Source organism: Strix aluco, chromosome 16 (assembly GCF_031877795.1).
Source record: "Strix aluco isolate bStrAlu1 chromosome 16, bStrAlu1.hap1, whole genome shotgun sequence".
Lineage (NCBI taxonomy): Eukaryota > Metazoa > Chordata > Aves > Strigiformes > Strigidae > Strix > Strix aluco.
This window is the reverse complement of record NC_133946.1, coordinates 21333367-21404671: the sequence shown is the minus strand read 5'-3', so window position 1 is coordinate 21404671 and position 71305 is coordinate 21333367. Positions and strand designations below refer to the sequence as shown.

The window sequence follows — 71305 nt, the reverse complement described above, 5'->3', positions numbered from 1 at the left end:
GGACACAGCCACAGCTTTCCTCGGCTTGCCCTCTGCACACTGGGCTGGACCCTCGGCTCCTCACTCCCCTTCATGCTGTAGGGAGAAGCTGCTGAGTGGGACAGATCCTGCCACTTGGTCCCCTGAGCCCCTGGTGCAGCGCAGAACACAGCTGCAGCGAAAGCCAGCCCTGCCAAGCTGCCAGCGCCAATGGGGCTGTCACAGCAACTGACTGCGCGGGTCCGAGCAGAGCTGGGTCTTTGGAAGCTCTCAGCAAGAGGGCATCAGTGTGTCACCCCTTGTAGGAGACAGGCATGAGGAAATGTGAACACCTTTGGCTTCCTCTTCCCACTACAAAAAGGGACTAGACAGGAATGCTGCTCCAGCCCAAAGACAGCCACACAGGACTGAGAAGTTGGGATGGTGGGATGCTGCACACTCCTCTCCTCACTGTTCCAGCCCTGCTCCTGCCTGGCCCCCTCACTGCCCCACAAAGCTGCTGCGGAGCAGCAAACTGGGGGAGTGGGGGACCAGTACAGGGGCTGCTACAATTTCTGGCAAAGCAGCTTCATGCCCAAGTGAGAGCATTTAAGTCCCGCTCAGTGCTGGCAGGGGGCTGGCAGGTGTGCTACAGGCAGGGACAAGGAGTAAGCCCTGTCCAATCACACACCCTGGGAAAGGTGACTCTCAGGAGAGCCGGCACAGTCCAGCCCCAGTGCCTGCACAGCCGGAGCACTCAGCAGTTGGGGTCCCCAGAGCCCCCGAAGCGCTGGTGCCTCCGGCCGGTGGCTGCTGTGTGACAGCAGGGTCACCCGCCGGCAAAGGCCGTGAAGGCGTCGATTAGGACCGCGCTTGCTTGACCCTCCCTGCCCCCCAGCAGCAGCTGCTTACAGCCCTGTCTCTCCTGTCTGCTTTTGTGGGTTGTTTTCTTTTTTTTTAATTTTGTTTTTTTTCCCCTACAACCCCCTCCTGGGCAGCCTGACCCAGAGCCAGGGTCAATCACTCGCGCCACCTCCGTACTCACCGTGCTGGGCAGGACCAGGGGCACGCCGGGCAGAGGGCTGTCTGCGGTGCCCGCACTGGGCCTTAGCACCACATAGGTGAATCCCATCTTCCCGCTGTTCTGCAGGGTGACCTCTGCTTCGGTGACTTTGTTAAACAGCTGAAGAGAGGACAGAGGAGTGGGAAGCTGAAGGCACAGGCCTGATACTGGGAACCTCCTTCTGCTTTCATTGGGATGCGAGCAAATGAACTCAACACAGGAGAAAAGCAGAGGCAGAGGAGGTACGGGCACTTGAGTCTCCCAGGTTAACCTGGGGAAGCCACCGCCACAGGGCACCCCTTAGCCCTACACAGGAACAGATACTGATGGCGGCATGCAGAGGGGCAATGCCAACCACAGAGATCAGTCATAAGGAAACCAAGGAGGAGACAAGCTCTCTGCACCTCATGGTGTCATCTCACACCCAGCTGGAACAAAGGAGATGGCATCAAGACATTGCAGAAGAAAAAGCACCTGCAGTGACAGCAAAATGGGAGATAGGGCAACGGCTGGAAATATCTGTGGGGTTTTTAACCAAAAAGAAGTAAAGTGGGGATTATTCTAGGACATTCTTTCCAGCTACAGTGACTGGGAAGCCCAAGTTAACTTCCTCCCTGGTTTATTTTGCTGATTAATCAAGAACATCAAAAGAGAGCACCTCCTTGGACCTCAGGCTTTAGGAGCGGATCAGCAGATGGATGTCTTGGGGCACGTCCCTCTGGAGATCACCACTGGGACCCTGCCTGCCCCAGGAGGTGGTGTTAGTTACCTTGAGGAGGAGGAATTCCCAGCTGGAGAGGGGTGGAGATGGCCATTAAAAACAGCTTGAATGCAGGACATACCACTCCAAGGTTGTACTTTCAAGCCATAGAGCCAACAAAGTAGTTGGGAAGGGGAGAGAGCCCTAGCCCTAGGTGGGTGGCAACCCGCCGGTGATGGTTTCACGACAAGGACCTCTGCCAAGAGAAGTGTGCAGTACCTGCAGCCCGCAGTCGATCTCCGTGACGTCTAGGAGGTAGTTGATGAGCGAAGCCTCCCCACTCAGCGCGATCTCGTAGGTCGGGCCTCCCTCCACCCTGCACAGCGCCATGACACGGGCGACGATATTTGTGTGGCCAAAGAAGGTGAACATGACCCGCTGGCTCTCGCCTGGCTGCAGCACACCGTAGAGCGGCAGGACATCGAAAACCTGGAGGTAGGCGAGGAGAGATCAAGACGTCGAGCATGGAAATTGATGCAGAAGAGCAGCCACGGCTTGGAGTGAAGTACAGACGTGGCTGGAGGGGGCTCTTCCTCAAACACAGGCAAAATCACCCTAATCTCATCCTGTATCCATTCCACTTACCAGTGGAGGGGCCACGGGAAAAATCTTCTCCCATACTCACTCATTAACGCATTAATTAATACACTACATATTAAAGTAATTTGGGCTGTCTCCTGGCAGCAAGAAATTCTCTTCACTGCAGAACTTGCCTTTAAAAGCACCTTTTACTGCCTTAAGAAAAACACAGTATTCGGAGGTGAAAGCCCTTAGAGCTGGGGGGGAGGACTCCAGCCCAGCTCATCTGACTCCTGATGCTTTTCGCTCTCTCCGATTTGCATGTTGCGCTCTCTCAAGATGCTACAGCAAAAGCTACTGCAGAAATTTCCTGTTGACCCCTTGATTAGCAAAAAGATGAATAATGCCCTCCATAGCTGCTGCACAGGTCAACCCTACGACATGTCCTGCGTGGCCTCTCCAGTGACCAGTTGCTTCAGCGGCGCTGTGCGATGGGCTTGGAGGGACGTGAGGCCACTCTGCGAGCAGCATCGAGGGCCACCAGTGGGAGGGGGGGGAGCTACATAACTGCTTGCCACACTGGAAACGTGGCACAAGATGGATTCCCACTTACCTCCTCCATTCCCAAGGTGACGGGCTCTGCCTCCACAAACTGCATCAGTTTGTTGATCCCCACCAGCCTCTGAGTCTCCACAGCACCTTCCAGCTCCGCAGCAGTGGATGGCAGGAGCTGGAAAACAAGCACCATGGGCTGCAGTGAGCAGCTGGCTGGTCTGGGTGAGACCACTCTGCTGCAGGAAGATGAGCTGCAATCCAGACATATCCTTTGAAGCACTTTTGGATCCTACTTAGCCATATCTACTTGAATTTCTTTGGTTTATTTCTGCATACATGGCAACAAAGCAGGAAATAAAGATGATTCCACCCTTCTATCCGAAAACATTCAGCCACACTATTCTTTACGTCTACAGGGTATCATTTCTCCTGATTCAGAAAAAATGTGCCGTTATAATGTTAAAATGACCGATATTTGGATGTGAGCAGATGCAACCCCTCTCCTTGAACTTAACGCCAACGCCAGTGCTTTCAGAACTTCCCATGCTTTCCTGCATCCTTTTTTTTTGCCCCAGGAGCAGCCTCTGTCCCACACAATGCAGAACAAGGCGCCAGTTCCCACTAGCACGGACGTCAAGCTCCAAAGCACTGAGGTTCACCAGGAAGGTCAGCAGACCAAAGGCCATTTTCCATGCCAGGAGGAAGAGACAATGACTTTGCAAAGTCTCATTTTATCAAAGACAGCTCTGTGGCCATCTCTGCAATACTGCAGGTCTCGGGTGAAGGCAGAGACATAAAAACAGGCGGCTCCAGCTGGGGTTGAGAAGGTGGTACATGGAGATCACAGTACTTGGCACAGCTTGATACAGGAAGGAAACTGGAGGCCTTCACATCATGATGCAGATAAAAGCCTCATTTTACAGTGTAAAAACAAGCCAAAAAAACCCAAACTCAGTATAGGTCCGTAGGATCTGAGTGGGCTTCTCCAAGCGAAACTATCTGATTTCTCCCTCCCCAGAAGCCCCGTGTCCAGCCACTGGCCCTGCTGCCCAGCCCACCCTCAGGGCACATGACAGCAGGGCAGCACAAAGGGGGATTGGCACAAGCATGGCTTTTTGGTGGCAAGCTGGGGGAGGCAATGCAAGCGGTAGGTGTACAAGAAAATCTACCTTTGCTTCCAGGGAGTCATCTGCATCTGCTGGCTCTCGGGTAGGATCCCCTGCGGCTCCCAGGGCTTTGGCTGGTTCCTCCACACCTCCACCCCTGCAGCTGCTCCCTGCAGACACCGAGCGCTTGGACCAGGCTCCCTCCTCCTTTGGTGGTTGGGGTTTGATGAAAAATTTAGGTACTGGAGGGCTGAACCTGGAAAATAACATAACTTTGATTGTGAACCTGCAGTGGGAGGGAGGGGAGCCTGCATGAACAGCTCCTCAGCAGGATGCGGCCCCCGGCTGGGCACTGGTGCTGTGAACTCAGTAACGGGTCTGACCCAGCAGCTCCGAAACCAGGATGGAGCAGGTCAGCATATGGGGCTGCCTAGGGATGACGCTGGTATAGTGGTGGCGCAGGCAGCTGGCAACTGGCTGCAAGGAGAAATGGAAGAGGACACAGGTGAAAGCCTTGTAGGGAGGTAAAAAGCACAGCAGGAAAGGAAGAGACACACAAACTGTGCAAAAAGGTGAACCTGAGACACAAAGGGGCAGATCCGGACAGCAACAAGCCAGTGCAGACCCACCAGTGCCCTCCCGAAAGCACCCACAGCTGCAGACTGTGCCTCCCCCACCCAGAGGGCCAAAGCCAGAACTTCTGCAGCTCCACCAGGTGCTAATGCGGAATATTTCCCCTGACACCCACCCGCAGCTGCAGGTCAGCACAAGCAAGCAGCAATGCCCGAGGCTTTCTCCAAGCGCCGTAAGGCAGGAGCAGGGATGGAGCCCGGAGCCTGCTGTGCCCGAAACCCGACAGAGCCCAGCACTGTGCGGGGGCACCCACGGAGCCCGGCATGAGACACCCCCACACATGCGGGGCAGCGTGGAAAGACACGCTGAGCAACTCCAGGCAGAGACTCACAACTGAACAGCCCATTGATCCCTGAGGAGCACCGAAGCAGCAGCGACTGGTGCTCTGGGGAAGGAAGCTTTGGTCATTTTTAATCAACACACAGCAAACGCCGATGACAAGGTTCAGCTCCTGCTGTGCCACCGGTATTCCCTGGTTGTGAAACAACGGCTCCAACCACACCTCGCGCTAAAAGGGCAGCAGCTCTGCTGAAACAAGGCTATAACCGATGTGGCACTTACCAACGGCATGGTCACCTCCCCAGCAGCTTCTAAACACAAACCATTTGAGGACCAATTTGGCAAATGATTCAGCAAAGCAGTTCAACAGCTCATCTTACTGACAGGACTGAGGTGATAGTTTGACCAACACGTGTCAGTAAAAAGTGTTCGGTTTAACATTTTCGAACATTCCCAGTGACTCAGACTACATTCCCTGTTTCAAATTGCAGCAGGTGCTCACAGTAACTCTGTTCACCCTTCTGATGCCCCATGGAGGGACACACTGGAACCATGCCTGCCTGTCACCACGCCTATCTGCAAGTGTTCCCGAGGGCAAACGAGGCCCATCTTTTACAGCAATGTGGGTGCTTCATTCCCAGCCGGGAACTCAGTGCCTTTAACGACGTGCTCCCAAATGAGTATTTGTCTCTGGCTTTGCAGCTCATCATTTAAGGCTGGTTTCCATTTCTGGATTAGAGGCTCTGTGCCTCACAACCCCCAAGAGATCTAGGAATGATGATCCTTATGGGTCCCTTACAACTTGAGATATTCTATGAATCAATGCTCCTGCAGAGCTACAATGGCAGTAGTAACAGCAGGTCTTCCCACTGTGGCTGTTTTCAGGGATGAAGAGATGGACCAGGTGGATAAGAGAAGATTTTTTTATAACAGGCTCATTTAACAGAGTCTATCACAGCATGGAGTGGCTCCTCACCTAGAGCACATGGAGCTGGTGGCTGTGGCCAAAGAAAACATTGGCAAAGAAACCATTGTGGGACCAAAACACTGGCTCTGGCTTTTAGAGGAACAGCAAGCATTGCTTCTGCTCCATGCCGGGACAGTCTCTTGTCTCCTCGGTGATACAAGAGGAAAACAGAGCACTGGCACATGCCAGGCAGATCCCACTCTTTCTGAAAAACAAATACAGGATGGTGTTTTGGGAAATGATCTCCCTGACTGGTATTCTCCTCGTCTGCCTTAAACCAGTCAGTCAGCAGCAAGAGATCTGAAACCCACCCAAAACCCATCCTGCCCATCCACCATCCCAATATCAGCCTCTCAGGGAGAAAGAGTGGCTGTACAGAAGGATGAGCACCAGTTTCACTGTCTTGTGAGTGTCCAGCCTCATGCAGGACAAAATCCCCATTCTCTGGAAGGGTTTTTGCTGCCAATCTCTGTCTCAGCAGCAGCCAGCTCAGGGGTGATGATGGGACCAGCAGGGAAGCTGGGCTCTCCATCACCTCTGCACTAGGCAGCACCTTGGACTAGAAGGAATCAGCACAAAAATCCCCTGTGCAGATTTACACCCAAAAAGATGTGAAGATTTGGCACCTAGATTCAAATTTGGCTTGAGCCTCTTCTCCTAAGAGTTTAAAGATTTCTCACCTACCCTCTGAAGACAGGGATGCACCAGGAAAGAGCACAGCGATACTAGAGACGGCACTCTTGGGCAGAGCGACGCCAGTGCGTTCAGAGGGATTTTCCCTTAAGGAAAGCTGTTTGATGCACAGCTTGCTGGAAGCAGGAAAGGAGTGAAGGGTGAGAAACAGCTGGAGAAATTACGAGAAACAAGGTCTGGAAAATTTTGTCACCGTACTCCTCATTGCCACATGCAGTGACAGCAGGTCAGCAAATAAAGAGGACTATAAATAGCCCATCCTGCCCCCCAGATTTCATCTGGTGGCTTCACTACTCAATGCTCTGCCAGAGAGATGACGGGGAAGCAACAGCAGCAGTCCCTGAATCGATGCTCTCGCTCTACCTCATCCAGGCTATGACAGCAAGCCGTTCCCATGAACAACAGAAAAATTAAAAAAAAAATCAACATTTTGTTTCATAAACATTGAAGCTCTGCAGAGACCGGCCTTGAGCAGCAGCCTCCTGCCCAGAGGGAATTAAAGGAGGAGTCATCCAGGCCGCACGGGCGTAACATCATTTATAGGGAGAAGGATGCTGTTTGCAGTGCAAACGTACCTCGGGTTCCCGCTGCGTGCCCCGGGTAATGAAGATGTCCAGAAAGCAAAGACAGAAGTCAGCTGCTCCCCAGGTTTGCTAGCTGAACATTGCTGACAGAGCAAGACGTCGTCACCTTCCAGACAGCGTTTGCTGACCGGCTACAAAACCAGAAGGCAACCCCCATCCCACCACAGCCTGCTCGGGGCGTGGGTGACACAGGGACACCTCCCACACTTTGTCCTGAGACAGTCAGCTGCCCGACAGCACCTTGGGTAGGACGTGCAGCACTTTTCACCCAACCAATGCTTTCTCCTTCGCCTTCCCTACCCTCAATCTGCTCCTCCAACAGCCTGGGGCTGCTCCCCAGTCCCCGAGGCGAAGGACAGCTCTCAGGGTCTGTCACCCTGTGCAAAGGAGGAGGCTGAGCCTCAGAAAACCCAAGAGGAATAGTTAAAGCAATTCTCACGCAGCTGTTCTGGGCTCCAACCTCCACTGCAATGGCCCAGGTGAAAGTCCTCCAGGTGTGCGACAGCGTAATGGGCTGTCAGAAGCCCTGGGGCAGCAGAAGCTGTCTCAAACCTGCAGTCAGGCTCCCAGGAGCGCAACCAGAAGGTGCCATGCCCAGGCCTGGGGCAGGCTGGCTGACTCGCCAGCACGTGAGCTGGGAAAAGAGCAGCACCGTGCTGGAAAAGGCACGGAGATGGAGGGTGCATGGTGACAGCAGAGAAGAAAGAAGCTTACAGACATGTTGCAAATAGAAAATCATCACCCCCCAACCTTTGTCCCGATAAAGCATCACTGTGCCACACCTAGTATGCAGGTTTATGTCTCTAAGATAGACTTGGTAACAGCATATGCTCGCTTACGCCTGGCTCCAAACCCCTCCCTGGCAATCATTTTATTTACTTTTCATTCTCTCTGGGTGCAACAGGCAGCAAATTTCCAGGTCTCCCTTGCTCCAGCTCCCCAGTGTCTCTGTCCACAAGCACAGAGACTCTCCATCAGCTGTTCACAGCAGCCGCACTGCCACCCCAGAGGTGAAGCCTGCCTGGCACCACTCCTTGCTCCCAGACACTCCATCTCTGAGAAATAAGAGGCCACTTCTCCCTTACACCAAGCAAAACGCTTCTCTGCTGCTGCCAAACCACACGGAGCTGAAGGCCGCATTCAGCAGCACATTTCCATCACGACTCAGCCCTTTTCTACCTTACCCACGGGATTTAAGCAGGGAAAGCAGCACCCATGGGGCTACCAAAGCCCAAAACGTACTGCCCCGAGGAGCTGATGGCACTGGGGGATGAGGAGGGGGTATGGTCTACTGTCACCCATCTGAGACTCCCCAGCACCAGGGGCACGGTGGATGGGTGCATTTCGGATGTACATGCTCGCTGCTGCTGTTGCTACCTCTCCCCTCCGGTGGCTGACGGAGGACTGCTGTCAGATTTTTGCCTTGCACTGTTTTTCACTGCCTGCATTTTCCATTTCTTCCTTGTTACAAAAACAACAAAGCAGAAACCCCATCAAATATAACAGAGAGTTGGGGTTTTCTGGTCAGTAAACAAGGCTGGGATCTGGCTCGCAGGGTCCCTGCACTGCAACCTGCCAGGGGACATGGAAGGAGAGAGGGCGGAGGAATGAGAAGTTACTAATGCTGTAGGAAGATCCACTTGGGAGGAGAAAGGCTCCTGGTTGGTTCAAAACACATTGGCCGAGAAAATCCTGGATGGAAAGAGTCATTTTCTACATGTTTAGCTCAACAAAGCCTTTCCCCAAAGAATGTACTGGCAATGCATTATGCTGGATTTGTAGCTACGAAGTTCCCACTCTCCAGACACGCCAGATCAATACACAGAGGGGGTTTGACATGTGCCACACAGGTGCAGAGCTCCCTGCTGATCCATCCTGGCACACGGACTGATTGGTGTGTGTCAGCTCTGTCCCAGGGAGGAAACGTGTCTCGCATGAAGGGGACAAAGAGGTGATGCAGGAACAGCCATGCTCAAAGTAAATGACAAGGCACAGGTCCTTAACAGAGGATGAAAACTCTAGAGATCAGCGAAGTTTGGGGATGAGCCTTTGGCAGCCTTTGTCACAGGTCTCAAAAAAAATCCTTGTATATCCTTTGGGATTTAATGTCTTCCTTTTGATGGGAAACCCAAACAAAGCTGAGGAGCTGGATACTGCCCTTAGAAAGGGGGACAAATCAGTCTTTCAGGAAGAAACCTTTAAGGTAAGAAATATGATAAAATGTCCGAATTTGAGTCCAGACCTACTGTCTCCTGCTGGGTGACTCTGGTGACCCATTCCAACGCTGCAGAAAACATCTTGGTGCAAAGGCTTAACTCAGCTTTGAGCTATCAAAGGCCCAAAGGGTGAGGAGAACGTATTCTCAGTCTGTCTCTAACCATGTAGAGGTCTAGAAGAAGAGTAACCATGAGAGATTTATGGCTCAGCAGTGCCAGAGAAGGGACATGGGTTGGCGTGAGTTGGGCACGTCCAACCACACAGCAATGGTTGGACTGTGTTGCTTATATGATTGCTCTGCTCAAAGTAGCAGCAGTGATTAAAGGGTAAGTAGGAAAAATAGGTTGAACAATTAGAAGAAAAAAAGATCTAAGCACACAGTCTTGTCCAGGCAGAGGAACAACATTTTTCTCTCCTGGCCAAAATAAACGTGTGTGTCTGATTGATGGTGGCAGTCTCTGATGATCGGCTCCAGCAAGGTCAGATGGACGGATGGTTAAACTCTATTGATCTCACCTTCATGAGACCTGATGTTTGATTCCCTTGATGTCAGACTGGGTGAGTTTGATCTGATAATTTAGAATACTAACAGTGCTTAATGTGGACCAGAAATAATATCTGACATGCTGCCCTTCTGCCAGGCTCTTAATGAGCAACTTGAGGTCTTAACAGCTTGGCGACCATCTTCATTTCCAGCTCTGCCACGGAGAATCACATGGTGTCTGCTGAGGGACCCACAGAAAGTACATTTCTGCTTAATTAACATACAGAGCAGAAAAGGGAGCTGCCACAACGTCCCCAGTGCTAACGAGCCAGTGAAGGGGCTATGCCAAACCCTTTGGAGCAGAGGCTGCTACCCTGCCAGATGCTCAGGACCCTCAACTGCTACCGACTCAGCAGAGTTGGGTGACTCAGCATCCCCTGGAAGAACAAGCACCTGCAGGCTCAGGTCCTAAGCCAGTTCAGGTGGAGACGGGGTAATTAAAAGCTGAAAACTGATTCAGCATTCACATTTCCAAAAACCTAAATTGGTTCTAAAAAAAGGAAAGAGTAAAGATAAACAGGCAACTGTCCAGCAAGTGGCCCCAGAAGAAACTAATTCCACACAGGCTTTGCTGTAACGTGCTTGCTTCTCTGTTATTATAAAACATATGCATTGTTCTATCATCAAAATTAGATTTTCCCTCTAGCTTGCAATTAAACCGTAATCTAGTTTACCAGGAGATGATGGGGCCTCCAAGCAGAGCTTACAGCTCTGCTCCTTCTTCCCTGCACACCTCCCTCCACCTGCTTTTGCGGGCTTTCCTCTGCATTTTAGTGTCTGTTCTTGAAGGTGCCGTGCATCAAGAAGGGCCACACTAAAGACTGGTTGTTACTCGGTAAGATCTGGCTGTGAACAGGCTACCCCAGTGCCCAGGTCTTCTCCCCCAAGCTCTCCTCATAGCCATAGCTAATCTCCAGTTCCCAGTAGGTTGTGTCCTCTGAGCCAGATCCCAGTTCTCTAAACAAACCTGTTTATTGATGATCTCTATTATTTGTAATGGCAGCACTTCAACGCACAATGGTTAACTTTGCTCAGTTTCCTAGGGCATTATGGAAAAACCATTTGCTACTGTAATTAAAACTGCCCAGACTAGACTTTTGTGCTATGCAGAGAGGCCACAGCGGGAGGAACTGCTGGAAATGTGTTTATAAATGTGCTCCAGCACGACTGCAAGATTGCTCTTGGGCTTGGAAACCACAGCCCAGCGCTGGATGGCCCCGCTTCCCATGGACGTTCAGACAAGTGCTCCCACCAACACCTACAGCTGTACCCAAAGCTGCAGCAGAACCTGCCGTTTCCCTGTAAAACACTAAATAGCTGTTTGGAGAATGTGATGAGCAGTTTAACAGATGAAAATTCACTTCACCAGTGTGGTGTTTGCCTCAGGCCACAAAGGTCTGAGAAAGCAGCTTTCCAATACCAGCCTTCCTTCCCAGGGGAACCAGTATGGGGGCTACAGCAAAGCAGCAGCAAGAGACTGGGGCAGCAGCAGCATATCGTTCTGGTGGCAGTGCCTGTGTAGGTTCTTAGTGTAAAATGACAACACGTAGGGTTGGCAGGAAAGAAAAATCATATATCTGCTTGTCCCAGTGCCTAAGTATAGGTTTGTAGCTCCAGAAATAAAGCAGGACTCTAGGCTATGGACAATGCAAAAAGTGTTGGTAGCATCTCACAGCCCCAGCTTGGCTGGAGAACGTTGTCTCCTTCCCAGTGTCAAACTGGTGGAGATCACTTATTCCCTGAGCACCTAAGCCTGACCACGGCTGGTAGGTGTTACTCCCACAGGGAAAGTTGCAAGCAATTTGTCAGATCACAGGCAAATAACCTTGGTCTTTGCAAAGCACAAACAGGACACGAGGAAGGAGAAGAGCTGCAAGGAGAGAGCGAAGGGGCACATACCTGATCTGGCTCACGCGGCTGTCCATCAGGAACGCCCAGTGGTACTGGACAAGAAGCGGGCTGCGGTTGGTCATCTCGATGTAACGCACACCTTCAGTGTCGTTCAAGATGCAGCCAAAGTCCAGGGCTGTGGGCTGGATATGGAGATTCGGAAAGTAGACTTCTCCCCGAACCGTGACCTGCTCCTCATGAGGGTGCTCAAGAAATCGTATCTTCAGAACCTTCTCTACTACCCGGCTACACAAATCCTCTTCATAAGCAGGGTTAAATCTGATGGAGAGATGAAGTTCCTCCCCTATCTCCAGCTTCACGGGCTGCAAGGAAATGAAGAGTATTAATCACCAGTGTGATGAAGTCCCAAGGTCTGGCAGCACGAAACGTGTAAATGTTCAACGTGTGACCCCAGCGTAGGCTTCTCAGTTCATCCTGCGTTTCCTTCACAGTGTGCGCCTGACTGCAAGCCCCACCACGCTCTTGTCTGAGACTATCTCAGGCTCATCTCACTGTGCTCTGCATCAATACACGAGGAAAATAAATATTCTTCTGCTGAATTTGGGACCCACAGAAGCTATGTGCTAAATACACAACTAAATCAGCACTCTGGCACACCAGGGCCTTTTGCCCCAGCTCTAGAGGAACTCCTTTACCCTCACGGCACAAGCAGCATGGCACTGCAGCCTCACCCTTGCAGGAGCTAGTCACTGGCGCAGCACAGAAGTGGTGGCCGTGCCTACAACAAGCGTTTAGCAGAGCCCATGTCCAACACCTTCACCAACAACAGGGCAGGGGCCAGGCAGCAGCTGGAGGAGCTTCCTCAGCCTTCCTGAAAGCAGGGCTGCCCTTGAAGAAAGCAAGCTCCTCCTGAGGTTATCTGAGAACGGCTGCTGGAGAGCTCGATGGCCTCCAAGAGACACCTTTACTACACGGCTTGCCCAGACCTAGCTGCCTGCTCCCCTCTCCTCACGTCTTAGAGACAGGATGTATTTCCCCAGTTCAGATGATATTTCATTTCCTTCAGCAGCTCGTTTCAAATCTGATTTAGTTCAGGCCAGTCTACCACTGAGTCTAAAGAATAAACTTCTCTACTAAAGGACCTCCCAACAGAAACATACCACCACACTCCCCCCTCTTCAAACCCCACCAGCAGGAAGGCCCACGGCTGCTCACCTGAACGTCTGCAGAGAGGGGCTGCTGGTCTGCACCGCAGATTAAGAAGGGCTGCTCTAAGGCCAGGACAATGCTGAGTGGCAGGGAGGACGCGTTTCTTAAAGAAAGAGGCTGGTACTGCAGAGTTAGGACATCACTGGGTTGCTACAGAAACAGGACACAAGGGAAAAAAACAACGTGAAGTGGCCATGGAACTCCTTCCCTTTCTGATGCATTTCAAGTTTTTCAACCCCAAAGGGCATACACCTCTATTTACTATTTTTATTAGTTTCTACCCTTCTAGGTGGTTTTTCTCTAAGTATATCTGATGCCTTTCATATTTAGAAACCACAGCATCCCCCGGGGACAGGGAAACACTCTTGCATACAGAGGAGGGAATAGGACCCCGCGAGGAGGCAGCTGCATGAACAAGATTAATAGCAGAAAGTGAACCCAGACCACTTGTCTCCAGTTTTGTATCCTCCCTCGAGAAGAATGGCACAAGATGATTTTCACTCACATACAGTAATTTCTTACAACCTTATCAGCTCTAGTAGCCTCATAAAAGCAGTGATGCTGGTCAGAGGAGAAAAGCGAGCAGGATTTGGCCCACAGTGGAGAGCCTGCAGCAGCCTAAGGTTAGCTTTGAACATCTACAGGCACATACAGCCAGCTAGAAACCTCAACAGTCGGGCTGCAACGGGTGTCCTGATGCCCCTGCTCCAGTGACAAGCTGTCTGTAGCCTCAAAGCTCAGCTCTGCCTAAGCTATTTCTTCCTGTTTATGCATTGCTCTGGGCTTCCTGCATGGTTTATATCAACTAGACAGTGTTTGGGAAACTGGTTCTGGATGTATCGATATCAAACAGCTGCAGCGTCGTAACACTCGATAAACCAGAGCGCATGGCATCAAGCAGACCACAGGCAGACATCAGGGAGAGCTGAAAAGCTTCTAATTAAACCCGAACTGCCTGCTCACAGGATTCTGTGCTTCTCTGGAAGCCTGGGAACCAGAGGAGAGACCTGAAAACACAGAAACTAAATAATGAAATATCTTCTCTTTTTCAGACACCTCGTGGGAGAGGGAAAGGTGATGCAGGAGTCAGGATCCAGAGGCTAAAGGGCATCTGCTTTGCGCTGGTGTTATCGTCACTGCAGCTGAAGGATGTCTGCGGGTCCTTTGAAGAAGGAATTGCAAAGAACTAGCATCCATACCAACAGCAGAGAAGGCAGAGAGAGACAAGAGATGACAGGTTTTTCTCATCAGCCTGAGGAGCTGACAGGAATCTCAGTTCTTCTCAGCTTCCCTACAGGATCAGTGTTCAGACATCACTGCACCTTGGAGGATCCCCAAAAACCTCCCTTCACACCGAGTACAGGAACTGGTGTCTCTCTAGAAGTAGCCATGATCCCCCTCGGCAGAGCAGCTGTTATCTCAGTTTTACTTGGGTGAAGTTAAACACCAGTCCCATCTCTAAAAACATCTTCACTTACTTTATGAAGCACCTCAGGACGGGTGAGGAGGGGGTTTAGCATCGCTCAGCTGCAGCCCTCTGCTCGCCCACCTGCAGCCCCAGCACACGAGGTGGCTGTGCAAGGCCCACGCTGTTCTCGTGGGTCCCACACATCTCGCCCTGTGCCCTTGGCTCAGCAGCTCAATTCTGTCTCCACATCATGAAGGCAGAATACAGCTGGTGGGACTGCTCCCAATCCCAGAGGAGCGAAATATTGATCTCAGTGTTAATGGCAAAATCTTGGTCCAGCTCAGCTCAATAGTCAAAGTCCCACGGACTTGGAGAAGCCATTTAACTTCCTCCTTTGAACACAAGCACACACCCCCACCAGGTTTTCAGTCATCAGCCATGCTCTTCAATGCCAGGATGAAATCCAGAGACTTACCTTCTCCACCCGGAAAGTGATTTCTCTGGAGGACATCTGCAGGATGGGAGCAATGAACTCGCACGTGACATCCACTTGCTTTATCTGTGCCTTCCCTGCCTTGCTCCCCACGACGGCGTGGCACAGCAGCCGCTCCTTCACCACCTGCACGGAGGAGTCACCCGTCACTCAGCAGGGGCCAGCAGGGCGTCCCGAAAACGCACTGCATTTGCTACCCACCCAGCCAGAGACCGTATTACCGCCATCAAGTTACAGCCACTGGGCTCCTCAGCAGTCCCCTTTTCTTTTTATGCTGCATCCCATTTATTCTGCTCTCAAACGTCCGTAATGCTACACCCCACTATCCACAAAAAGCCCTTGTGAGTCATGTGCTGCCTACAGTTGTAATAGTCCCTGCCCCAAATGATTACTGTTCTGATTTGTACCACTGCCAAGCATAATACTTATAGAAAGCTGTAGGAACTGATTTAAAAAAAAAATAATAATACAACTATATTAAGGAAAACAGGTGATAGAAGGGCCAATGCTAGCAAACCCTCCCTTGGAAGCTTAGTGGACAGGATCCATGGGAAAAACCCAAATAGCCAGACGGCCTTCAGGTAAAGAGGGGGCCACTCATTCCTAGCAGGTACTGTGCCCTCCTAGAGCTGGTTTTAAAAGAAACCTCCCCAGGAAAGAGATGTCTTGCAGTTCACATGAAAACCCTCTGCTTAAGCTGGATGTTCTTACACTTAAGACTTTTTCCTGATTTCTCATGGTTTCAGTTCCCCAAATTCCTCCCTTCACTTCTCACTCTTCCCTCTGATACAACACCACAACCCAACTCCTCCTCGGAGTCTACAGACTCAAAATCATCCATGTTGCGTGTGCAATGCAGGGAGTTGGGCTTCTGACCAACCTCAAGAGTATTAAGTTCTCAAGACCCGAGGAAGGTGGAAAGCCCACTCCCAGGGTCTTGGCTTTGACTGCAGGAGGCAGGTAGCCACAGCTCAGCTCACAGATCCCCTTTCGGCTTTCCAGGCAAGACAGCCTCACCTGCACCCTGGTCACTTTATTTCCTTTCTGGTACCTTTTCCCCGTTTCAGCAAAACGAACTGCACAGGGACAGTCCCATCGCAGTCAGCTAGGTGAGTAATCGAGTATTCCTCAAGCTACCACCAAGGCAATCCTTTCAAACACCTTTCAAAACACAAGTTTCAGCAGGAGCTTGATGTAGATTTATTCCACATTCACCTAAATATCTGTGGTCAGCGGTCTTGGAGAAAGGGAATGTACACCAGGGTTAGCTGGCAGCTTCTCTGCAGAGTTGGATTTCCCTGGAAAGAAGGGTCCAGGGAGGAGAACACCCAGTGATCCTGCTGAAATCTCCCCCTCTGAGCTGCCATCCAAGGGTGCTGCGAGACCTGCCTGCCCTTGGGACCCCGGGACTGGCTGAGAGACTGGGGCAAGCTGTTATGGAAATATTGACAAAGGCCAAGCTGTCAATTATAATGATCCCTGCGAACAGTTTCCCACATGGATGAACATCACCCCGATCACTACAGCTGACACACTGTTCATTTTTCTGCTCCAGGACTCAGTCCTAGACAAGCCCTCTGCCCATGTTTGTCTACAGAGGAAAAATGATGCTACTCCCAGACACTCCCTCCCTTCACAGGTGTTTTGTTTTACTCACTGCTTCCCCCAGATACATTACTTTGCACTTTTTTATTTACTTTCTGCCTGTGCTCCTAGTCTAAGTGTAACTTATTTTCTCTGCCCTTCCTTTCTGCCTCAGCACATGACACCTTGTAACCTGCCATTTGCCCCTGAATTAGCAATGTTTCCTTCAGCCCGTGTTTTGGTATCAGCAGGTTGGGTTTACGGTAGCCATGGAAACATGAAAAAGCCTTAGGAGCTGATGGTGGCCAGGGAGGAAAGCAGCTGGTGCTGCCATGGTAACTTGTGGCTCTTGAAAGCACTTGCTCCTGATGGGGAAGGCTCAGCCCTCGGAGGGGACCTCACCTGGGGAGTGCTGGAGAAGCCTTCCAGCACCATCTCCATAGTCTTGCCCGGCATCAGCTCCACCCTCTGCGGTTGAACCTTAAACACAGGGCAGGCAGGTCTGGGGCTCTGGGAGGAACCTTGGCCCTTGGTGGTGCTGACAGCAGGGACACGATCGCGCTGGTGAAACTGGCCAAAACCTTCTGTTGACCAGTAGAGCCAACGGGTGCGCCGTCCTTTGTTTGTTATCTTGAAGTGGTAACAGCAGGGATCCAGGCTGGAAGAGAAAAAGAGATGGAAAATGTCATGGGAGCTGCTATCTCCCAGCGCTCACCCAGCTTCAGCACCCTGATGGCGTTATCTGACTGCACACTCAGCAATAAAAGCACCTCCAAAAAGGCTGACCTAGCTCAAAGCTTCAGCAAAAGCCAGACCTTGGTTGCCCCTAAGTTTATCAGCATCCAGCAGCTGCTCTGTTTGCGTACAGCAAGGAAGAGCTGCATGAAGATCATCATCTCAGCTGCTGCAGACAGAGCATCACCAGCCTAGAGACCCTCCAGTAACCTGGGCACCCCTTGCCTCGCTGGCGGGGCCCCTGCCCTGGCACCCACGTTATCCCCTCACCCCCCATCCCTTAGGGAGCATCCAACCCTCATCACCCCCCAACATGTCATCCTTTGCCTGAACAGTGCAGCTGGTTTTGTGGTTTAGGAAGATAAATGCACTGTGAGAACATAGGATCAACAGAAGTTTCCCCAATACAAACATGGCAGCAAGACCAGGTCTGGCTGCCGAGGGGACAGAGCAACAACGAGAGATGAATAACGAGAGCTAGATATAAACCAAGATGAATATTCAATGGAAATTGATTTCTTCATGTAAAGAAACACTAACTGCAGGCTAGTCTGGAGTAATTATTTTACCCTCTATAAATCTGAGCATGACCAGGACATGAATTGTTCCTGGAACAGTTACTGGTTTTTTGAAAAGGACAGAATACACGGCTTACAAAATGCATGTCTGCCACAAGCAGCTAAATACAGACCTGAGAGTGTAGAACAAACCAGTCTTTGAAACAGACTGTCAAAACATGATGCGTACAAGCTTAGTGTGAAATGGTTTATGTGGTGGACAGCACAGATGAAAGCCTGGAGAAGCTCTGGGTGGATGCAGAATTTGTGGCTCTGGGAAAGCCCAACTCATCTGAGATGTTACCTGGGTCCCATCTCAGCTCACCTGGCGGCAGCTCTGCAGCCGACAGCAATGGCAACAACTCCAGAGTCTGCAGACCAAGACGGGAAGGGGGGCAGAGGACGATGACACGAATCACACTGACATTGTCCGCTCCGTTGGGTAGCCAATTTGTGGCTGCACAGAGCACAGGACACGCTGGACAAGCGCCAACCTCCCTGCAATGTCCCTGCTTATGTAGGTGGCTTGTGCATGTGTATTTGAACCCCCAAAGTCTATCCTAAAGAGTAGGATCAACCTGCTCTTTCTACCCCAAAATTTAGGTATTGGACCACCGTGGACCCTCTTTGCAGCCAGGGAAAGGAACAGGCACCTCGAGAAGACTATTCTTCCTGTCCCAAGAGCTCTCCCACACAAGGCAGGCAGCACTCTGAAAAGGCTTATTTGTCTCCCATTTACGGGAACACGCCTGGTTTCAGACACAGGCGTTAGGACCAGTGAATCCCCTCCTTTGAGCTAAGCTCTTTAATTACACTTTCCATTTATCCCACCCAAACTCAGTGGACTTCTCCTCCTCTCCCTTTCAGAGCTGGTCCTGCAGCCACCCTCGCCTGCCCGCGCCTCAGGCTGCCGCTGTGGCAGTGACACCGAGGAAAGGTGGGAGAAACGAGGAAAGAGCGACTGTGTCTAATAAAGAGCAGCCTGGCAGGGGAGATGGGGAAGGCGAGCAAACTGAGGGATGGTACGGGGCAAAGAAATTCTGCTGCTCCTCCAGGACTGCAGGCAGAGGGCAAACAAAACAGCACCATTAATTTAGTCAAGGACCTGCTAACAAGCTACCACCAAGGTTTTCTGCTGTTGCGAGATGATACTCCATAGTGAAGGGAAAAACAAGCAACATTATCGCAAAGGGAAATATGTTTATACTTGTAATGTAGCATTTTCCACCCAGAGGCTTCCAGGACCTGCTGTTTTCCTCCAAATCTTTATTTGAAAAAGTGAGGAAATATATGTATTATAACTAAAGACAAGTCAGTGACAATTTAACAGCTGGTTTCTATTTTGGTGGCTTTTGAGGGTATCTAACAACTTTCAAATGGCCATAGAAGGTTTCTAAAGGAAGCCCTGTGGCTTCAGGAAAACAGAGCCAGGACCTTGAGCACTGAAGAACAACTAGCCTGAAGGACTACAGCAAAACTCCTTCTTGCTGAGCCCACGGCAGAAGCAGACGCTGAGAGATCCCCTACCTGAAGTGGGGTCCCAAGTTGAGCTCCGGCGCAAAGGGTTTGTCGGTGACAATCGTGGTGCCAATGCCAACAGCCCGGACGGGGATAACGTAGGTGTGGCTGTTCTCTATGAACAGGTTCACCTCGTCCTTGAATTTCTCCGTGTCATCCAAGTTCGCTATGACAGACACAGACACCTCTGTCTCGGGGGGAATCACTCCTTCACTGGGTTCAATCCTCCAGCGCGAGCATTTGTCAGCCTGTAAGACAAGCCAAACACTAACTTAGCATGGAAACCACGGACCCTGGTCTCTTGTGGGGTGCAGGAAAAGGAAGGACTAAAGTTATGGGGCAATGCAGAGGCCGATATACCCTGTGAGCCCCCTGGGTATACCGCAAGCTGCCCGGGGAGGGAGGGACCGGGACAGCAGTGCCTGAGCAGCTCTGCAGGTCAGTGCCTGGTATGAGCACACAAACCCCATCATTCACACACCAATACCACCCACCCCAGGTGGCTTGCTCTCTGCAGAGATGGAAAGCAGGTTTTCATTGTGGAATCAAAGCAAGCTGCCCTGGGAATCCCCCACTTTGAGGTTACATTTATCCCCCAAACAGCTGGAAAAGCAGCACGAGGGAAATTCAGCCCCCTCCTTGGCCCAGGAGGCTGAGCCTGTACTCTCACACACTGCCTGATGCTCCATCCACAACACCAAGTCCACAGTGCCAGGTCTGGGCTAACCAGCCCCAGAAGTCTGACCCACCTAGCATGGAGAAGAACAAACCTCCTCTGAACCCGTTTTCAAGCCCCTCACAGATCCCCCCTCCAGTGGGGAGCACACCCCACCCAGCCTCAGCACACGAGCCTGTCCTGGCTGCATCAGCCCTGCTCCCCCTGCCAGGCAGCAACCCAACCTCCCTTGGCTATGCAGCTTCTCACACTACGCAGCCTCCATGAATTAAAGAGCCTTTTTCTGCAGCCAGTCTCCAGAGGTGCTCTGCAATGCGACAGAGTCCACCGTAGGTACACGACCCTTACATGTACATTCTTGTGCAACAACCCAGCTGGTTTGACCCCCAGTAGGTGTGAAACTCACCTCACTGCGAGCAGTTTGAGGACAGACCTCACACCCTAGTCTCTATCATTAACAGCAGTTCGACAGAAAGCAAATGCAGATCTAACAGGGAAACCGTGCGGAAACCCATGCCCTTTCAGGAGCAAAGGGCCACAGCGTTCTCTTGGTCTCAGAGCTCCAAACACATGACGCTTAGAGATAAATACCTTCCACAAAATAAAGGGAGAACTTGCAAAAATGATCCAGACTCATTTCTGCTCAAACATCTATGCAAATTCTCTGTTTTACTGAGGGGTCCCCCAGCTAAAACTGCCCCCAGAGCCAGGCTCCTCTTGCTGCATTGGGATGGAATACGTTGCTTTCTCAATCATACAGTGGTATGCAAATGTTGCATATAAAAATCAAGTCACAGGTTGCTTGACAGTCATTTTTGTTAGAAAATAGCCCCACAGATACTTACCATCTTTGCCCTGAAGGATGCAGGGATGACACTCTGATTGGAGAGGCGGAGAGTTCGGGAAGCATCTTGTATAACTTGGATACTGCCAAAATTTATCTTACTTGGATGCACATAGACAACTGGTCCTTCTCCAGTGCTCACTAAATGGATTTTCTGCTCCAGAAAGAGGGTAGGAAAGATCAAAAAAAACCAACAGAGAAAGTTTAAAATGATTAGACAGCTCTAAGGGTACTCCTAGACTGGGGGATAATTATGGCTGTTTGAAGTTTTTTCAGTGTTGTAAAACCGAAACAGAAGGCCTGGAGCAAGTGTGGGATCTGGACTGATCCCATCTGAAAGCCACAAGCTCCCGTTATCAGGGGATAAAGAAATCCTGTTTCCCGTGTTTGGTTTTTCACACCTCCTCCACACTGTTAACTCTCCTTCCTCTACCTTGTGCCTGCTCCCACTCCTTTTACTGCTCAGTCTTGCCCCAGACCACCCTCCCTGACTTCTGCTGCTGCACAGCACACTTGGACAGTGACTTTAGTCCCGAAGCTACACCTGTGAAAGCCAGCACAAGTCAGAGGCAAAGCAGGCCCTTTAGAGTAGAGATCACACAAGTTAGTCGCCTCTGATTTGCACATACGTGTATTCCTGGTATTATGTGGATAATGGGCATTAATTATTAATTACATCATTCAAGCAGTATTGTTTTCTTTTGACAGTCTGAGACCCAAAACTTCTGTTCTTGCAGAACTGGCACAGACTATTGGGGGAGGAATGTGGATCCCTTGGCTAAACCACCTCCTCACATCATTAAAAACATTCAGGAGGCATTCAGGAGATTTAGCAGCATCATTTCCACTTGTTATATTAAAAGTCTAAATCCCTGTAACTACTTTCAAAATGTCAGCCTTTCTTTGTTACAGAAAGCTTAAGGTTCCCAGGAACCCTCTGACATCCTCTTTCATGCCCAGAGAGAGGAGAAGACGTTTTGAAACAGCTGCTTCAAAAGTTGATATCATTTTAAATTAAAGTTTAATTAACTATATTTGTTCTCGATTTCAGCTAGATGAAGCCAGGACACTACAGACAACATTCTCTTGCCTACATTTTGTTGTCATTGCTGCTGTTGTGTATGCCTGAATGTGAACATCATCTTTCAGGAGGCTTTATTCCAGGAATGCTTTGCCTCATCCATTTCCAAACTTAGTAGAAAAAAGAGTCTCTGTGCTCCAGGTGCAAGCGTTGCGGAGACTCATGAGTCTTTGGCTGGGGCTCTTGGCAAAGAGGTATGATGGATGTTTCTCAGAGTGATGGGCCTGACTTTCAGCATGGCCTCTCACACAGCGCTTGCTTTATCAGGATTCAGGGACGTCCCTGCGTGCTCCTGAACAAAAGGCCTAACGAAGCACCAGTGATGTTCATCTAACAGCACAGCAGAGTACGAGACCCAGGGGTTGTTCTGGGCTTCAGACTGGCCTTCTTATCCCGTCTGACCTACCGTAATTAAATGCTGTGTCAGACACTTAGATTACCACCTAGGATGATACATCCTTCCTCTTCTCTAGGTGAAGGGAAGTGGCTGCAAGTATACTTGAAATTACAAGACCTCCTGACCTTGTTAATGTATAGAAACCAGTAAAGTAGGACGTTTAGTTTTAACGTTAACCACCACTTGTGTTTCACTAGCTTTTATTTTTCTTGTATTTTACTGCAATGTATATAATTTCATTTATACTCTTTTCCTACCTACCCTCTGACATCTTACCCACTTGTAAAACATCTTGAAACCTGTAACTCCTTGTCTAGTGGAGATAAAACAGGCCTTGCACAGTCTGGCAAACTCCCTGAGTACATCCCTGATAACAGGGACCTAAAAATGCAAGACAAGCGCCTGAGAAGACGCCAGTGTCAAGAAAAGCGACTGGAAGCTGGTTTAAACCAACCCCCTCAAAACAAACAGGAGCCGAAGGAGGGATGAGGTCACTCCATGACCATGTACGGACATGGGAAACCTAAAGTTCAGCTAGCAGACAGTGTGAGGAAGATGATGTGGACCACCAAGGGGGGGAGAAGACCCTCACTCTATTTTTACTACGCACGCTCAGACTATGTAAATGAATTCTAAGAACCCATTAGCACAAGACTGTCTTTTCTAGGAAGCTGATGCATGTGTATGCTTTTTGTGTATATTAGTCAGAGAGTTTTGTTAGTAAGTGTGGCACTCATGGTGGAGCGATCCCCAGCGCTGCCCAGCTGCGAATAAAGAATCCCTGCTGAACAGTTATACTCAGTTCTGACTGTGGAGTGAAGCTCTTTGTTTCACAGGCATTAGCTGTTGCGTATGCCACAAACCCCTTCTTTCCTTGTCCACACCAGCATATATTACAAGTTCTTGCTTTCCCGGGAAGGATCCCTGGAATTAGCAACCCTGCCTTACGCTTCACAGCCCACCAAGATGAGTCGCACAAAGGCCCACGTCCCCTGGAACTCACCAGAGGGGATTCTTCACTCCCAAACACTGCAACATGAGCAACAGTGTCCTGCTTTCCTGTCACCTGGGCCTCCAGGGTCAATGGGACCTCCACTGAGCCGCGAGGCTGGACAATCCCCCACGGCACGGGGCTGGAGTACCACACAGAAGCGTCCTCCTTGTGTTCCTGTAAGGGACAGAGTCAAATGCAACACACAGGAGTGACCTTTGAGGAAACTTTGAACTCCTCAACATCTACACAATGGCAATTCACACACATTTTCAAAAATCCCCAGGAGAAAGCAGAAAGGTACAAAGCAAGATGCAAGACTTGTATGGGCTTAGCGTCCTCAGGGGGGCCAAAAGCTGCTGCACCCACAAACACCCACTCCTGTGCTGGCAGCCTCCTTGAAGCAGCTTTTCACAACCCTCTACGTTCTCCTGCATGAAAGCACCCCAAAGACTAGAATACAAACTGCTTCCTAAAGAGTTTAAACTGCTTCCTGAAGTTTATATTCAGGTAGGTTCCTATTTAACTGCTTCCTGAAGTTTATATTCAGGTAGCTTCCTCTTCTCAGCAACCTTTAGGTTTGAATATAAACCAGCAAGGTCTTATCCAAAACCCTTTTTTTCCCTGATAAACCCCTTGATAACATCTGAGGGCAGGAGGTAGATGCAATGCCAAACCTGAGGGAGAACCCTGTAGCAGCCTGGAAGATCGCTGTCGTTCACAAGGGTCAGCATCTGCTGATAGGGGAATTTTAGAAAGCACCGTCCAAACATCACGACGGGGTTGAGCGCTCGCAGTGGAGGAACCACGCATCTAGGCAAAGAGATGACCAAGAGGGAATTAGAGATACCGAGAGAATGTAGAGGTCGTTTACTCCCCAAGTAGTGTGAAATAGAGCATAACACATTTGTCAAATAGACACTTAATACCCCTACAGCGATAAATCGCCTTTAACTTCTTCTGACTCAACCACCTCCTGTAAAGGTGGGGCAAAACCCTGGGACTCAGCCTCGCCAAGTGCCCAGGTAGCACATAGTGCCCTGTCCCAGAGCTGCCTGATCAGCTCTGCCCGCTCTTTGCCCCAGGAGGCTTGCAAGGACCCTCCCAACAGTCCCAGCAAGGCGTGAGCTCTGGGGGAGCCTTCCCACCGAGGACCAGCGCTCACCAAGGCGCAAAGAGCACAAGACTCCAGTGTCTCAGTGAAAACGACTCCCTCCTCTCCCACACCGCTGTTGCCCTGCCTGAGAACTCAGCCCTTTGCCCCAGCGAGGGAGGGCACAAGCCACCCCCTGCCTTAGGCAGTGGGGGATCCCCCTCTCCCAGCTCCTGCACCCCCACGGCTCCATGCACTGTCTGTCCCCATTTGCACTTGTTTTACAAAACTGCAGCCCAGGCACTGACTGGATGACTCTGCCTGGGAGAGGGAACAGCACAGTGAACTCATCCCTCTTGTAATTAAACCGACACCCACTGCAGCACAACAGCATTGAACCTGGCTGCAGCAAGAACAACTTTTGGCTTCAGTCTGAGAACATTAATGCTCAAAAGAACCAGAGGGAAGCAGAGAAACCTGAGCTCACCTTCCACATCAAGGACTATTTTCCCCTTCATAAGATCGTGCTTTGAGCTTTCCCTCACCAGTCCTGCCATAAGCCCCTTTCCCATTCGCATGCACCTTCGTTAACTGACCCAGACACCAGCTCTCAGCAGGCTGCTCACTGCGGCCCAAATGAATGTTGTAGTTTGGTTGCAACCCAGCACAAGCCCACCACTTGCAGGAAGGAGGAAAGATGGCCCTTTGGAAATTTATTACACCTCAAGCACCAAAAAACAGGCCCATAATGAATATAATTACTGTTCCCCTTAGAAAAAGGCTCAGGGCCATGCCTGTCCGCGGAGCACAGGTGCTGCTTTCAGAACACTGCCGGTCTCACACCTAGCTGGGCAGAACTAGCTCATTAAGCAACACTTGTCATTTGGAGATGCAGCCAGCAAACCACGTGCAAGGCAGCGTGGTGCTGGATGCACGAGGAGAGACGACGAGCTGCAAGGAAAGCGCCGATACCTGGCTGTGAGGAGCAGCGCCGACACCGCCTTGCCAACACCGCACACGTCCACCACCAGTGCCAGCTCGTAGCTCTTCACAGTGTTGGAACACAGGGTGACCTGGTGGAAGAGAAGAGCATCAAACACTTCATCACTCCCAAAAGCCATCGTCCACGTGTGCTGTCCTCCGGTTCTCGTTCCACGGGCAGGAAAGGGAGGATTTTGCCCTAACTCTTCTGCTGGTCCATGTACAGAGCACAGTTGCTGGGAGTAACAAAAGCCTTCTGACAAATCTGCTTTGTTAAATACACCTTGCAGTTACCAGGGCATACGTAAGCACGATTAGATTAATGCTCTACTCACCACTGTATTAAAATTAAGGGACTAATTTTTAATCTCAACTACAACAGCATAAATGCAGAGGCAATCTGTTGACTTCAACATTCAGTTTTACGTTGGGAAGCTGAGGGCAAAATGCAGCCCAGCAGGTGCTGTGCAGTTCATGGCTGCCAGAGCTTCTCCAGTCCCCACTGGAGATCACCGCAGTGAATACAACTCATTCTGCTCATCAGGAGAGGAGAAATAAGACCGGGAAGAAAAGCAAACTGCTTTATACAATGACATCTCTCTTTTTAAGAGCCGCCTTCTGTCCTCATCCTTCCTCTGCCCACTTTAAATCAAAAAAACTGCTCAAAGCAGCTCTCAAAAACATATGAATGGCTTCTGTCCTTGACCATATGGTACATGATCTTCAGCTTACGATTTTGGAAACAAAGCAGTGGTCCTTCAGAAAAGCCCCAGAGTAACGCAGCTAACAAAAGCCTAACACTAGTGCAGGTATCTTACCCGCGTTACGCTCAAAGCTAGCGGTGCTAAAGCCCTCTCATCCCTCAGAGAAGCTCCAGCTCCGCCCGCCGAGCACGTATGGCCGGACTCTTCCCATACCTGGATATCCAGGAATCCCAGGGGGCGGACGGTCCCTCTGCGGGGCTTTATGGTAAATTCGGTTGGCCTGAGGCGAGGTTGGGCTCCCTTTCTCCGGCGTAGGCAAGTGTTGTCTGACATCTGAACAGAACTGCTGACACTGGGCTCTCCCAAGCCGTCCCCAGGAATGCGAAGGTTGAAGGTCAGGGGCACCAAGGAGGTGTTAGTGAGGCGACATGACAAGGTGTGAGGAAAGCCTGGGAAAATGACACAAATATGAATTTATGCACCAACTGTCCTGTGATTTCTGGTGTGAATAGCCTGTTATGATAAAACTGGGTTTGGAGTTCAGCTCTTTTCAATCTGAAGTACAGCTAACTGAGAAGCTACACAAGGAATTAATTGTCACTTAAGTTCCCTTTTACGCTGATGACAGAGATTGCTTCCTTGGAAATGCCCACTCTTAGCGATGCTGAACACCACAAGTTTCTCTCTCTCTAACTGTGAGGAGCTCTCTCACCTGCCCCCAAACCAGCACCAATTAGTTCGCACTTACGAGTGTCCATCCAGACAGACCATTTATTCTGAAAATTCAACCCGTAAAATGCCCTGTGAACTCTGCGAACACTCCTACAGTTTTCAGTATATAAAGTCATCGAGGAGAAGCTACGGTAAAAGAAAGGAAGGATGAAATTGGGAACGACAGCATGATGCAAAGCGCAGTTTCTCTAGGCAGGATCCTTAAGGCATCTCCTGTCTGGGGCTACCAGACTGAGCACATGACAACTCCCAGCCCACCACACTGGAGGCAAACCTGATGCTTGCTCAGAAATCAGCAGGAGCCATGTTCCACCTTCCCTAACGAATGGGACATGGCTTCCACACTGCACACTGGCCCGCAAAGGTCGACATCACTTTAGCTGTGATACTCGCCTTCCCTCATGGAAAACCAGTGACACAACCACACCTGGTGGGGTGTTCTGCAGAGACCTGCTCTGGCGTGGACATCTGGCTTGGCTGGCCAGCTCTGTGAGAAGGAGACATCTCCCGTGGCCTGCTTACCAAGCGTCGTTTGAATACAGACGGGGAGGAAAACCAACTGCAGCCACAGCAGAGAGTTTCTCCATGTCCAACAACAGTGACCACTGCCCACCTCCAGCAGTTACTCCAGCAGGGAGGCAGGAGGGGCACAAAAAGGACAAACACAGACTTCACAGTCCCAAACAAGACCAAAGTCGCCAGACACAGGTCAACAGTCAGCAGCACAGTTAAAAGAAGCAAAAATACAATAGCTGCCTTCAGCTGAAAAGGCCTTATTAATGAAATGAGATTAAGGAGGATGAATCTCCTATTACATAACCACATTTCTGCCTGGTGTGTTTCTTGTTGTTTTATTCAAAAGAAAATAAAGAAGTGGCAGAGTGGTGATGGAGGGAGGGGGAGAAGTGGCTCAGGAAAGGTAATGAGTCTTCTTAAAAAGTCCATGAACAGCTTGAAAACACAGAGGCATCCTGGGCACAGAATGATAATGGCCCTTCAGTCAATCCACAATTGATTTCACATTTAAACTGCAGATCATCTCAGTAAAAAGCCTTTTTTGAGACTGAGATGGAGAACCAGAATCTGCGATTCAATGGAGACGCTCTGGATGCTCAGCCCCCGGCTCTGTCAGCAGAGCTGGGCTTGTGGTGGGGAAGGAGGAGCCCATGATCCGAGGACATCAGTGACTGATTCAGAGCTACCGCTTGGGCATGTGACCTGGTGGGTGACAACGAGGGGCCCTCACAGCGTTAATTAACATCTCGCACTGAAGGTCAGGCAGGTAAATGGTATCCTTGCCTTGCAACAGGAACATTTACCCAGAGCAGCTACAGGCCAGTACGTGGCTTAAACTACCTTCTGCTGCAGTCCCGTCCCCATGGCCCTTCTGGGACAAGGACTTTCACAGTCATTCTGCTGCCAAGGATTGGGAGATTGGGGCTGAACAGACTACGAGGACACCAGAAATTACTGACTTTCTATTCCTTTGGTCCTATTTGATCTCACGATGGCACAAGACCGCCTAAGCAACCAGCAGCCCTGGCTTTAACACCCTGAAGGCTGCTATGGAGGAACACAAGTGACAGATGATCTTATGTTAAAGTGCTCCATTTTGGTAATTCACGGAGCTCTCAACCCATGGCCCAAGCCCAGGGCACACTCACCAAAGGAGACATCACCGAAGTGGAGGGCGGGGATGTCGAAATGAAAAGTCGGTCCAATGACACAGCCCCTGCAAGGACAAAGACAGGCAGAGGAGGTGTTGGCTCGGTTAGAGAGAATGGCAAAGTGTTCACCTTTCCTTACCGCTCAGGTGGGTAAAAGCTGCTCTCGGAACCACGGTGGGTTTCAAATCAACCTGTCACCCCTGTGCTCAGCACAGCACCCATGTGGACAGCAGGCAGCCAAAGCAAAGTGGTCAGCAGCCAACAGCTGCTGCTGAGGCTCAGGGCACCACGGCAGGGTGTGCCCCCACGCTGCTGCTGGCCCCATGAAGGTCCCTGAACAAGTGATGGCTCTGTGCCTCGGTCTGCCCACCCGTAATGTGATGGACAGAGGTGTCCACACAAAAGGGGACTCATTGTAACCAGCCTTCCCAACCACAGGTTCCCTGCTTTGGTATTTCTTAGCTGGAACTGGTGTTTCCATGGAGTATATGAACACCTTCCTCAGAAGACCTGATCCACACAATCATTACACATGCAGGACTTTGGGGCATGAATCCAGGGGAGCCCCAACATCCATTGAGAAGAGCAGCAACAGTTCTACACAGCGGACAGTTGAATCTTGGAGGGAAGTATCAGCTTGTCACCAGTGCACCAGCTGACACATCCAAGAGCAACAGTCTTAAACCGCCGAACACGGGTGTCCTGAACCCACCACACCACCTCGCCCATCCTTAAACTCAGCAGACAGGCTCCAAACTCCAAAACTCACTCACATCCACTGAAATCAGTACTTGAAGCTGCACAACATTCAGTAATTGACTTCATGGTTGATGACAATCAATGTCAGCTCTGCCTCAGTTAAAAATCAAGGGCCACAGTGAACAGTGCCTTCTCATTTTATTCACAGGACTGACACTGTCATCGTCCACATGTTCTGCACATGAACAGACCCCAGCATCCCGCAGGAGGGACCTGCGTCCATCCGTGCTGTCCCATTTCCAGCATCCCTTTCCAAACACCAAAGAAACAAGCATCCAGCACCTCGTAAGGTTGGTTTCCAAGTAACGAATAATCACCTATGGTCTTGGCACCTTCTGACTGCGCAGTCAAAGAGCACTCAAAAACTGACTTTCAGGAGTTTCAATCCAACACTACTTCTTGATTCTTGCAGCTGAATCAGCTCCTAAGAATGAGTCAGGTACCAAATCCCTGCTGATGGTGAAGTTCCTTCTCCAGGGACCTCACACAACCAGACTTGACCTCCCAAGCCCTAACAGCTTACTCTAGACGGAGCAAAGGGAGCAGACACGCTTTTCGTCACAGCATTTGCCAGGAGACGATGGAAAACTACCTCCAAACCAGCCACGACTGGGGATGACACCAGGAAACTGCCAAGGATGAGCCTTGCCAGGCAAGTGGGGAAATGACTGCCATATCTGCTGAGTGCACCGGATCTGTGCTCTAGGAAGTTAAACTGGAATGACTGCCCAGAAGGCTCAGCCAAGGAGCCAACCCAGAGCTGATAACAGTACAGCTTGCAAGAGAATGGGGGAAAAGGCAGTGGTTTTGGCAACACCTGTGTTTTACAGTAGCATTAAGTAATGCATGCGTGAAGGGAGATCAGGGTCCTCGCAAAGTAGGAAGGATAACACAAGGCGGGAGAGGAACTGCTTGAACTCTCATCCCCGTTCCTTCCTTTGCAGCCCAGTGTCCCACCAGCCAGCTCGCCTCTGTTCAAAAGAACCAGAAGCTTTTCTCCATGGAGGACGAAATCCAGTGCACAAAACCTTCCGAAGAGGGAGGCTCAGCTGGAGCTGGTGGGTGGACATCTCAAGGGCATTTGAAAACAAACAGCTTGAGCTGTGGGGCTGGAGAATGACAGAAGGGCTGGAGAGGGATCCTTGAAAAAGGCAAGACAGAGCTCAAGGAGGCAGATGCCATCTCAGGGAGGAGAGGACTGCAATGGGAATTGCTGCTGAGGGACAGCTGCATGGGAGCAGGCGGGTGTGCTGCGGTGCCATCAGATGGGCTGCATAGGAGCCACCATCCAGGGAGGAGGAGTACAAGGATGGGGAAGAAATAAATAAAAAAGGACCAGCAATCCTCTTTCACTGAGACAGAAGGTCTGCACTGAGCCCAGGGGGGTGCTGGCCAAACAGGGCAGAGAGTGGCCACAGAGAAGGGGAGGGCGTGCTGGGCACTGGGAGCCAGGGCATCACTGGGGAAAAAAGGACCACTTCATTTGGCTGTGGGGAAGCCAAAACACAACCGTCCCTCTGACAGCTCCTTCCTTCCTTCCCCAGGAGCAAGGCCACTGCGGGGCAGAGGCAGCAGTACTGTATTCTACCTGTGATAAGTGCAGCCTTACCAGCAAAACCTGCCCTTGCTCAAGGAGAAAGCTGCTCATGCAATAACACCCCGTGACCAATTTGGGGGAGGGACAGAGAAGAATAAATTATTTGATTGTGAAATGTTCCCTCTTGATTTCCAAAAAAAGCAGCGCTTTCCCTCCAAACACAAAGCCAACGTAATTGTTTCTCTACTGACGTCAACAGACCTACTCACCACTCTTCTCTTGCAAAGTAATACCCTTTTTGTTCTTTTTTATCCATTTCCCTCACCTTATTGGTAAAGTCGACCGCAGATTCCTCCCATTGCTTTATTGCCTTTGTCTAGTGCCTCCCAGCAGCACCAGCCCAGGAAGCTGGTTGCCGAGGAGGCACAGCCAGCCCCACAGCTCCAGAGCACCCAGCACCAGCCTTCCTGCCTACACCATGTCATCCCACCAGCCCGTCGTTAAAGACCAGCTGGGACAAGTTTGCATGCTGCTGCAGTCCTGAGAAGTGAGCTTTGCCTCTCCTGTCATCAGCTTTTTTTCCCCCTTCTCCCCTTTGCTTGGTGAGGATTATCTTTTGCCGTGGCACCAGCCCACTGGATGATGCCCGAGTCCGTGTGACAGCACCTGCCGCTGAGCTTCCCGTCTCCCGCGTCAGCACTGCTCTGGCTGCAGAGAGGAGGTACCACAGCGCTGGCTGCACAAGAGGATAGCTTGTCCCAACCCATGAGCATGAGAGGTGATGCTGAGGCTGCTGCTACCCATTTGGGATGGATTATTAACAGGATTTTAAAAACACTGCCTCTCTGCAGTCACCCAGGCTGGCCCATCCCCAAAGCCCTGCTGGCCTTGCTGTGTGTTCAGGGGCGGTGGCCCAGACCATCTACTGCCCAAAGCTGATGCCATCCCGCTGTCTGCCGTGGCCCAAGGGCGAATGAGCTACCTGTAGGAAGGAGTCACTCCAGTTCCTGGGTACCCGGACTGGGCAGCAGGCATCTCCACACCTTTCCTGTACCACCTCCAGTCAAACTGTTTTCCAGCATGGGTAGTCACTTAAAGCCCCGGGGCCCTCACACAGAGACATGTGAGAACCTACTGCTGCCAAATTCTGTGCAAACAGCGTCCTGGAAAGTCACAGAGCCACCCACCTCAACCACGAAGGCAAAGCTGCTTCCCAGAGGAACCCAAGACTTTGAAAGTTAAACTGGGTATTGAGAGCACAGGAGTCATGGTCACAGGTGGCAGCAGGTCGAGGGAGCTGATCCTGCCCCTCTACTCCACTCTGGTGAGACCCCCCCTGCAGTGCTGTGTCCAGCTCTGGGGTCCTCAGCACACAAAAGACATGGACCTGTTGGAGTGGGTCCAGAGGAGGCCACAAGAATGATCAGAGGGATGGAACACCTTTCCTGTGAGGACAGGCCCAGAGAGTTCGGGTTGTTCATCCTGGGGAAGAGAAGGCTCTGGAGAGACCTTACTGTGGCCTTTCAATACTTCAGGGGGGCTTATAAGAAAGATTTGAACTGGATTTTTAGTAGGACTTGTCATAATAAGAGAAGGGGTAATGGTTTTAAACTTAAAGAGGGAAGATTCAGACTAGTTATAAAGGAAAAAATATTTTACAGTGAGGGTGGTAAGACACTGGCACAGGTTGCCCAGAGCAGTGGTAGATGCCCCATCCCTGGAAACATCCAAGGTCAGGTTGGACGGGGCTCTGAACAACCTGATCGAGTTGATGACGTCCCTGCGCATTGCAGAGGGATTGGACTAAATGACCTTTAAAGGTCCCTTCCAACACAAACTATTCTACAATTCTATGATTTCCTCTCACAGACAATTACACTTCATTTGCTGCTGCAACTGCAAGGTTCAAACTGAAGTTAAGATTAAAAAGCCCTGGCTCTTAGTGTGGGGATGCTAGGATCCGAGCCAAGACTAAGACCTTAGACAACACCTTTTTTTCTCTGTTTCATCCTAAAATGAGGTAGGTGGGAGATGATTACCCAGAGACAGCTACAGACGTGCCCACCAAGCTCCTATAACCCTCCTCACCTGATAGTCAAGGTCACAGGCTCAGGGGATCCGTTCACACTGAACCTGAATTCTTCTGTGAACTCCCCCAGGATGGTGGAACTGAAGGAGATCCGGATGACTTGCAGCCCATCCGGCAAAATGATGCCCTCCTGGGGGAGGAAGGTGAAGCAGGAGCCCAGAGCTGTAGCTGGAGGGACCAAGTTGAAGACAGCGTCGATGGCTCCTTTGTTAAACAGCACCACCTGCAGCAGCAAGAAAGCAAAATGGAAATACATAAGGAATCTTCCTTTCTTACAGAAGGCTGATTTGTCTTCTGATTAAGCAATTAACGTCTGTAAAAAGCAGAAGATGCTGTGTGCTGCTGCTTGGCAGAAGCCAAAGAAAATGCAACAGGACAAGTTCTGCCTTTGGGTTTTTCATGCAATGCAGTGACAGCTTCATAGAAACAGTCACTCGGGGTTTATTCCACTGACACAGAGCAGCCCACTTCGACTTGCAGTGCAGAGGAGCTGCTCAGCATCACCAAGTCGATTCAGACCTGTCCCTAAGAGCAAGGAAGGGCAGTTGCAGCATTACTAGTGAATCATCACACAACTGATTCTGCTCCCGACGAGTCCGATCCTGCCGAGGGCAGAACACGTTGCAGCCAACAAGTTTACTGCATGTAGAAGACACCTCAGGGCAGCACTATAGCCAACTTCAGAAGCACTCCCCAACTCTGCTATGGTATGTAATTTAGTTTTCTCATTTTTTCTTTAATGGGATACTTTCTTAGTCTTTGCTCAAACAGACGTGTCAGGAAAGGATGAGCGTGCGGTGCACAGCAGCTCCATCTATTCCAAAGAATTTCTCTTTCCTAAATATTCACAGCCACCATCTAAGACTTTACCATTATCAGAATAAACTGCAAATTTAGAACTAAGCCGTATTTTGTTGAACACTTGAGAGATCTACTGCCTCGATCAAGTGACACAATCCCGCAGCACTTGTTGAGAGTCAGCTCTTCTCATGTTGGGCGAGAAATGCCCACAGCTGCTGCGAGTACCAGCACGCTGTCAGGCACCAACAAACCCACCCAAAGCAAAGCGGTAAAGGTTCTGATTGCTGCAGGGTGAAATCCTGCCATTTCCATGGACTTAACTATCTGCTTTGGATTTCTTTTCCCTAACTTTTGTCCTTGTAAAACCTGGTAGAAAAATTGAGACAGAAGCAGAGACATGTCCCTTATTTTTTAATTTTGCAGCTGCTGTTAAAAATATTCACGTATTCAAGCTCTGCAAGGGTAACCTGAAAACTACTCTCTCCTCTCTTGTCTTTTACACCTCAGTTACAAATTGCACTTAGGGATCCAACGCTGAGCTGAGGTTTACCTCCAGTCTAGCTGCTTAGTACAGCACTAACAGTATCATCTACTTAGTCACATTTTCTCAAGTCATGAAAATAATAAAATGGTAATCAATAAAGTATCCCCATTACAAATGCATAGAGAGCACAATATTTTGGTAAGAAAACACCTTAATGTGTCCTTCCCTGCCACAGTCAAGCTTTCGAAAGTATTGCCTCATTTTCTACCTCTTTCAGTTGCCCTATCTTATTTTTTTGCGGAAGACTTGACACCACTGGCAGGGGGAGGCAAATATGTAGAAAATTCCCTTGCTTCATTTCCAGAAATGCTTTGCTCTTCATAGAGATGCAGCAAATCTGAAGAGTGGCGAGAGACTGGTCAGCAAGGGAAAGCACTCCCAGTTCCGTTGCAAGACACAGCTCTGAGCCAGAGGCTGCACAGCTTTCCTCCAACTCCCAGGAACCGGCAGCACGCACTTAACCGAAAACTGGCTGCAGTGGACTGGAGTTCAAACACAGTAAATTTGTTCCAGCTGCTTTTTAACAGCCCGGGTACAAAGGTGCATTGCATCCAGGGCTGGAACAAAAGCATCTGAATATTTATCTTTTTGTCCCAGTGCTGCTTTCATGTGTCAAGGGGGTATTTTTTCACATGAAGCCTCCCAGCTGATCTCCAAGGAAGGTTGCCAAAAAGCAGGGAGTAAGACTTCACAAACAACATATGCACCTTTCAGATCCCATCAGAACTATCCAGATTCTGGGAAAGCCCCCGAATTTGACTAGTATGTCAAATACTCCCTGCTCACAATGACCCGAGTTGCCAGAAATCCCACAGGTCCACGAGGCTCACTGCTGCCCTGTGAGCCATCAGGATCCCCCCCAGCCCCTCAGAATCCCGACTGCTCACCTCATAGCTGTGCTCTAATCCAACAAAAACCTTCCCGATGTCCAGCTGCTCAAAGCTGAAGCGGAGCCGAGGCCCTATGCCTTTCCCTTTGATGCGCAGGGGCAGCCTGGTCTCGCGGCCTGGGGAGAGATTTCCACTTCAGTACAGTAATTCCCTCTGTTGTCCTGGACTGTCCAGGCTGCCTCAGTGCTAGTCCCTGACTCGGGGCTGGATGGGACCAGCTCTAGGTGCTCCAGGAGGAGATACAGGACTCTTTCCTTCCCTCAAGAGATATGCCTTGGGGCTGGCTTCTAATTTCTAACCAACCCCTCAGGCTGGTTTCTCATTTAGCCATCAGTTTGCACCCTGAAAAAGCAATGCTGAGTTTAAAACACAATCTCTGAATTTCTTCCCATGTGCTTAGATGAGCTCTGAAATCCATTCAGTGAAGGCACAAAGCTCATGAAACAGAACTGAAGATAAAAATACGCCATCTATACTGATGCAATCGGAGACAAGAGCACAGGAGCCGAGAAGTACGAGCCCAGGCAAGGCGAAGCTCCCTGCTAACGGCGGTATGCACGTCTGAGAGCTGCCTCCAGCAGGCAGAGCAGCTCAGCCACTGCCCGTGCCTGACACACAGCTCCATGCCCGGGGCTCCAGGGCTCACCTCCTGCAGCAGCACCTAAATTAGACAGGGCTTTGTGATCTCCAGAGAGAAGCACTCACCTATGCCCACCATGACACCGAGAGCTCAGCTTTGTAAAGACACCTTACCTGAAGCACGCTGAACAGTTATGGAAAACCTCACTGCTGAGGACAGAGAAGCCATAAACATACTGCTAATACACACACCCCTTGCTGCAAAGGAACTGAGACTGCAAGGCTTATAGCTAAACTCTAAGATGCTCATTTTCTTCCGTAAGCCTGCTAAGATGACAGTGTGGGATCTTTGTCTGAAGGATGCTCTGACCCACTGGAGCAGCCTCAAGTGCCTGAATCCTGGCCACTGTAGCTCTTTGGCCTCTACAGGCACCTGGCAGCAGAGCAAATGCTGGCAAACCCACGGCATGAAAACTTATCCCTTCACTGCCTTGGTTGTTCTGGGATCGGTGATCCAGGCTTGTAGCCACACATCCTGAGGGCTGGCCTTGGACACGAGACCACCTGGAAACCACAGGGACAGTGGGCACGTGCCAGCACCCTGCTGACCACTGACCCTTCCTACCAACTACACGAGAACCGAGTGGGCTGCAAGACTACTTGCGCCTCCACTGTGGGCAACAGAAGCAGGAGAAAGGAGCCGTACCTGAGATGTCGCAGTAGACCGTTTGTTGATAGACTCTGGCTTCTCGGGGTCTAAAGATCACATTAATTTCAGCTGAGGAATTTGGCCAGATATCTCCCTCCTGAAACAGAAGGAGACAGCAAACCATTTATCTTCAAACGTCACATTTCTTGTTTTCAACCACAGCCCTGTAGCCTTTGTTTAGAGCATCAATGAAGAGCGGGGAACAAGCAACACTTATCAACAAAATTTATGGGAGTTTGGAAGCAGCTGCAAAAAAACTTTCTAAGTCTCTTACCTTTACTGGCATCTGGTAGAGGCGTTTTGTTAAATTAGGGCTATAACGAAGCAACCAAACTGGCTCACACTCCAGTAGCACCTCAGGAGCCAGCGGTCTGCCTGGGCTACGTGTTCTCTATAGGATGGCAGTTGAGTCAGAGCATGGAGAACCACCATGGATGGTAACCAGGACAGATGTAAAACTATGCAGTGCTGTGAACATGGTATTGCAACACTTCTGGCCTCAGACAGGCTGCAACTGGCAGGTGGCATAAAATACAGACGGTGGATGTATGATGGTACAGCACAACCACTCCAGCTGTCGTACCCTGGCTTTGTTACAGCATAAAGCAAGGTGATACGGGAGGGGATGGCACACCGTGACTCACAGCCACACAAGTGGTCTCTCTGCAAGAGCCCAACCGTAAATACATGCAGATCCTATTTCTCCCTCAGCCCCTAAATAATGAGAATCTGCTACATCTCCACCAGTTTGAGTAAGAAAAAGCTGGTCTTGAAAAGCTGGGCACCACCAACTGCTGGCCAAATCACCTGCTTTGCTTTGCAGAGGGGGAAGGCAATGGAAGGAAATCACTGCTCAAAGCAGTCAAAGAAACAAAAGGCAGAGCTGTTAACAGAAGTACTAAAATGACACTCAAAGTGCATCCTGTCAGCTCAGGGCACTTAGGAGAAAGGCAGTGCCAAAGCCAACATCTGCCTCTTTCCATAAATAACTGAACCCACAGGGAGCTGTGGGATGGACCATGGCTCCCACTGGAGATGGTGCCTTCCGCCAAAAACCAAAGTGCTCTGCAGTAGCCTCTCATCTGGATGGGGAACAGCTTGGTTTCCCAGCTGAGGTGCAGATTTGCAGCAACAAACAACACTGTTACCTCCTGGCCCAACCTCTGGATCAACAACAGTAGCACCTTCGTAACCTGGACATCTTGAAGACCACCTCCATCAACTCAGAGCTCACACGTGACACTGAGCAGTCACTACCAGGCAAGGACAGGACAGCGATGACTTGTCAAGGTCAGTGTAACAGTAACAAGTCCTCGTCCTCCCTCTCCTCTGGTTGCCATTTCCAAGGGGTCAGCTCCCACGGGTCTGCAATGTGACTTACAGCCGAGCTGTGGGGGGGAGGATGCAGCAAACAGCAAGGACTTTGTCCTTTGGCAGCCACCTGGGCCTCCATCACAGCTGCCTCTGCTGACATACCATGTGTAGATGCAAAAATAAACCAAATTTGAGATGTGCTCAGAAAGTCAGAGCTGTGTATCAGCTTGTTTCCCATAGGCTTGGACAACTGCTCAAAATGTTCTCGGTCACATGGTAATTCCAAAATCATGCCTCCTCTTTTTTGTTGTTATTTTCATCAGCGAGTTAACCCTATACAGACTGAAGTGACCTGCTGCAGCTTCTACAGATTGCAGCACCTGAAAATACTGGCAGCTAATGGTCCACTGGCACAGCAAAGCTTCTGCACAAACCCTGCAAAGCCATCCCACCCAGAAAGCGTTTCCAAGATTACTCTCCCTCCACCAGCTTCTTAACCTCTGGAAGCAATTATTTCCTCCAGTCACCTGTTACAAGGGTTTCATTATTTCTGTGGGGAGCTCCCACACATCACGGGTGAGAGGTGGGAAGAAGAGAGCAGCCACTTTTGGCCAGAAGGTCTGAGGCAGCAAGGTCCCATCTCTGGGGGGCCTCTCCAGCAGATTTACATGGCAGTGCAAGAAGGGTGTCTGCCCAAGCTAGAAGTTACAGGGCTGTCACTGGAGAGAAGGCTGTGGAAGCCAGCAGCAGTGGATTTTTAGATTCTACATTTGATAAAGAGGAGAAAACACTACCATTTGATGTAAAGACACCCATATGCCAGGGGGAAAGACAGGCACGAGTAAAACTGAATGTGAACCTGGTTGTTCCATAAATAATGGAATTAATGGAAATCAAAAGGTTGATAATGCTGGACAATACAGAAGGGGAGAGACTCATGCAGTAGCCCAGTTATATTCAGTCCTAGAGCAAACTGTGTAACATTAACACAGCCATTCAGGAAAGGTTTCCACTCAAGAGTTGAGGCCAGGCTACACTTTATGTCCGTATGTCACTACATGGAGCACCAGGACTCGGTGCTGTGGGCAGCCGGACTTCTGGACCTCACCTTAACGCACTTCAGAGGCTCAAGAGCAGGCTAAGCTAGTTGTGGAGACATAGTCCGACTGTAAAGCAGCAGGAGCCCTGGGACACACTCCAAAACCAGCTCTGACACACCACAGGGTGCTCTTAATGCTCAGCTGATCGGCTCCCACTCTCTACAATATTCCCACCACTCTGACACAACCTCTTGGTCACATCATGCTGCTGTCAGCTATAGTGGTGTGAAACTGCAGCTGTGACAACATTGGTGGCTCTCAGCCTTATATGGGATATAGGAGTAACTGAGAAGATGATCCCCTTCCTTGAAAAAAAAAAAAATAGTTTCACCTATTTTAAAAGGAAGAAGAGGTTGAGATTATCCTAGGATTTACTCCAAGATGAAATGGGATTTTGCATTGCTCGGACAGTGGGCATTCTTCATCTCAGACCATGCAAATACTCAGAACCAGGGCTCTGGCTGATTGAAGGATATGGGGTTTTGCTTGCATAAACAGAAGAAGCAAAAAAATTTCTGTACCTATGTGCAATGAAACTCAAAAAGTCCGTTTAAACCTGCCAGCCTTGTGTCCAGGCTCACAGGTGACACTGGAAGGGAGATTCAGCTGTGGTATCCGTCCAGGTTATATGAAGAGATTGGTATGTCTGTGATCAAACGGGTTGAATTTGGCCTCCTTTCCACAGAGGACCACTTCATTTCTCAGGTCAATATGTGAACTGAGAGTGCTCTGATATCCTTTGTTAACCTCCATACGCTACGTGTAAGCTGTGCCCTTACTCATAATTATCGATAGCTCTCAACAGTGTAAGGACACTTATGAAGTGCCCTTAATTTATAGCCCTTGCAGCAGAGCCCAGCTTTAGGCAGCCTCTCGCTCTGTCAGGAGCCCACAGAAATGCTTTTTGCAACAAACTCGCAGCCTCACTAGAAACCTGGTGTTTTCTCTCGGCACATCAAGCCAGCTGATGCAGGGACCTCAGCCAGGGAGGAGAAGGAAGGGAGGTTCTCAGCTATCGCTTACCAGCGGCTCAAGGGTGAACACATCGTCGGAGAAAAGCATGGAGTCTCCTTGCGCCTTTGCCCGCTGGTTCTGGGAGGGGCGGGAGAGAAGGGAATGGCGTTCTCGGAGAGCGGGCTCCACCTTGCACTCCCTCAGACAACGATCCATCTCGTCCTCTTTCTGCCTCTGCAGCCTGCAGCCACGGGGAGAGACAAACCAAGCAGATAATTTAATGAGCAACATATTTGCAGAGACTCGTGTGAGCGCAGGGGCAGCAAAGCGCTCGGGGAGGAACAGCAGCAGCTCAGCAAGGGGCTGACCCCAAGCCGCGGGGTCCACACGGATCAGATTATCACTTGCTGTTCGCTGGCACGGCACGTAGTTTTACTCCATGCTTACAAGCTCAGAAGAGGTTTCTGAAAGCCAGCAGCCCTCGAGAGCCTCCTGGCTCAAAGTCTCTGCCACAACTGATGGAGAATCCACCAACAACCCCAACTGGCTTTTCCTACCACAGAGCTGCCTGGGGGAGGCAGATCAAGATGAAGGAGCACCCACTGCAGGGCTTCACTGGCAAGGGGAGACACAGCTGGGTTTCAGCTGCAGGCTACTGGCATCACTCTTTTCTTCCCCTTTGGACCTGCAGGGATAAGCAAGCTAAATGTGCTTTCTGTGCCCTATACTGCCTTCCACCAGAGGATCCCAGAGCACTGTAAAAGCAAACCAATGAATTCAGGCATCGCATCCTTTTGGTGAAACCAATGGCTTTATATGCATGGAAACAGAGGCCCTGAGAGGGGAAGGGACTTTGCCTAGCATCACCCACTAAAGAAGTCTGGACCAGCATCTCTGAATCCAAACCCTTACATCTAGCCTTGAACCACCTTATCTTTTTCCTCTTTTTGGCCATCTCTGTAGGGCTTTGACACAGTTAATCTCTCCCTTACTTGGTAGCTGTAGCAGAAATCATTCTAGTGTTTAAAGATCACAACCAAGAGATAAGGGAGCACGGCTACAGAGCAGTTGCTTCCTAGCTGGCATATCGCTGTCCCCTCTGCATGCTCCAGTCCCTGGCCATGAAGAACCAGCAGGTGACAACTCTGGGGGGATGAGTGGAAGGCTCCATGTGTAGCAGATCGAGGCAATGTAGTATAAACAGGATAGCAATCATCACCCAGCTAAATTCAAATACAGTTCAAAAGGAAATACAGTCATGGACGTTACTAGATGTACACAGACAGAGCCTCGGGCCAAGGCTGGCACCAGCACCAAAACCACTTGCTTTGGCTCGCTCCCCCTGCAGTGCAGTGGGAAATGTTTCTCCATGGCTGACCTACAGTGCTGCACGTGAGGAGGGCTTCCAGCCACCGATGGGCAACCCTCAACTCAACCTGCATCAACGGACAATAATTCCACCATTACATCCCAGAAAGTCCTGCAGGAGGGAGACAGAGCAAACCCCTGGATAGACCTTCTAATGATCCAGGTCTTCTGGGGTCACAGCCCAGAGCAGGGTCCTGCACTGCCTCCTCTCATGGAAAAAGTCCTCTCTGCTCTGAGATCTCAAAAGCTTCTCTGACAGCAGGACAGTGGCCTTGGAGCTATGACCATCCCTGAGGTTGCAAGTAGGAGGAAAAAAACATCCTGATCAGACTCTAGGACATAATCTGGCATGAGATCAGATGTAATTGGAAAAGAATCAGGTTGAAGTGAACTGTGGGGAAACCTGGTTGCCTCTGAGGGGAAAGAGGATCACTCAGGGTCCAATCTGAGACAGGCAGGCGAGAGGAGAGCGGTAAAGGAATGGTCCAGGCAAGTGCCCAGAGAAGGTAATGAGATTTTCTTTTAACACACTGAGCTTGCATGGAAGTCACACACTGTGTAATTAAAAATAGACAACAGTGGAAAACTAGTTTTGGCCTTCAAGGCATTTTTGACCTAATTATGTTGATCTTTATTGGCTCAGAAGCCCTTAAAAAGTGCTCCAGTTTAAGGCAGTTTCCTGATCAGCTATGAGCTAACTCCTATACACCTACATCCATGCAAGTCTGAAAAGTCCCACAAGGGTTCCCTTAATCACTCAAACTTTTAAGTGTCACTTCCAGTTCATCTCCCCGGGCTATAAGTGTTTCTCTGCTGCCTGAAACGGGAATTTCAAAGCTTCACCACAGACACCCTTTGAAGAACCTGCCCCATCTCTCAGCACCATGAAGACACAGGCTGCTGCAGCCCAAATGCGCTCTGTCCTGTGCTGCCCTACCTTCCCTGCAGAACCCTTCACCTCCGAATTCTCCCCAGTCTCTGAGGAATGGTAGAAATACCTCGTTGTGCTGGAAACCGGGACAGTGCAAGGCAATTCAACATCCTACAGCAGGATGGCCTCAACTTGCTGGGCCAACGAAGCACTTTACCCGCACATTACTGGAGAAGGAGCCTGACACCTTATCAAAGCTGGAGTGGAAGAAGCTGCAGTGAATATCGTAACAGTTATGCTCCCTGCAGCTATGTTAAGTGCTGCTACTCAGTGCAGTCCCGGGTAACGAGTGCTGACACTCTCCTCAGCCTCATGGACCCTCCATAGCCAGGGGTCTCTGGACCTCAGTGGTTTGGTGCTCCCACAAAGCAAATTTGCTCTCTGAGGAAATCCAGTCACTGCAATCAGCCTTTCCTCCCCAAAACACCATCCTCAGCTGGAGTATGGATGGAGCTGGAATGGGAGGCACTGAGCTCCAGGGACACGTAACCTGATGCCCTAGATGGTTTACTTGTCCTAAACCATTCAATGCACCAACACCCCTTGAGGCCATACGTTAGTTTTACCCTTGGGCAGTGTATCTTACTGAAATGAATCTTTGGAACAAACCTCAGCTTCTGATAATCTTCCTCTTCCTGAGTAACAAAAGCCTTCCACTGGAAATGGACTATGATTTCACTCCGATTGTGGATGACCACAGATCTGTGGTTTGACAGCGTGAGGTAAGTCTTCTCAACTGTCAGGGAGCTCCTGGCCAGCCTGATGTTGACATCTACAGCTGCTCCATAAAGGCTTGTGTGAATATCTTCACCTGGAAAAAAGCAAAGGGGAGTCTTTGCTCATCTCACTTGCTGATGGAAGTACGAGGAACAAAGCAAGCCACCAGTAACAGAAGAAATTGTTACAGCTTTTAGCTGTATTAGCAGTTCCACAGATCAGCACATTTATCACATCCTGACAGCTGCCCGTGTACAGAATGAGGATGTCCTGGGCACCACCGTCAGCACCTTATTTCTGGGTGTGTTTGTAGAGATTTATCCCCAAGGTCACAGTATTTACAGTGAGATTTTTCAGATGTGCTCAGGTGGCCTTTGGGTTGCCATCTCAATCAAGTCACAGGCAATTCTGCATCCAAGTCATTCGGGTGACTCTGAGGAGTCCCACCTCAGTCAGGGCTTGCCCAGTGTTGTGTCTCTCCTGACCCCTTGTTGCTGACAAGCAAAGATGCCTGGGGGCACGTGGGCAGGAAAGGGAGGTTCAGAGGAACAAGTGACAGCCCAGGGCAGGATGGGACACAGAAGAGAGCTTCACTGTGTTGTAGAAGCAGCGCCCTCACTTGCTGTGGGTTTGTGAAGACATGTCAAAACGAGACTGGTGGGGCATGGCCCACCCCAACCTGCCCATTACAGTCCTGCAAGCCCATTTCCTCAGCCGGGACCCTGTTGCTTATGCCTGAGTCTGCAAGTCTATGCTGCATCTTCCCAAGCCATCCAACGACCAGAGCGAAGGCATCTGTGCTTTCCACCTCAGACCCAGCTGAAGAGGAGAGTGTCCCGGGCTGTGCACATCAACTGACTAACGACTGGAGCCTTGCTGGAGTACCTGCCAGCACGTCACCCTCCCGAACAGACTCCCACCACAGGCTCCCTCATTTCCAGAGCTTCAAACCTTCCTTCTTCCCAGCCAAGTAACTCCTGGGAGTCAAATGAGCTCAAACTTCAGTACCAAGCCCATTCTTCCTCTTGCAGGCAAGTGTTTCCCAGGTGAGATGCAAACAGCAAACATCAGACATGCTCTCTAGAAATGGCATTTCTGTGGAGTGGTGCTTAAAGCCTCAGAGCCAGCCCCCACGGACAAGTGCAGCAACCCGGCCATAGCCTGGAGAGCATCCCGATGCAAAGGCAGAGCCTCCTCCTCACTGCACAGGTCACAGCAAGGCAGCCAGAGAACGGACCTGCCTTTAAACGGCTACCGTGCAACAACACAGGGAGAGAGCTGGATGTGTGCTGGGTGGACTCCTGAAATCCTAAGCCAGACACAACACAGCAGAATCACATTCATTCCAGGGAAAAAAAAAAAAAAAGGAGTCCCCTCTTTTGGGGGGACACTGGGGAATGAAGCAAGACTCACCCTTAAACCAGTAGATCTCTAGAGTCATTCACTCATCTCCACACAACGAGAATTCAGCCTTCATGCCTGTATAGCCTCAATTTCTCTGCTCTTAAGGGAGTCTGGAGTGGTAGGGATTTGTGGCCAGAGATGAGTTACGTTGCGAGGACAGCAGCAATGTTTACAATGACTGGATAATCTGCTTTCTATAATGGACAACTTGGCATACAGAAATAACTGATGTTCAGGAGGGTTACAGAGGTGGGTATGCTTTATAAGCATTGCCTCTCCCTCCACTGAGTCCTTGGCATATATTGGCAAGCAAAGGAGCCAGGAGCCAAGAAATGGGAGACATGCACAGTGCTTCGAGCTCGGGTTTATGGAAACATGAGCCAGCGCTCTACAACGATCAAGATGACAAACTACTGCAAAATAAACACCATGAAAACTATCATCGTCTCACTGTCTAAACCCATGGCCACATGAGTCTTGAAATACTGGGTATAGTTCTGATCTCAAAAAACAAGCTGAAGCATTTGAAGCTAAATAGAGAAGGGCAGAAGGAACAATTAAAAGTATGAAGCAGCTTTTATAAGAAGATTGAATAGGACTCCTCATCCTAGAAATCATATGGGAGATAGATGGGAGAGGCTTGTAAAAGCATGAATGGCCTGGGAAACGTGAATAAGGAAAAATTGGTCACTATTTGTCATAAAACAGGAACCTGAGGGCCTGAAATAATGTTATTAGTCAGAAATTACACAAAAGTGGTAGTACTTTTCCAGGGAGAATTCCTTCCTTTGGAACACACTGCCACAGGAGGCTGTAGAGGCTAACAGCTGTAAATCCAGAGAGCAACTGGACAAATTCTTTGAAGATAAAGCCATCAGAAGCTATTAAGCAGCGATGAGAATAAAGCCTCCAGCACAGAAAAATGCTAACTCTAGAGCCCACGAGGGAGAAAGCATATGCACTGCCTGTTTCTACACAATTTGCTAAACATCCCCTATTGCTGCTCTCCCGGGGAGGAGCTGGGGACGCAGCCACCCCTGCGCTCCTGGCTGCAGGCACCCAGGACTCTTCTGAAGGCTGGAGGGTTTGCTGGAGCACCTTCTACCACAGAGAGCATTCAGCATCGTTCTGAATACATAAACCCACAAATCTCTGGGTCCAGGAGAGCGTGCACAGCTGCCAGAGAGTCAGGAGGAAGCCACGGATCTGTCTGCCAGGCCGATGAGCTGACACAGAGAGCGGACCTGCCAGGGTCGGCCATGGGCGGCTGCAGGCTGCATGTCTTGGTGTCAAATTAGATGTGACATTTCATTTAAGACTCTTGGCTGTTTAATAGATAAGTTTTTTAAAAAAACCCTCTGTACTGTAACAGTGACGGAGCACTAGGTATTTCACTTGACAGGGTAATGTCCATGGTTGTGGTTTGGGATGCCTGGCTGCCATGAAAGCACATTTACTGAATCTAGATGTGTCTGCCCTATCGTTATTTACACAACATGAGCTTATTACAGGCTGTCAACTCTCTCATTCTTACATGTTTTTGATACATTTCCTACAGGTGGCAGGACACAGCTTTCTCTCTGCAACCTGAACAAAGCAATGCCTGAACTTGAAATTAAAAGCTAGACTTTTTATAGAGCAGTAGAGCAGATGCTTTGGGTTGTGCACTCCTGAGCGATGCTCTTTGACACAGCAGAAACACCACTGTGTTTTATCCCAGCATCCATCTGCGTGACTACGGACACAGGTATCTGAGCACACCATGATAACTTTTCACTATCTTGAAGTAAGAAATCTAGCATTGGGTCATACTCTGTGGGGCTCCTGTTGTGCAGGGAAACAGACAAAGAGAGAATTTACAGAACAGCTAAAACATCTTTCTGAATTCTTCTAATACTACATGATCATCCTGGTGCAAGGGGGAATAATTTTCAGAGCAGTACAAACTGTTCTTAAACAGAAAGACAGATTTTGTTTAGCCTGAAAGTATAGCTCAATGAATGGATGAGCAAACCCTTGCACAAGATTTCAAAACAAATTTCAGGTTTTATGAAGAATGCTTTCCTAGTATTCAACAGCTGGTACTTTCCTTCATTGATTACTGCTCTAAACATTAGGAAGCTGGTACCCAGATTGATTGGACTGAACAGAAACAAAACAGCACCCTGATGCATTTTGTCTTCACCAAGACATATTCTTCCTCTATCCCTGTGTCTCCCTCTCTGCTGAATTTGGATTTTAAATCTTTTTAGGAGTGAATGACAGTCAAATTTGGAATATTTAGGTAGCATGGAAAGCAAGTGTAATTTCATTTGCCCAGTCTGTCAGAAGACAGTGCCTTGCTCTCATCTCTTCTATGAACGCAGCTGGAGAGAGACAGGTCCTGCTGCTTTTTCACTGAAAATACGAGCAAGCAATGAAAGCAGAGCTCTTCACTCAAAAGGATGTTACTGTACCCCCATATCGACCTATGATAAGTAATTCTTTTGCTCCTGCTACTATCATACCCAGCTGCCTCCACTGCCGGCATATCCTTGTTTTTCAAACAGCGTGCAGAGGTCTCTGTTACCACTTCACCGCTGGAGAAGCGAGTCACTTCACCAGGCTAAGTGATCTCTGGAAAGCTGGAGAAGTCACCTACAGCCTGATCCAGCCCCCCCACCATGTGGTTTTTGCTGCGTCTCCCACAGAGCTACCACTAGATCAGAGTCAGGAGCACTGCTCTGAGCTGTTTCACTGTTGGGAAGCTAATGGCTTCACCTAAAAGATGCACCGAGTCTCTGCCAGCCTGAGAAAGGCCGTCTGTCCGTCCCCACGCTTGTATTTCCAGCCCTAGAGCAAAACGCAGAGCAGCGACAGTCATTTGTAAGTGCTTCTCCGAGGTGGTGTTCAGGAGCTGCCTTCAGACATCATTAAACCATCACGTTATTTACTCCAGACCTCGTTTATAAACCTCACCACTAAATAACTGCTGCTGCTAACACAGGTGTTTCCAAAGAACCATTCCCAGGCTACAACAAAGCTCAGAGCATCCTCGTCATTACTGTGGCCACAGGTATTGCTGTAACGGTCAGAGTCCCCAGCACGGCCCCGGCCTCGGCAAAGCACCCACTGAGCCCACGCAGCACAGTGCAAGAAGAGGGTCTCTACCCCAGAGGCCCTGCAAGGAGCCGTAAGACAACAGATGGGGATGGAAAGGGAGGTGGAAAGCAGTGACCAGCCAGCAGTGCTCCACAGGACAGGCTGCAGGCTCTTCAGACAGCTCTCCTGCACGTTAAGTCATCTCCTCTGCAGTCAGGCTCTCGCTGTGCATCCTTCTGTGACCGAGCACCCACAGCATTCCCCATCACCCCTCTGCACTGTGCTTAGGAAGAACTGTTTGCCTCGTTCCAGGATGAAATACTCCAGCACAGGAATATCTGGGAGCCAGCACGGAGGCTTTGTCCTGCCCAGCATGAAGGAGCTTCGCAGAATGTATTGAAAAGGACGATGAAACCGTCGGATGATGAAAGACCACTGCCGCATACCCAGGATGCCGCGGGCTATTTTTAACCATTATTGCTACTACAGTAACGATACGCTGGGGTACCTGACTGGCTGAAACATTGCTTTTGGCCATGGGAAAAATGGTGCAGGAACTTTCATTCCGATTGCCTGGCAAAGACATGCCCAATAGACCACCTAATAAATCAGTGACCCTTCAAGCTGCTCTTCTGCTTCTCAGCAGATGCTGATCGATCCACAAGGAAAGGAGGCTAATGAATGGTCAGTTCTGCCCTGAAACACATCCCCCGGTAATGACACTTCAGAACATGTCAGTGATTTCCACTGATGATAGAGTAGACAAGCTGCGGTCAAGGGTGTCCTGCAAAGAGATGAAAACCACATTCTTCCAGAAATCTTTCATGTGCTAAAAATGGGGTATGCAGCGTCACGCAGAAGTCTGTTTCTGTGCATGCCTGAGGATGAACAAAACAGCCAGAAGGAGATTTTTAACTTCCAAGTGACCCTCCTAGTACATACACCCCAGTCTGTGCTCACACAGTCAACTCCATGGGTTGCTGAGCAGGGTTTTTGTTCAGAGGGGTGTTATGGAGTTGTGGAGCTACAAAGCTGTGCAAAGAAACCTCAAGCAAATGAAGCACAAACGTAATTCCCCTTCATCTACCCTCAAAGTGACAGATCATCTCTCTTGAAACACAAGGCCCTGGAGAGGGGCCATACTCTGCAAGGAGCAGAATGGCCTTATCTAAAACAGTATAAGAAAAATTCATTATTACAAGCAGTTCTAGAAGAGGGGAACAAAGACAGGAAACAGTTGTTACCTATTAGCTGTTTTGACAGAAATGAACACTTTGGAGACCAACTAGACTCACCCATCAATCTAAGTGATTTGAACTATAAAAGCCTATAACCAATCAGTTGTATAAAGTATTAGTTACCAATCCTCGGTCTGTTGCAGTGCTGCTACTATTAAGATGCAAAGACAACATAGAATTGCACAAACTCCTATTTACACCTCTTTTGCCTACAATATATGACTCCCTCCACTCACTTTGAAGCAGATGTACAAGAACATAAAAGTCTGACAGAAACCAGCTACACTGCCGGGAATTCTCACAAGCGAAGGGAAGAAAGCACAACGTGCACTCACCACCTACGACAGGCAGAAAGAAAAATCCCTTTGCAAAGTTTTTAAATGCCTGATAGCCCAAGGAAAATCTAGAGAAGCCTCTTGTACAGCATCAGTCTGGCTTACACCTTGGGATAACACGGGAAACAAGATCTTCTTTAAAAACTCACAGAACAATGTAAGTTTCTAACCATGTGCCAGCACTAAACACAAATAAAAAAGAATTACATCGGTTAGCGCACTACAGGGAAGCTTTGGATTCAAAAGGGGCTGCTGCTTAGGAAGTGGAAGATTTCCCCACCTCTTAGCACTTGTAAGCAGCTACTATAAATCTGCCTGGTGTGGAAGGAATGGAGAAGTGCATGAAGACGAACAACTGCGGACTGGAGTGGCAGTGGCACACAGCGGTGGCCGTCAGAAGCTCACGGTCTGTTGCCATGAATTTAGCTCAACAGTAACTTAACGCTACTCACGGCAACGTCAGAGCCCCTGTAAACACTGGCACAAGACTAAGATTAAAACCAGAAAATGTTTTCGGTATTCCCACCCTGGTATCCTGCACAATACAAGGACGACTCAAGTATGTAACGAGGTAGAGAGTTTGCTCAGACAAGTACTGAGCCTCCTCCATTCTGGCTGAAGTCAGTGCAAATTGAGAACACTCAGCAACTTGTTTGAGTGATCTCAGGAATGGAAAATGCAGCACAACAAGGGCTAAACCTCAGTTAAACCCTGCTGCCTGTCCACATGCCTCAGTGGATTTACAAAGGAGAAAAAAGAGAAAGGAAAAGGCTTGATCCAGAGACTACATCAAGAGGATTTTCATTTCATTTTCAAACAAGTTCCTGGAAGCCACTGATTGCAATGCCAGCCTTGCAAGACAGATGACAAGACCCTTGGTCGAAAGGGGGTTCTTAAAGGAAAGAGAACAGAGCTCTGCAAGGGTGGTGGTTTTCTCCAAAGCCTACACAAAACCACAGATGACTATCACAGCAAGGCAGTGCTTTTCTCGGATGCTTTATCCTTGTGGGTAGCTGAGATGTTCAGAGGTGCTGGCACGTCCACGCTACAGTTACTTATGCAACCTCAAACAGCAGTAAACAACCAGGGCTGGGATTTCATGAGTTTCCTGCATGTGTACAGGACCACTAATACACCGCCAAGCCCTTGCATGGGTGGCATCATTTACCAAGTAAGCCGGTTCAGCCAAAACCAGCACCAATTTTACCTGAAGAAAGGGATTCAGCATCCCGACACGTTTACATTCCCAGCTGGAGTATGAGCTGGGATTTTTCACACCCAGACCCATGTACATGGGGGAAATGGAGGAGTTTGGACATGTAAAGCAGTGAAGGTCAAATTTTCATTGTAAATCATTATGCTCTTAGCAGCAAAGACATTTTCTTCACACTCACCTGTAAAGTTTGTAGCAACACGACTACCACCACATAGACAGTCTATCCAGGGGACAACACCTGTGCTCCTAACCAGGACAGTCTAAAGGACACACAATTCTAATCAACCAAATAGCAGGCAAAGGGAAGAGCTCCATGTCTGCTTAAGCAATGCTAGGGACAGATTTGACTCAAGTTCAGCAAAAACTAAACCTACGCAACATGCACCTGATCCTGCGTCAGTCACACTAACAACAGTGTGATTCACTGAGAACTGCTGCCACTTGTGAGCAAGTCAATACAGACACACAGTAAAGCAAGGAAAATGCCTCCCAACACCCTACACTGATATTTTGCTCTTAGTGCCTCTGTTTCATAAGAAACAGTCTGTTGGTGGCTCTGAAAGAGCAACCCAGCTGCTTTCTGTATGCGAGTCACAGGGAGTCTGACTTAGCGCAGGACAAATCAGCCAGGGCTCGCCCCGCCAGGTTGGGCAACATTGTCTGCTGCTCTGCACTACACCTGCAACAAGCAGCTTTTAAGACTGATTAAATGTTTCAGTTTCACTTCAGCAATTAATCTCAGCAGCCTTTTACTTAATTGTATGCTTCAAAGTTTGAGAGACAATCCCTTAATCATTCCTTGCTCTCCTTCTCAGTCTGTGGTTTATTGAAAAATAACTGCAGCGCTGCACTGACAGGCGGGAACGAATCCTGCCTTCATCTCCCAGGTGGCTGCACCATGTTCCGGGGAGGTTGCCTATCCCAGAGCCAGCAGATAGTTTGGTCCCTGTGGCCTATCCATGAAAATCACTTTTGCAAAGATTAACCATGGAGGAATCAGGTGTTTCAGTAAGAACAAGACTCAGGTTTTCAAAGCAAGCTGTGAAGATCCTGGCCCTGGATTCTTCACTTGGACTGTTCATTTCACATGGTATAAACCCCACAGCCCTAACCTCTAGGGTAGTTAGCCCTGATCTAACCCAGAAAAAGATCTGTCCCTCTGAAGTTTATCCTATAGGTTCCCTATATGCATACAAATGAGGCACCTTTTGTCGTTCTCTGAAATTTCAGTAGTTCTGTCAAGACAGTGCTACCCAAACCAATGAGCTTCTCTGAGTGAGCATAAACCATTCTCTGTGAATGTGTCATTGACTGAAAAACATTAAACAAAGCTGTGATAACTCAGAAGCCTACAAAGAGCATTTGGAAGATATAGGAGCATTTCTAGAACTTCTACAAACTCAAGACAATAAAATGCTCATTGCTGGGCTAAAGCATCACAGCAGCACCCAGGTGAGGACATCACACTTCCCAGGACCGAAGTTCAGGAACAGGGACAAAACAAACCTCTCTTTCAGGCAAGAGAAAATGCACACCAAATGCATTCAGGCAACTGAGGAAGTGTCTCGACCAGCATCACAAGATACCTCTGCTGAACCAAGGCAGACAGAAGCATTTTAACATCACACCTTTTTCTTGAGTTTTTCCCACTTACTCTTAAGTGACTTATAAAGCTGACAGCATTTCTGTGGCCTGAGCTTGGCTTCTCGTACCCTAGTATAAATTTTATACCTATCTCGGGAGGCAGCGAGCGCTCCCTGCCAAACCCCAAGAGCCCTCAAGTCCTGGCTGCTTCAGTCCTGATGCTGTGAAGTGTGGGATGTAGGTGGGTAGAGGGCAACATAAAAAAAGGGTCTGTGGCAAGACAACGGAGAAGCAGTACAGGGGACAGAGGTGTGTAAGAGACAGGGGGCATTTAGAGAGAGTCCGACAGAGACACGCATTCCCCACGTTACACTTCAAACAGAGCATTGTCTAGGAATAACACTTCACACCTGCATGTGCACACTGCAATGGAGAACCAAGGTTCCTCCTTCCTCCACTCAGCAACTCCCAGCAAAACAGCCTGCCAAAAATCTCATTCCTGCTTGAGGGGATCCACTTTAACAACCCCCTAAACACCAACTATTTGTCACTTTTTCCCTGAGGTAAAGGACAGGGGAGGCACACCTGGAGAGGGAATTAAGGTGGCTGCGACAACGGGAAATGATGGTAGATGACTGTCACGGGGGCGTGCTGGGTGGAGAACACCGTGCTGACACCAGGGATGGACCAGCACACAGCCACACAGGACACACAGAACAGACTCAGCCTTTGCCCCTTATCTGCTCCCTTCTAAGCACTGAAACGTGCAGAGGTTTTGAAAGAAAAGCTTTTAGAAGTAGTTTGCAAAGCAAGTTTAACATTATTCTGCTTAGAAAGGGCTCTGCTCTGAAGGATGCAGAGAGCGTGCACCACGCAGTGCCCAGCACTTACCTGTGTCATAGTGAACTACCAGGGAACTGGAATGATCCCCGGTCTTCAGCGGGTGAAACTCCACTGTTACTTGCATGGCATCACCAATCCCAAGAGTCCCGATGGAGGGATCCACAGAGAAGGGGCTGCAACGCAGAGAAAGAGACACATCAGGGCTACTGTGGGCGATTCGGGGACTATACTCCTTTTGCAGTCTGCTCCACTTCAGCTCACTTGTGCAAGCAAGAAGCAAACAAGCCACAGTCAGTAGAAAAAAACAGAACACAGAGGATCAGAAATGGCTCTACTGACTCTCACTTCTGAAGAGATCCAGCTCTACGAACATCCTGTGGTGTCAAACGACCTCATCTCCCCCATACTCTGCATCCCCTTCTCTGCAGGGAGGCTCAGGAGTCCGACCGCTAGCAATACAGCCAGAGGATGGGTTTTGAGGAGCACAGAGATGGTGAGAGCTATCTGCCTGCACAACTTGACACTGACTTCCTCAGGAATCTGTCTTTCCCTGCCACCTATAAACTCCACCTCAAGAGATGCAAATGTCAGGGCATTACCTGTCCCAGTGAGACTGCAGCCTAGGAATCAGACAGGGAGGATAAGTGTCTTTCTGGAAGACCGGAGAATAATTGTGGTTTAAATTGCAGAATTCATTTTTTTACCTTGAAAACATCCTAGTTTAGCCTAAGAAAGGGCACGTTTCATTGGCATTACAATGAAAGCTGCTCTAAGAAAAGGAACAATCAGGAAAAGATGAATAAGTGCAAACGCAGATTAGAGCGATACAACGACATGGAAACAAGACACGGAAGGAGGATCCCATTTACATCCTGAACCATTAAACCCCCAGCTACATGAAGTGCCATTACCAGGAGCACATCAAGGCGAGTTTAACAGGAGGTTTTCTGTGTATTCACAAGCACTGCAATCTGGGACTCTGAGTTGTAATCCAAGCTCAATAACTGTTTGCTTGGCCCACCAGGCAAATTCTGTGCAATGCATTGGAAATAATTATGAAAATGTGTTGGGATACTTTGGATTTAATATGAGCAATTATGATTTGTCACTAGGTAAACGGCTCTTGGCTGACAGACACAAAACTCAGTGCTTTAATGCAAAGGGACAAGTCAGGTGAAACATGCTTCTGCAGCTGGGCTTCGTGGCTCTTCTACAGCCCCACTTAGAAAACAAAAGTTATTGGGTTTAGTGCTTTGCTGGTGGTCAATTTGTCACCTTAAAAACATGTTCTGGAGAGTTTTACCATGCTTAGAGAACGCAACACACACAAAAATATTGAGAACAACTGGAGCGATGCGCAAGCTGAACTTTGTTCATGTAAGTAGTGACAGCTGATGAAATTGCTGGAGTTTCTGCTCATTAAGGAGATATCGCTGCAATTAGGGGCCTGACCTGCTCCCATTACAACCAGCGAGAGCATTGCCACCGAAGCACGGGGCCTGCAATGTTTGTGTGCTGGACCTGAGACTCTGGAGAGAGCGGAGGAAAGACAAGGCACCACCAGCCTCAGAACTGGGCTGTTCTACACGGTCCTGCATCCGCACTGATGGTTAAGCCAGGACTGCTGCAGGTCTCTGCCAGGGCTTGGGTGGGGTCATTGCCTGGTGTGGGAAAGGCAGAGATTTTGGTTTTTTCCTTTTTTTTTTTTTTGTTTCAGAAATGTTGCCAGAACAGAAAAGCTGCCAGTTAAGGGGGATCCCGGGCAACACTTCAGCACTACCTCCCATCCCATCACCTTCCTACTCCTTCCCCATGTCTACATACTCCTGCCCTCAGATGGATGGGATAGGATGGGAAGAACACTCCTGAAGATATCTTCATCTCTTCAAATTATCAGAAGAAGAGGATCCAACCAAGTTCAGGACTCAGTTCTCAGGACTGAGAAACGGAGCACAGATCAGACACTGCATGTCCTACATCCCACCCCATGCTGTACCCACAAGACAACTCTCTTACTGCTGTAGCAGGAGCTCGTTATTCCTCACATGGACCTGGTTCTCCAAGACCCAAAGATGCAAGCTCCATGGTTAAACTGAATTCCCCTGAATTTCAGTCACCGTCACTAAGCTGTTGTCTGCAGCCTACAGATAAGAAGAGATGCTAAGGAGACATCCCTGACACATTGTCATAGCCAAATGAAAACCACTGCCGAGAGATGACGCTAGCGGGATAGACGTTGGCTTTTTATCCATTAAGTGTGAGCTGTTCTTTAGGATAATTCTCATCCTGTTAGATCTACCCTTCTAATGAATCACTACTGCTCCTGAAAGACACGAAAGATAAGGTTTGGAGGTTTTTTAATAGCTCGTTTTCTTCTGACATGCTTTTTAACTACGTGCATTTGTAGGTTTGCTTTGTTGTACGAAATCTAAACTTTCACAAGTCCAGATCTCCCAATGGCACCTTGCAGTCCCCAGCTTGTATAAACTTATCTAGCCACACCAATGTAGGAGAGACCTGCCCATCAGTACTTGCCGAGATCTTGCCTGTTATTGCCCTTCAGAAAGAAAGCAACACTAGATTTGTAAGCAATTTCATAATGATATATTTTGGCATTTACATCTTGCTTACTTTCACCATCTTGACAGTTGGGCATCCCATGATGATACCAAAGGCCAAATACTCCTGACAGAATTGAGAAACACGACTGACAAGTGAACAAAGCTGGCAGTTCTGTGGCCCAGGCTCTCAAACCACCATGCCGCCTGTTCTCCTGCAACCACACCTTTGGCACATGCAATGTGCAAGGAGGCTGCAATACACTTCAAGTGCCGTGGCGTGTTTATCTGCTGCAGCCAACCTTTCTCTGGTCTACTGGTGCATTATACAATCATTTGAGTTTGGGAGAATTGATTTCATTACAAGCTACCTCCAAACCCAAGGAAGACAGTAAAATTACTGGTGATTGAATTGCCTCTTCTGTCCACTAAGATCTATTGCAGGAAAAAAAACAAAGGTTGTTTAATCTTCGCATATATTGGTTTTTAGTAATGGTATAACAGCCAAAGTCAAGCAGTATAACTATTCCAGTAAACCCAGTCTGCTACAGTCAAAGCATCCAAGACTCCATCTCTGTGCTGAGAAATCCTGTGTGGAGTCAGCATCTCGCAAGCTCTGTATTTCCCTCTTTCACTGCACCTAGGCTCTGTTTTCATGTCCTTGGATGGTCTTTGCACATCCTATGGTAACTGGCCAATCTCACGCCTCCATGCAGCGTATGGGTACTACAGGGAGGGATGCAAGGGGGCTCGAGGCACTGTGCCTTGCAGGATAATTTCCTGAGCTTTCAGAGCTTGGTGGGGACATTCCTAAATGGATCTTATCTCGGATTGATCCCCTCTAGCCCCATAGCATGGCATAGCACGTCAGCAATGTCAGGAAAAGGCAGTGCTGCACTGAGATCTGCTTCCAGACACCATTTTCAAGTGGAATGTACTGGAATGACATTTATCTCTGTGAATGTCATGGAGCAGAAACTCATTGTCCTGCCTTAACAATGCGACAACACGAAGAGACTTTCTCTATTTATACTATTCTTATTTTTTATTACCATGCTATGCAGTTAAAGAGCTGGGTATGGACATGCAGAGGGAGGAGAGGCACAAAGCCAGACTGCATAATGGGGAGTGCTTTGGTGGTTTTCTCCCTTCATGAAAAAGTGGTCAAAATGCAGCCATGCTTCTGGTAGAAACCATGGCAAGGGAGAGCTCCGAACGGGGAACAGCAGAAGGATGCTGAATTGGCCCCATGGCTTCACTTAAGAGCTCTTCCCTGGAGGGAAATGCACAACAGAAAACATCAAAGCCTTTAGATAAATGAGTAACAGGCAGGGAACGTCATCATGAAGTGACCAGATGCAAGAGCTGAGCTCTCAGTACTGAGGGGAAAGGTTAGGATTGGAGATGGGCTGGAAAATGCACTGAAGGTGAAGGCAAACAGGTTATGCTTGGTGCCACAGACAAGGAAATCCAGAGAAAAGCTGCAAGGAAACATGATATGAACAGCACGATGGACTAGGAAATGGTGGCATCTGCAGCTGACTTGTGAATGGGCAAGAGCCTGAATATGCTCAGGCCAGAAAACACAAGTTTAAATTGTTTAGATAGAGAATAAAGGATACAGAGGTCACCTGACGGATCTAAGCTTAGACAGATCTCTCACTCCCTTCTACGCCACTAATCATCCTCCTCCTCCTCTCACATGCAAGCATGTGTTTTTAAATACTCTTTTAAGAGTATTTAAAAAGAAATCTGAACGAAAATCAGGGCAACTTAATTAGAATAAAATGCTACTTATATTCAAAGATTTAAATAATCTGTTTGAAATTTCAAAAGTTCATAATGAAATGGAAGAGATGGCAGATGCCCTCAGCTGACAAAGGAAATCATACCAGCTTTCCATCCCTGTACACATGCGACCCAGTTGTTCAGAATATTTTTTTGTGTAGTTTGAAATAAAACGTTTGCAATGCTTCCCATTTCTTTATTGCAAATCAGGACCGAAATATTTAATTGCTGAAGTTCAGAAACTCTTAAAATCCATATCAAGCAGGATTCGACATGTGCTGTATCACTCAATAGAAGAGCTGGAAAGTACATTGCAAAAATATGCTAGACTTTTACTGAGTATTTATTTTGGTGGCAACAACTAGATCTGGAGATCCCAGAGGAAAACTGTGCAGTGATTTACAAGTTCCTGTCTACGTGTTTCCACAGGGAAAAGAAGCAGCCTCCTTAAATAGCATCCTAGAAGCCTGCTTAAATACCCTGCCAGGCTTTGGTGGAAGCTCCTCTTGAACCGTCACGTTTCACAAGAGAAAAGTAAAGAGCAGCCTTTTGAGCCCTGTTTTCCTGGAGAAGAAGCTGAAGCAACTCAGGTGCACCAAGTCAGACCACTGGTCTTTGCTGCATTCTTGACCTCAGCTCCTACACCAAGACCTCTGGGACCAAGCAACTCACCACGAATTATCAGCCAATTGAACCAGTCTCCCTGCAGCTGCACCACCCTCTCCCATTCAGCAAACTGGGAAACCGGTGACTGTCTTCTGAGACCAAAAGGAGCAGGACAGGCTGTCCACAACACAACTCATGTCAGGCATTTGATTCGGGACCACCGGAACACCACGTGCTTGCAGCCTCCCAGAGCATGGGTGTCTTTGGCCGACACTGGTATGTAACTGTTTCAGAAGGTACTCAGGATCAGGAGGTTGCAAGCTGGATCCTTACAGATTCGAGCACTCTCCAGGAAATCTGGGAGAGATAAAGCTCTAGAAGAAAAGGCCCCCAACCCATGCACCAGACACTTGCTGCATCTTTTGCCTGTGCCCTCATTAGCATGTTGCTTTGGGGCTGTGGTGCAGTTTTGAAGCCAGTGTCTGCTCATCTCCACCTAAAAGCTCATTCTGCTTAATATTTGGTCCCAGGGACCAGACCAAACCTACTGGAAAACAAAGTTCCTGGACCACACAGTGTTCTTGTCAGGGCCTCAATACCAATTGCTTTGATCTACGATCTCTAATGGCACTTGCAAATAAAGACACAGCTGCTGGTAAATTCTTAAATGTCTCTCTCACCAGCTCACAGCTTGCCCATTTCTTGACACCGCGTTTGGTCTACAGGAACCGAGCTCCCAGAGCTGTCTCCTGCCACGCAGCATCTTACACAGCCCACGGGCAGCCAGGTTGCCTTCCTTCATTTGCTCTTTCAATCTAACAGAACCACTCTTGCGAGATGCTGTGTTGGAGACACCCCTGCAGTACAAAACCTCGCTGCAGCACGCAGAGTTTTATCAAAGGTTGCGTCACGCTTAAACACTATAAGCAACAGCAAACCCCACGTGTCCTGCCCGTTTCCAGCTACGGCTGCAATACAGCAGCTCAGATGCTCTGGTTCCGTGTTGTTACCAACCATGTTATCATGCAACAGTGTTTTGCACAAAGAAGACGAGCTCCTTTACCTCTCAGTGCTGATGCGGTAGCGAGCCTCCCGGTTACCGACGTTGCGAACCAGCAGAGTTTTCTGGGAGCTGTACTTGACTGGACAGACGGAGAAGTTCAGCTGGTCAGGGAAGTCCAGGATAGCTCGGGCACCGATAGCTCGGATTGGCACAATAAACTTTTCCCTTTCTGTGATGCAGGTGAGCTGGTAGAAATAATCCTGCAGGGAAAGAAACAATCTCAGCACAGTGCATTCAGTACCATCCCATGGCAGAAGAAAAACTGCTGTTTTCTATGACTCTAACAGTAGCATCCAGCAATGTCAAAGGACTTTCTACCTTAGTGACCTTTCATTCCTGCAGCGTGACTTGAACAGGGCTGTTAACTTGCAAAGAAGAAACAATCCCATTGATTCACCTGCTTTCACAGCAAGCTGGCAGAACCAGACAAAATTATCTGATACTTTGATTCGGAGGCACCAAAATAGAGCAATTTCATGTAAGGGATTACAGCAGTAACAAGAACCCGCTTCGATCACCACTACAGATGATCAAAGGCTCCACTAAGCACCCAGTTGTGCCACAGCACTAACTCCAATCCCAGCAACGCAGCGACCTCACTGACGCTGGCCAGGGGACGCTCAGGTGCATTTTCAAAAGGACTTTGCCACATGCTTGACCAACACTCAGTCGTCGGTGAAATATTTAACAAGCTGGACAAGGGAATTGTTCTAATGTCAGGTGAGTGCAGGGTAAGTGTGTATTTCCCACCCCTTCCCAGAGCATTATAGGGACAAGGCTGGGGACACACACCCTTAAAAAGCTATCTGATCTATCTCCCCACCCCAGAACTGGCTCAGCTCTACACCCAAACTATTCTTGCAAGATGTCTGACAAGTACTTAAAAGCACTAACAATTCCACCCCTGCCCTCAGCAGCCTATTCCAGCTCTACCCTAGACTTAAGAGTTATTCCTGTGTCTAATCTCAGTTTCCCTTTCCAGCTCACCTAGCCTCAGGGGACGTGGGAAATAGCTTTGCTTCCTCTCTGCTGCAGGGTTGATGCCTTGTTAGCATGCCTGACTGAGGCAGGTGGTAGCAGGAGCTGCAGATGGGAGACACTGGGACAGCCCTGCCACAGCAAACTCAGCTGTGCTACTCCCCAGCATAGGCTTGTTCACAAAAGAGACAGACAGTCCCCCCAGCTGTCTGGCCTTCAGTAGTAGGAAGGCAAATCAAATCACCAAAATCATTTTACTGTAGGGAGGAGCAGATCCATCTCCAGATGGACGGTGTGGCATCGCAGTGCTGCAAGTATCCCCTTGCCCCCGCTGAAATCACCGGTAAAACTGTTGCAGCAGGGCCAGGAGCCATTACTTCCAGCAGCTCTCTTAGCCATGAGTTGATGGAAGCTCTGCATCTTATCACTCACTTGCTGTCCTGATCTTTTTTCCTCAGTGCTTTGAAGTCGTCTGATATTTTTATCATTGTTGAAGCAGCAAGCAGATAATTTGATTTAGGAATTGCACACAACAAACTCTCTTAACCAGAACAGATTCAGATTCCTCTGTGCTTGGGTCTTGCTCTCCCACACCCGCCCCCCTCCAAGCCTGGAAGGGCCCTACGGCAGCCAGAGGAGGCACAGACACAGAGCTACTGCTTTAACACAACAACTAACACCCAGCGCTACCCACCAGCTGGGGTTTAAGGTTGCTGTAACAGATGCTGTCACAGCCAAGATGTAAAAAGAATAAAGAAAGATCTTTCTCTCTAGACATATCAAATATTCACACTGGACCTTGCAGAAGGGCTTTTGCTTCTTGTATTTGGAAAGTAAAATACCAGGAAGGAAACTGCAGCAAACGACCTACAGAACTGAATATCACATTTCAGGAGAGCCTTTAATCTTCAGCAAGCCTTTCTGAATTAGCAATTTTGTACTCAATCCTGCAGCCTAAGCCATCTAAAATAAAAGGTACGGGCAGCCCATGTGAATTTAAAGCACCTACTATCTGGGTACTTCACATCCTGGACTATTTAGATCCTCAGAAACTGCATTAGCAAATGAAGAATACTATTTACTTTGGTGGTGTTGTTACTGTGGCCACACTACTGTAACAAAGGCACTGTAAATCCACTTGAAAGCTGCCTGCCTTGTTAAATCTTGGCATGCCATATTTACTTCTCTCTCCCAGATGCCAGGTTGACAGAGGATGATGCGAGGAGTTCAGATCAGCAGGGAGATAAAGAAAAAAGAAACTTCAACAGTTGGAAGTATTTAAGGAAAATAATAGGAAACCATTTTCAAGTCACTGTCATTGCTAAGGAGCAAGTGGATCCACAGCAATGTACAGAAGAGCCCAAGGAATAAATGCCTCCCCCAGGTGTAACCCCCCCAGAAGCAAGCACATGCCACCTTCCCAGCTCTGGGGCCGGGAGGGGCACTGGGACTGCCTGCCCCAGGAAAGGGACTTCTCCAGGTACACGAAGGCAAGGCTAAAGCAACGAGGATTTGGCCACAGAGACAACCACGACCCTTGAGAGAGCAAGTTGCCTCTCGCCATTCATGCACATGCACGTTGCGTGCCGAGCCCCCTCTCCAGGGATGCCCTGGGACGCTGCATCCTGTACAAGGCTGGACTCAGCTCTTCAGAGTGCCCTGACCCTTCAGCCACACTCTGTGACCCACCAGAATGGGACCTTGCACCAAGCTGAACGCAGCCTCAGGCCAAATGGGGGGAAAGCCAAGGGAAGAGGGGTGCCAGGCAGAAGCTGGCTGTTCAGGCTGCTGTGAACCCACAGTCCCGTGAGCTTTTGCAAGCTGAATCACCCTCCCTCGGGAGGAGATACAGGCTGCAGTTCTCCACTGCAGCACTGCCCTGCGTTACCAGCTCTGCTAGGCACTTGCTTACAGTCTGCGGGTACAGCTGGAACCAGTTTACAGCCTTGTTTTACTTTGCAACTGCAAACCCTTAGACGGTTTCAAACCAGGTTTCTAAATAAGCATGCCTGGGTGAGAGAGGGGTTGCATCACTTCCATGCTTTAAAGATTGTTTTTACACCCACCAGGTTCAGTCTACAGATTTTCATGAAAATACAACTTCATCCTTCCTACAACTCCTCTCCCAGTTTCAAGGAAAACACCTCCCACTGTACAATGGTTCCTCTTCTCTTATTCACCTTCGAGAAGCAATAAGTTACAAGCTCTGGCCTGCAAAGTATCACCACTGGCATTTGAATTCGCACCCAATGAAATTAAAGAACTGCTTGTGTCTCAGAGGTGTCATTTCAGGCTCTTTGCAAACGCAGGCTAACATTAATTACTGTCACAGTGACAGCAACCCTAACTGCCCAGTACACCAGCAAACGCAGGTGTCGGTTTTGCTGCGTAACCAATCCTAAACACTTCACTGAACTCCTTGCAGCAGACAACTGCAAAGAAGAGATCCTTGTAGCACGAGGCAACATAGCAAGTCAAGCAGGGAAAGCTCCCTGCTGAAACCAGGATATCATAAAGGCTGGGAAATAAGGGCCATGAAAAGAGAGGAGAGACTGGAGGGTGAAGACAGCTTCCCATGAGAAGGGGTGGCCCTTCTCCTGCCTTCCTCAGCCACCAATTCACAGGAGGCTTTGAAATCGGTCACTTTGCTCCAGGTTCATTTTGCACAGGGCCATTTGCCTTGATTTTCTGCCCCTTTCCTCCCTGCAAAAGTCATCTTAAAAGTGTACTTGGAATAGCTTCTGTGTGCTACCAAACATCTAACAGCGCCCGACTGAATTTTAATTTCAGTAATGCAATAACTCATCAGCCTGTCATATTTCATATTAATGAGCATTAATTCAGTCTCCACTGAGCATCAGTAATGGATTTGGCAAACCTTACAGACTGAACTTGTATTGCTTGAATATATTGTATTGCTACAGCGAAAAGAGCGAGAGGACAAACAGAATAAGCTGTGCTATGTATTTATATGCTTCTTGCTTCCTTCTTCCTTTAAGATAATCTATTAATAAGCCAAAGGACACCCACAAATGTATTCCTGTCTATTGCCAGTCAGTTCCACAATGGTTTCCAATTAGACAGAGACTGTCAGACCATAATGCAAGGACACCCGAACACAGGGTGGCACGAGAACACCCACACCGTGCAGCTGAAGCCCTAAAACAGAAATGTGTACATCAGAAGCAGCAAGAGTAACTAATTGGAAACGTTGCCCAACAGAAAAATTAGCATTTCTTATTTCTAAGGTAAGTGCCAATAAACAGAGAGACATGTCAGCTATTTATTTACTTTCTGACAGTCCAATCCTGTGGCACATTCCCAAATGACTGCAAGAAAATAGGATACTGCTCATTTTTCAAGCAAGCGCTCCATGGCACATGGCATTTCAGCCACTAACAACTCACACGGTCCTTTTATTTAGGGCTTAGCCGCAATTTTACTCCCTTGAATCGGGAGTGACTTCGCTGAAGTCAGACTGACCCCGGGGAAGAACAGATTCAAACCAACTCCACAGCAGGAGGACTGCCCAGCCCTGGCAGAGGGGCTTGTACCTGCGTCCCAGCTCACTGGGTGATCCACCATCCCTGCAGATGATGGAGCAGCAGAGGGGCAGAGGCTGTTCAAAGGCAGCACTCGTAAGCCTTCCACAACTACACACAGGTACTCTGCATGCAAGCCACTGCAAGTCCAACGCAGGTGAGTCTACAGAGCCATTTCCCAAAGCCTCTTTGCTAAGGGGTTTTCAAGGTGCCGTGCACCTCCTGACTGCACTAGTGACACATTTCAAGCTGAGCTACAGTGCTCTGGTACTTCGCTGGCCCACACTCCATCAAGTACGAGACAAAATGTTCAATTCGTACAAAATTCTGACTCTGCTGTATAAATCCCCACGTGCTCCTCGCTGAGCAGCATGCATCCCTCTGCCCATGCCCTGCACAACCCCCAGTGCAGCAGAAACCACCGGAGTGTCACTGGAGCTGTGCACAGGACCTCTCGCTGGCAGAGCTCCCTGCTCCATACACTCACCAGTTCAAGTGCAAGACAAGGGACAAAGTATTGGACATCGGTGTTCTTGAGGGTTCTCTCACCCTACCTGTATTTGTGGTGATGTTCACGTGTTGCTCTGCTGACTCTCTAAACTTGAAGAGCAGCACTTTGCTCTTCATGGGCACCAATTTACCTCTGCCACCCCCAAAAAGAACACTAATTAATATGAATAAATCACATTTTGAAGGCACCGGTGTACTTTTCAAAACTTGCTTCAATGAGATTAAGCTCTTGTGTCACTTGGGTAGTTTGGAGAACTGCCCTAGGACAACATAATTTTAACCCTAAATATTAATGTTAAATAATTTCTCAGTCCCTCCAAAGGAACAGATTATTTCACAAGCATGGGGAGCTAGGGACCACAGGGCATTTCCTCTTTAGTTTTCTCTATCCATGCTGTTTGAGGATAGGACAAAGTGTTAAACTATATCTAAGCAGCAAGTGAAAGATGAAAGAGCAGGTACGCCCAAAGAGATCTTGTACCTCTGGCTGGGTGCAGAAACATCTGCTGGCTCAAAGCTATCCCCTAGCCTCACCTCTCCAACAAAGTCATGCGAAGAACAGTGCTAAGAGGTAGCAGGATGCTGGTGGAAGGACTCAGCCTGCCTGTCCTTGTTTCCCTGCAATGCTTCCCCCCTTCCATGCCAGGTATTAAATTCTTCTGTACTAACAAGCCTCCAGATAACAGTACTGACCCTTCACATCACAGCACTGAGAATCAGACCTGCCAGGGCCACAGCACTGATGTGCAAACCTCTAAGCAAAGGCACGGCGTGTTTGGCATGGAAGAGGTGCCAGCTGACAGAGCAACCACAGTAACACGCATGACGACACAGCCACCCCGCAGGCTCTGGGTAATGTGTCTGCCTGCAGCTTGTACCTGCCCGTTTATTCCCGTACGTGCTCGTTCAGGCAGATGTCTCAAAGCCACCTGCAGCCCAACAACCTCCTGCCAAGTTAGGGACATCTAGAGCTCAGTGTGCCTGTGCCAGGCTGGCTCCCTGCCACCTGCACAGCCCTCCCTCTGCCCCAGCCTCGCATCTGCATCGCAGACAGACAAGTGTCCTCAGGGACAGCACAGCTGCAAGGCTTGAAAACAGCGGGGATGGAAAAGCACCATCTTTGCTCCAGTCCAGGGTGAGGCAGGGAAGTGGCTGCCCGATGGGAAACAGAAAAGCTCTCTGGATCTATTTGTTCCTCTAGTATTTTCCATAATAATTAAACCCCTACCATTGGGTAGAGATGGATAAACATCCACACCCCACCCTGCCATTTTCCTACTGTTCCACGTGCATCTTCCCTCGCGAACGCAGGGAGGGAAAGCACAGCCCGTCAGTCCCTGCTGCAGCAGCTAACAGCATCCTGCAGTGCCAAGAGGGGACCAGCTGCAGACTGCCCGACCACAGCCTGGAGCAGACCCCACAGCAGGCTGTGGGCTATAACCAGTGCGTAAAAACCGCGATGACTTCAGACATAATGTTCCGCTGTCTCGCTACCATGTCCAACACGCTAGGCATTAAGGTGACTCCAGTTTTCAAAGGTGGCGGTCCCCACTCTGATCAGGCTCACTTTGGGTCTTCCAAATAACAGGTCACTTTTAAACAGACCTCTGTATCTACCGTTAGTGGAGCATACCCATAATCACACAGCACTGAACAGATACCAGAAACCAACACCTTGGGAGGCCGCCCCACCACAGACGGCAGACTCTCTTATCTCTGAAACCAGCAGACATGACATTAAATGTTCCATCACTGAAGGATAAAAATGGTCTGAAACACATAAGAGACTCCAGCCTATGAGAGCATAATCTTCACCATGGGGAAAGAGTTTCCCCCGGTTCTAGATCCAAGGCAACCCCACTGGAACCAGGACAGTCCTCAAAACCCACAGCAGATGCCCTGTTCTGAATCCAGCCCTGCAGGTTCAGCTTCCACTGAAGGCACCAACCTCTCTGGACCTCCAGTCTCACCTTGTTCTCCTCAGGGGTGAACTGGATTTGGAAAGTTGAACACATGCCAGGTGCTACCTTACAGCACACACCACCGGGGCTGGTCAACTTGAAGTAAGGCGACGTCTCCAAGACAACCTTCACCAGCCGAGGAACCTGCAGGAAAGACAGGAAACTATGATTTTGCCACTCATATGGAAACATGAGGAGAAAATACCTGGCCATGCCCTGGGGACATCCCGTGTTAACCACCTTTCCAAAGCACTTTTAACTCTTGAGGTTGTCACAACCCGGGATGGAAGCCCAGGAAGTCACAACAGTTCCGTGATCCCCTTGGGTTAAATTAAGGTGAAACAACACCAAATGACCGGTTAAAATGTTTTACTTGCAGTAGAAAACAATTTAAACTTGGAAAAGGATAATAAGCAATGTGATCTCTTATAAATCTGTAAGAAAGAAAAGAAAGGAAAGCAGTAGAAAGGTGAGAAAGAGAGTCAAAGAAATCTGGATCAGCACCCCTGGATCCAGCGTTGTCTCAGGTCCGACCATCTTGGGCGGTGGGTGCACACACAGCAAAGTTTCAGTTCATCTTATCAGCTGATTAACATACTTCTGCTTCTGGGGCAGAAATGCTCACCTCTTGTCAGGCCTTGTCGCCCCTTCAACGGTGAAGGCACGAAGTTGTTAGCAAGGCAAGCATGGTGTCTGGCTTACACAACAGAGCCACACAGTACTGGGCTTACACAGTGCAGCCAGGGATTAGCGGTCTTTGTGCTTGAGGGGAAACTTTCGGTTCCACTCAGTTTCCCCCCTCTGAGGCCCACATAAGGAGTTTGTCAGTACAACTGCAAGGGAGTGGGGAGTGCAGCCTTCCATACACTCCTGCTCCCTCGGGTGACATTCCTTAGACTAATCACAAAGGCCACAGCTTGTCCTGGAGGTTTTCTCTGTCGATGAATGTTTGAGGCATCAATTCCTTCAGTTCCTTACAGAGGTACATGCACCTAATACACCAGGATGGAATCCATTCTGCCAGGGCCCAGAATCAGCGTGGACCCCATGAATGGTATCCCTTGGACAGGGGCACCCACGCTGCTCTTTCCAGTATTCCCAAGCTAAACGCCAGGCCAGGAATGGCGCAGGACTCTCCAGGAATAACTGAGGGACCACCCTGCAACTGTCTTTGCCAAAGGGTCTTCCATTTCCAACCACGTCCCTGTCAAAACCTGTTATCTCAGAATATACTCTGACTTCTCTTGCTGTTCCCCCACCTGCAACATGCCCTGACAGCTTTTTTTGTCCACTTGTTTGTTTTCCAACAAGACTGGTAGATTTGGAGGGGGGGTTAATTCACGTGCTCTCACGGACACTTCCCTCTGCCCGTCCTGCCCTCCTCTCACGTACACTTCTTACTCTTCATTACAGAACAGTATCTTTAATTACATCTTTCTTTTTCTGAACATTCTCTGCTTCCAGCACACTTACTCTTACATGTCAAGAGAAACCCTTGCGTGTACAATGTTCTCTCCCAGAGCACTTTCCCACTCAGCTCCTTTCCTCCCTCCTGCCTTTTCCCACCAGCTGCTCTTGGCACATGCCTCATTGAAGCAAACGTTTCCCCTGCCAAAATTCAAAAGGTCTCAATTTTCCTCTTTACAGTGCAACAACATTGCTGGCATTTTTCAACTTCTCCCTTCTCAACTCTCCTGGGAAATCTCAAAACGATCACAATTTTTTCAAGTAAAGGTGGAGACCTTCAAGAGAACATTACTCTGGATGTGCTGTGGTTCTCCAAAGGGAAAGCAGAGAGCCACGTTGCTTAGAAAAACCTGAGCAGAACTGCATTAAGCTCAGCAGGAGCCTAAAGTGGCACCTAAAGGCCTCCCACTGCTTCTGCTAAATCAGTCCATTTCCCCTGCTGCTTCAAAACACCCTTCCTGGAGTGATAATGCCACTAACCATAACTTCCTCCAGCATGGAGAAGGCTCAAGCTCTGGGCCTTGACAGTGAGCTGCACAGAGGCAGCTAAACAGGCTGTGAGAGGCAGAGGCGTCCTGCCAGAAACCGAGATTAACCAGGAAGCCACCAGCACATGGTGCACACTCAAGGTAAAGCAGGAGAGCAGGTAAGAACTGTACAACCCTCAACGTTCCCATCAATCCAGGGCTTTCAAGGGGAAGGACGCCGACTAGAAAAGCTCCTTTGCGTTAGATACCACCAATGCGTGGCCAAAATCAAGGGGAGAATCCCCAGCATGGGAAGATTTCCACCATCTTGCAGAATAAAGGTGGTGAGACATTTTATTCTGGGTGTGCTGTGCTGCAGCAGATAATTTGTTATGCTGTAAACCACAGGAATTACACTGCTCTCCTCTTCCAGCACAGTGTTAAACCTCCGCATCCCACCACTTACCTTGTCAGTGTTCCTCAGAATCAGTGGCACTTCGTAGACCTCGAAGGGGACGTAGTTCTGAAATACCACCTCTGAAGGAAAAGGCTGAAACAAGCTCTGTTCCAGGTCAACTGCTGAGAACTGGAGAGGCAAGACAGAGCAGTGAGAGGAGGGTCAGCTGCTGGGAGAAAGATTCATGAAAGAATCCTACACCGATCTCCAGCGGAGTACAGTCTCTTGGTGAGTATGTCCACGCAGCTCACGCTAGGGAAACAGCCCCCCACCTGTGTTCTGAGCTGATCAAAAGTTTCTGGACCACACTGAGCAGGCTCAAGCTAAGAAGCTCTTTTGGCGGGTGTTCCTCCAGGTTTCCTTCTCCAGAATGCAAGGCAGCGCTTACTGCCAGCAGAGCCCTGTGCTAAGGTGGTCACACAGCTCCAAGAGCACTTCCTGGAAGAGCCACGAGCACTCATGGAGCAGGCGAAACCCAAGAATTTACACGAGACTCCATGGGAAACAATTTTGGGATGATCTTTACTCTGAGACAGAGACCGAGTCCCACACATCCCTAAATATCTTTTTTGATAGAGAGCCTAGAAACCAGTTAGAAGACAACACTACCAGAGGAGGTAAGGCTAAAAAGAAGGTAACACAGTAGTTGGGAAAAAGACAAAGGAGGTGAATGCTGGATAGTGGTAAGGTTTAGCTCTTTTATCAGCATTACTGGGCAACTTCAGTAAGACTGGACTTGGTATCTCCTTTTTCCACAGGCTTTAAATAGATGCTTTATTGTATTCCATTATTGCCATTTCATTTAATACCACTGCAGAAGCATGTCTGAAACTATACACAAACAGCAAATGTTCACAGAGCAGAGGCAATACTTGAGAAAATTCCTCCCTGCTTTGTCTCCCCTCTCCCAGCTGCACTGTTCCCACTCAAAAGACCCAGGCAGGCCTCCTGCTGCTCCACAGGAGCCACGCTCACACGGCAGCTCGTGCCTGCAGCACGCTGCCAGTTATGTGTGCGTTCATCTGATGCGTTCCCAGCCTCCTGTGCTGCCTAGGGCAATCCTTAACCAATTGGTTACAGGTCTCTTGCTGGCAATTTTCCACTCAACAGCCTACCTCAGCGATCCACCCGTTTGGACTGTGTGCTGTGGTGAGCAGTCCTGTGAGAAAAGCAGCTTAAACATACATCTAAGTAACCACTGATCCAGAGAACGCACTTCCACTCCCCTCTGCCCAGGGCCATTCCCCTGTATATCTGGCAGCCTGCAAAATCTAACACCCTGTAAAGGTCCCACACATTGTTCCAACCCAAAACATTAATGCACTTGGTTTTGTTAAATCTCGAGTAACTTCTATAGGCCCTCAGCCTTCAAGGGGCAATGCTGCCACCGTTGAGGGAGTCCCATGACCCCAAGCATTTGACAGTGACTACACCAAAGCACGAGGTGGCTATTTCACCAGGAGGATGGAAAATGGCAAGCTTGAGCCCTTGTGGCCTGCCCCAGCCTTCCCCCAGTATCAGCTAAATTCCAGCAAAACCCACCAACTTCAGCAGAGGTTATTTATATTGACTTAGTGCAGATCAGGACTTCCAACCTCTCACCAGGGAAAAACGTTCTACCTTTCCCCAGCAGAAGGAACTCCACCACCACCAGCAGTTTGAAAAGACAACAGGCCCTAGTCACTGAGGTATTCAGATGAGCCGGAGGCACGCCTGTCACAAACTCACACCCTCTTCAAATGTCACATCAAGCAGCAAGGAAAAGGGCAGGAAAAGGCTACCTTGTGATGGGAGGCTTCACCCATGTCTAGAAGCTGGGTAATCCGGGGCCGCCTCATCTCCCGGGTGCTGGCCAGCCTCTGCTTGGTGGTAAGAGACATCTCCTTCAGGAAGGCAGAGGGAGTCAGCTGAAATGCAAAACACCAGCAAGAGCTACAGAAATGCCTTTCTACAGAAAGACTTTCTCGTTCAAGTGCCACTGATGAGTAATTTGTGATCACAGCCACTAGGATAGTCCTGGAAGTCCCGTAAATTACCAGCTGAAATATTTAACATCAGTAAATTAATGATATAGAGAGGAATACACACGCTCTAAGCAAGTGGCTCTGTCCCATTAGCTTCTCCTTCATGAGGTGATGTGACATGTTTGGGGATTTCTGCTCTTTGGGTATTTGTTCCCTCTTGAGTTTTGCTGGATTGAGCCAGAGACCTTTGAAGAGAGTGGGGAGGAGTTATCAGAAATCCCCTAACTCCACCCTTGCACAGTGCTCACAACCAACACGCAGGTGGAGATGGCACTGCTGGGTGAGTCAGAGGAAAGCAGAAAAGCAGTGTTGTGCCAAGACTGAGGTGGAGAGGAATGGGTCCAAGTTTTCGTTATTTCTTTTCCATTAGCACTTGTTTTCTCGCTGTTCTGGCCTCATAGACCCCTCCACAGAAGGATACAGAGATGTCTCCTTGACAGAGCCTCAGCACTGGGTCACCTCCAGTGAAGGGAGCTCCAGCCAGCAGAGGGGACAGTTGTGGGTGGGAAGGAGGAATCGCCCTGAATCCACTGCTGTTTGCACGGCTGCATCTGTGCTCCACACAGGACACGAGATACCATGAAACAACTCTTTTGGAAGCTATTCTATCTGGGACAGTCGTGTCCTGTCAAGACTCCAGGCGGTTTGAGCAGCCCACCACATGCCCAGCTGCCCAGCGGTGTGGCCAGGGCAGCACTGGCAGGTATGCCCACGTGACAGAAGATGTTACTGCCCACACAGCAAAGAGGACGGAAGGAAGCACGTTTGTGCTTCAGCTGTTCCCGTGCAATGCCCAGTAATTCCTTTATCTCGGCTCCACTGGCACGTTCAGGCAAGACCCTGACCCTGAAGCAACACAGTCCACCCCCCACTGCACCATGACAGCCCCCTCCAACAGAAGCACGGCAGCAAAGAGGTGGGGAGGTGGTGCCTGGCTCCACAGCACCCTGACAACAGGAGGGGAAGGCAGAGGAGGGACAGGGGCAGCTTCCAGCCTTAACCCAGCTCCTACCCAGCCCCCAGCAGGTACTTACAGGCACACGCTGCTCTGCCTCTCTGACCAGCTTCGGATAACGACGTACTGCCACCTTACTCTGGAGTCCATCAGCCATTCTGGAGGATCCCATGGACCGATGAATCTTCCCAGTGGCCATGACTAGGCAAACCTGGAAGGTGTAACAATGAGACTTTGAAAATCTAGAATCCCATTCACAGCAGACCCAAAGGATACACCTGTGTCTCCAGGCTGTGGCATCCTTCCTAAGTGGAGAACATAAGGCCGCCCCACACTGTTTCATGATTAGACCATATTTAAGTGGCAGAGTTAAGATTCATAGAAGTAAAACTCCATAAAAATATTCCCTGAGCCAAAAAAGCCTTTTGCTGTGGGTGCAGTCCCACGAGCCACAACTATTTCTTTTCATGAACTTCATCTGTCAGCTGACAGTGAGATGGACCAAGGGTCCCTTCCAAGGGTCTGCTGGAGAGTCCC

At 49.2% G+C, this 71305-nt stretch overlaps 2 protein-coding genes across 2 annotated transcripts in view; both read right to left on the bottom strand.

The window, feature by feature from the left end:
- LOC141930689 (hydrocephalus-inducing protein homolog) overlaps positions 1-3048 on the bottom strand; it is an 8067-nt gene extending 5019 nt beyond the window's left edge. Inside the window, exons 1-3 of the mRNA XM_074841891.1 lie at positions 2914-3048; positions 2001-2210; positions 1004-1231 (exon numbers count right to left, since the gene is read on the bottom strand). Of these exons, the coding sequence (XP_074697992.1) occupies positions 1004-1231; positions 2001-2210; positions 2914-3048 (573 nt within the window). The remainder of the gene's footprint in view (positions 1-1003; positions 1232-2000; positions 2211-2913) is intronic.
- Positions 3049-19238: 16190 nt separating this feature from the next.
- LOC141930688 (hydrocephalus-inducing protein homolog) lies at positions 19239-70967 on the bottom strand. Its single transcript, XM_074841890.1, has 22 exons — positions 70848-70967; positions 69571-69696; positions 67799-67918; positions 65408-65542; positions 58408-58607; positions 52441-52565; positions 42584-42785; positions 42132-42186; positions 41981-42085; positions 40595-40691; positions 40233-40290; positions 39745-39916; positions 36305-36404; positions 35017-35135; positions 32784-33007; positions 28397-28464; positions 26214-26449; positions 25288-25388; positions 23900-24035; positions 23235-23399; positions 20755-20907; positions 19239-19481 (listed from the first exon to the last, which is right to left on the bottom strand). Exons 1-22 carry the CDS (start codon positions 70965-70967, stop codon positions 19239-19241), a joined length of 3060 nt encoding a protein of 1019 aa, XP_074697991.1.
- Between the last annotated feature and the right edge of the window lie 338 nt (positions 70968-71305).

What these genes read in the sequence shown, in the direction of transcription:
- LOC141930688 (XM_074841890.1), bottom strand. Translation starts at nt 70,967, where the DNA reads ATGGCCACTGGGAAGATTCATCGGTCCATGGGATCCTCCAGAATGGCT. An exon ending in AGGCAGAGCAGCGTGTGCCT is followed by an intron (nt 69,697 to 70,847) that starts GTAAGTACCTGC and finishes TTTGCATTTCAG; the next exon opens with CTGACTCCCTCTGCCTTCCT. An exon ending in GGTAGTTCACTATGACACAG is followed by an intron (nt 42,786 to 52,440) that starts GTAAGTGCTGGG and finishes GCTTTTTTCCAG; the next exon opens with GTGAAGATATTCACACAAGC.